Consider the following 60948-nt stretch of genomic DNA (forward strand, 5'->3'; position numbering starts at 1 on the left):
CTAGTGTCAGATTAACAGATACCCCGGCCTCCATAAATCGTCTGTAATGTACACATAAACTGTCAGTAGCACTGCTATTACCTCACCCACCACAGCCTACGCTGTCTATCACCATCTTTGATGAATGGAGTGTGTGTGTCATGCTCATGCCTTTCTATTGTCACTGCTGTTGGAGCTAAATGTAGTCATTTTGATCACAGTCCTGCAATGTGTCATCATTTTGGAAGTTCTTTGTGACGTTTATGCATACATAAACAATAAGATGTTCCAGTTATTTACTATAATGGAAAATAAACGTTCAGCATGTGTAGTAAGTACACATTAATAAACTCTTCATTATTAAGAAATCACACAAAGTTAGGGAAAAAAATGTGGATCACCTACTTGTTTTTTGTTTTTGTTTTTTTTTGCAGAAATGTTACAATCTGTTGGTGTAGGGCGATAAATACAAACAGATGGCTTGAAGTGTTCAACCCGGCATCATCAACTAGCACACTCAAACAAACATAAAGAATTAGACGACTTTAATCTTAAAAAAACACAGATGAGCAGAGGTGGAAATCATCGGGTGGCAGCAGACAGAGAGATAGAGACACAGAGATGGGAGGTTAGGGAGGAGAGGGATGAGGAAGAAGACAGGGATGAACGGATTAAGGGGGTCAATACTTTGGCTCCTCTCTGAGACAGAGCGATGACACTAAATCTGTTAATTCTTTCCCCCTCCTCAGCCCTCCCTCTCTCCTTGTGTACTGTAGTTGCTGCGGCTCTTTCGCCTCACCCTTTTGCTGGATAATGATGTTTCAATGTAGCAAACAGTTGTGCAAGTCCGAATTATTGAACGACAAAACATTTGGAGACAGAAAAGTGCAAGAAACTTAAATGAAAAAAAGCCCTGGACTTTTTTTTATGTAATTATGTTTGCTGTCTCACTCATATTTGTGTCATTCGCTGTGCTGTGCTACACTGTCCTGTACAGAGGAACGTGTGGGCACGCTTGTGATTGTTTGTGTGAGTATACTATCACGCACGTAATGTCAAATTCATAGATATTTATTTACTGTACATAAAATCTATGTACATATAAAGAAAATGGGCATATACGTATGTATGTGTACGTATATGTAATTAATTGCTGGCTTATTGTTGGCATACATTACAAAAATACATATTCATTCCAAAACCATATATATGCATATTTCAATTAATGTTATATATGGAGTACTTACAGCGTCCCAACATTCATCACAGAGAGCATTCATGCATATATATTCAAATTTTAGAATAGGTATTCATATAGCCACACAATGTTTTGTATGTGATTATAATATATTTCTATATTATAATATATTTCACATACACAGCCTGTCAAAAGTTTCTCATTCAAATGAATAGGAAAGTGCGTCCAAACTTTTGACTGGCAGTGTAAATGGTAAAATTACTTTTGAGTATCTTTAAATTCTTCTTATTATTTGGGTTACCATTGTATTGGTGTCTGTCATAATCATTTAATTCATTTCTCTTATTTCTTTTTTTTTTTTTTTATGTGTGAATAAAGTTAAATATTTAATATGTTAAAATAAGATCTTTAAAGGGCCACCGATTTCCCTCCATAGTTTCAATGAACCAACCTACAGCGTTCATTATAAGGTGACAACTTAAAAATAAGCTGTCACATACTGGCATGATTACATTCACATTTAGCACATGTGTAACACATGTTTAACACCGTGGCGTTATGGCTGTCTTCAAAATAGTTTTAGATAAATCATTTTTACACAAGACACAGAGATGTCATTTTTTTATCTTTATTGTAATGATTGTTTTTGTACTTAAAATGGGGCACCAGTATTTTAGTAACTGGTGAAGCATATCATAAATATATAGACATACTTTCATAATCACTCACTCATAAATATTACTGTGATCAGTAAGTGTACGTTAGTTTTTGGAAACACAGGAAGGAGAGGATGCTAACTGCAATTACATAATATAATTAGCCTCCATAATCCTGATTAGCTGTACCCAGTTGCTGTACACGTCTGTGCTGATTAGCTATCACACACCTGTGACTGCTGCTGTTTGAGCCGGTCTGCTGAACAAACAGGCTGGCGGGCCATAAGGTGACTCCAAAGGCAGCAGTCCTTGTCACCCATTAGGAGGATGGTTCCCATGACAACCTAGCCGAACAGCTCACTTATGACCTTTTGTGTGGTTGTAATCACATTAAATTACACTGCATCTTATCATTGTGTGCTTTCATGAGTCATTTCCGTATAACTTCTGTGCCACGAATATCTTCCAGCAGGTTTCCTGCAAAGAGTCGTATCCAAACAGACTTTCACAGTTTGTTCATGCTCTGACAGTGTGGAAGACAATGATAAATGTATTCCTTTGGTGTGAAACAGCTTTACCGTGTACTTTAAGGAGAGTTTCAATATAAGCAGGGCATTTTTTCAACGTTGACTTCTGCATTACCTGAAACTGCTCTCACCAATCTCAAAGAGATTTTCTCAGTCAAAGTGTATCCAGAAGGTAGAAGATTTGGATTTGGACTTTGGGGTGTACTGTGTGAAAAAAAGAGTTATGCACATTTCTTTGGACTGCCTTCATCCTTTTATTTTCATACATCTTTTCCCTCTACCCACACATGTTCTCTCTCCAGCTCTCCTCTTCCTTCGGCCTATATGTGAGCATGTTGCTTGGTAACAGCAGAAGAATGATGAGAAGAGTGGGATGTATTCAGGAGCTTCCTGTGTGATGTGTTGTGTCTTCACATCAGCTGTAAAGAAATATGGTAGGTCTGCCAAAATAAAAACAGATTGAAGCTTAAGGTGTAAGGATGCAGAAGATTTAGAATATAATTTAGTTGGGTTTTTCACAAGGGAGAGGAAAAGTTAAAAACAGTAAACCTTTGAATCAGGGAGCAACGGTATGAGTGAATGTGAACCTCCGACCTGAAAATATGGAGATTAACTAAAAACCTGCTTGGAAATAGTATTACAAATATTAAAAGGTGGAATTATTTTTTGTTACATGAAAGGACTCACTTCTGTGTTGCCACACTGCATTTGAGGTGGAGTACGAGTAAAAGTTTAAACTCACCATATTTCAGCATTATGAAGTTATTGTTGCAAAGCCTGCCGATGCAGTACCTCTAATCCCGCCATCCATCAAACTGTGATATTTCAAATTGCTTCAGGAGAGTCTGGGCTAAGACTGGATATGGGACAGGATATTAAATCAGCTGAAGTGATTAATTGTAAAGGATATAGGGAGTGGATGATTGACTACGTAAATTTGAGTTCTTGTGAGTATCTCCCTCATCTGTTCCAAGCAGCCGGAAATAACTTTTGTGGTACATTAAAAATATCTTTTTAAACTGAGTAAAATATACAAAGGCAAAAAAATATAAAGCACAGCAATCAGTTTCATTTGACTAAAATGCCTCTTTAGTATTTCCAGGCATTTACAGCATCTTTAGAATAAAAGGTCACGGCATGGTTGCTAACGGCAACCTGCAACCTGTAAGATTAATGCTCTGCTGAAATCATCTGGGCCTGTGTGTGTGTGTGTGTGTGTGTGTGTGTGTTTCTGCAAGGCTTTTGATGGCTGTCTCATTTGTAGAGATCAGTCGCCCCCTGCTGTTTCTCACATTCCTTAACTTGTGAACGTGTGAGGTTGCCATGCCAACCAGTGGACGGATGGGACCATTTCTGAAGTCAGGAAGTAAATTTAGCCTCCACCTGTGATCATGGAAATGAAAGGAGGAAGTTAGAACCATGAAATAATTTTATCATTGTCATTAGCTTAGGATAATAGTCACTCAAACATGATTGTTTCACAGATTTTCTGAATTTCTATTTTATGTACATCAGATTACAACTACCGAGACTGTATGAAAATGCATCAAATCATATTTGTGACTATTTGGTCACAGAAACTCAAAAGCGCAACACAAAATACATGTTGTTAGGACAGTATTAAAGAGCTTGCTTTTTGGCTTTAAACGTACATTTCATACATTAAGAACAACAATTGATTATTCGTCCTCCTTCTCTTTTGTTTTTGTTTCTTAAAGCTCCAGTTGATGAGGTAATAAAGTTTCTAACCTTTATTTTATTCACTTTTGATTTCATTACTATCAGCAACGTCATTGTTTTCATAAAAATAACTGGTAAGGTTTTCACTGAGAGTTATTATAATGTGAAATTATTAAGCTAACTACAAAGAAAAGCAATTAAGGTTTCAAATACCCAAAACAAAGCAATTATTACTTGTCATTGATTGAAATATTGTTACATTTGAAGTTTCTTTTAGCTCTGAGACATTTTTGAAAAAGAGAGCCAGAGCTATTTTCAATTAGTGTTTTATTCATACTGTGAGGGTGCTCATACATAATATTTACTTTTTCTATAAAATATATTACCTTTCAGTTCCTGAAAGCAAAACTCGATAAAAATCATCAAGTGTCATTTGATTAGAAGCAACTCATTTTCAAGTGTCTACCAAGGCAATCAACTTTATCGGCATTCAAAAGTCCACAGCAGGTTTATGAGATCACATTCTAATAAAGGCATTCTTCGTCAAGCAAAGCCACAATGCTCAGGTGCTCGGACCACAGTTCAACCAACGCAAAGGACGATGATCATTTGGATTCTCTAAAATAGCAAATACTGTTAAAATACTGTAGCCACAAAAAAAAAAAAAAAGAAAAGGAAAGCTCAGCAAATTTTCACGTGATAGAGGAAAGCGAAGAAGGACACACAGTCAGGGCCGAACACGAAAGTGACAGTCTGATAAAAACAAGCAACCGATGTGTTTTGTGCGTCTTGTTGCACTGTCGGACATTTCCCCTCTGGCTCACTCCCTCTCCTCGGATGTTGCTCTTTGTCGTTTAATTGTTGGGATGAAGTGGTTGTCATGGCGATGCCCCGGATGAACAGTGGACAGGTGACTTTTTCTCTGCATTACAACAGCTCATGGCCAGGTGGTGAGTTGATGCTGTCTGTAAAGTCATTACAAAGAAACAATTAAAAAAAAATAAATAAACAAAAATCACTACACACAGTTGACAGACTCACACTCAAAATTAGCATTGTTTAAGCTGTGATCTACAATTATCAGCAATCTCCTGTGAGGGCGTCAAAGCAGGAGGACATAGTTTTATATGACAAAAAAATACTGTATTATTACCCTATTTCCGTTTAAGAAAATGATATCAATAATAATTATATTCCAAAGCATCTACACATAATGTCTGACTCCACATGCTTCGCATTCAGTATCATCTGCTGTAAACACACAAACATAAATAAAAACATGTACCAGACAAGTCCAGTGACTTATTTCTGTTTTGGGGTAGTCTAGGTTTTTTCACAGGGGGTTTGCGATTTGGGGGCTTCTCAACGTTATTAGGGCTTTCCCTGTCAGTGCCTGAGTTCAGTGAGGACAGAAAATAAATGAACAGTTAGACAGATGTGTTGGACACAGATCAACACATATATACAGGAAGTCACAACGCAGTGTTAGGTTAATGGTAAGTGTGGATAATATTGTGCGAGGGGGGGGGGGGGGGGGGGGGGGGGGGGGGGATGAGTAAACTAGTACCTGCGTCACAGGACATGGCCTTTCTGTTCCTCTGTGGCTTCACAGGTGCCTGAGGTCTCAGTCCTTCTTCACCTGGACAACAGAGCGGAAAGAAAAATGACAAATTAGAAGAACAGACAGACTAGGCCGTGGTGTTTCTGGGACCTGTTACTTTCAGCAGTTCCAGGAGTGTATTTTCCGTACAGGTACCTTGACTTGCAGCTCTGTCTGGTAATCCATGCAATGGCTTAATAACAGGAGGTGGCACAGGAGGAGGAGGTAAGTTCCTCTCATTGGCTGATTCTTTTGGAAAAGACACATACGAGGACATCTTTGGCTGTTGGTCAGATCAGAACAGACATAAAGACAAAGAGAACATTGGCAGTTGACTTACAGTAATCATCGGAGTTGTGAAGATTTTTTGTCCAGGAAACAAACTGTGAAGAATAAACTCACCTTTTCTGGAATCGGAGGAGGTTGACTGTCTGAATCTCTTCGTTTTTCTCTCCTCTCCACCTTTCCAGGCTCTCTCTCTGTATCTACATCATCCTCTGTGCCTACAAATGTAAAGAGGAGCCTGTCACATAGAGATGTGTGGTTTGTTTACACAGAGTTAAAGATTTTTGGCCCTCCCCTGAAAACTAAACTGCCTTTCTCATTCGGGAGGATGACAGCGAAGTACCTGCCAAAGCATCTGAGCTGTCAAGCCGATGTCTCTGTCTCAGCTTGGTCAAGTTGGGTTTACTGCTTTGTGGCGGGGGATCAGGTTTCGATGCCGACGCTGCTGCTCGACCTCCTGCCGCACCACCTCTCCATCCTTCTGTAAGCCCTCCACCAGCATCGGGACACGCGTATCTGTCTCCCTGCGTGTCTTGCTGATGCCACTGTATGGCTGCTCCCTCTGTGGCTTTCGGTGCATCTGCTTCCTGTTTTGGCGAAGGCGTCCTGTCCGACGGATAAGGAGGTAGCGGCCTTTGAGCCAAATGAAGTGCCTGTACTTGTCTGTCGGTTTTTTTCCCTGGATATCTGCTCTCAGTCCGCTGACCGTCCACCGGTATATCTGCTGGCCTGTTCTCTGACCACGACCTTTCTATCTGTCTCCCACCCATCCACTGTTTTTCTATCTTTCTGTCAATCTGCCGTTGAGTGTGTCTATCAACAGTCCATTGTCTGTCCATATGTCTCTCTGGATGCCGGCTCTCGGTCCAGTAATTGTCTATTTGCCGGTCGGCCGTTCTCAAATCTGCTAAAGTCCTTTCTTGTGGCCTGTCATCAAGCTGATCGCTCTGCCTCGCCTCCATCCACTGCTTGTCTGCTTGCAGCACCTCTGTTGTCCTCTGCTTATCATCCACCCAGTACTTGTCTGTCTCCACTTGCTGATCAAACATAGTGTCTCCCTCAGCTTTCTGTCAAAACATACACACAAAAAGAAGGAAAGACTGAACATGCTGAACATTTTCAGCATGGCGGTAGTGTCTCACACTGACTGTACCTCTTTGGGAGAATAAAAGGAGTGTTTGCTCCCCCCAATGCCAGGGTGAGGGATGCCCACTGGTGGCACTGGCGGTGAACTCAGAACAAGAGCATTTTTTCCCTGGTAATCATTTACTTTGCCATCAGCCCCCTCACCAGGTGATCCAACTCGGGCAGTTGTCCTTGGTGGCTGGAGGAACGTGTATACATTCTCTGTGGCAGTCCTAAAAGTTTGGGATGACAATGAAGACGTTGGTCTGCAAATTATTCCACAACTTCAAAATGTAACTGACTTTGAAAACAGTGCAATTAGCAAGTGTCACTTTTTTGGCAGCAATGAACTGGATTTTAGTTTGAATCTGCATTTGAAATGCATTTTTTTCAATCATCACTTTGGTGGAGCCAGAGATTCACAATGATGTCTATGGACAGACTCTGGCATCAGCTCGCCTGTGCTTTGGAAACCATTTCTCTAAGAAAAAGAAAAAAAAATATGTCTCACAGCATTTAATTTCACTGGTGTTATTTGTCCTCAGAATATGTCCTGATTGAATATGACAAAGCAGGAAAGGGAATGAGTCCATTCAGATGTAGTTCATCACACGGACATTCAAGGCCATACCTTTCTCAGCTGTGTGTGTGTGTGTGTGTGTGTGTGTGTGTGCTCATACACAAACCCTGTGGGTGCCGTAGCAACAGTGTGACACCCATCTCCATAAATCTCGGCGTCAGTCTCCTGAGGGCCCTGACTGGATAGAGTTTGGTTGCGGTTTTTACGGAAACCAAAGATGGCGAGCATGTTTCTCCTCTTTTTCCTCCTCAGGGAGTGAGCCTTGTGCAGAGAGGACAGCTGACTGAAAGAGGTGAGAGAGGCTGAATGTCAAACACGCAATCCGGTTCAGCATGGGCCTCTTGTTTGTCCATGCATGAGTCATCTGCTTTAATGGGGTTTTATTCATACCCGCTACATCAGGTGTTTTTCTTCTCAGCTTCTACATTTTGTGTCTTACAAGGCTACATCTCTCGGTCCACTTCTTAGTAGTATATTATAAATCTTATATAATTATTGCTAAACATTGACTTAACCTGCTTATCTGTACAAACCATGATACTATGATACTATGATAAGAGTTTGAGTCAGCCAAAATAAGGGCTCATCAAACTGCTACATCTATATTTTAAAGGGTCACAGTGCTGGTTTTAGTCCATTAATTCAGACTCACTAATAGAACTCACTGACCAAAACATTCACGTCCATAGTTGGTTTATGATGCATAAAATAAAAAAATAATGCCAGCTACTAATGAGCCCAGCCATATTAAATTAAAAAAGTCTTCCTTCGATCATCAGTAACCCAGACATGTCCAGAAAACTGCTAACCACCAGCACCACCTCCTCAGACATCAAAGAGTCACAACATGCACATTTTCATAGATGATCTGAAACATGAGGATGACAGAATGAACTACAGTTGGATCTGAATTTACAAGCAGCGGAGCCAAACAAGCCAAACTTCTCTGTCGGATTACTTCAGAAGTAGATGCAGAGAAACACAACTTTCTTGAATTATGGAAGATGTGAGCACAGTCTGTGAGAACTCAGCAGGTCTCTGACAACTAAACAGAATGAATCATTCATTTATATTCACAGCCACATTTTTTCCAGTGCTTCTCTTATAGAATGTGTTTTACTGTGTGGATACCATTAGAAGTTTCATGTTGCTTCAGACATTATTGAAATTGTATAACTTCAGTTTTATAACATGACTTTTGACTTTCCCGCTCACTTTAATGCACTTTGATCATAGATCATAATCACTCTTGCTGATTTTCATGTATTCTCTGAACGCACCTGTTAAACCTCCACATGTTCTGAAACATGCAATCACTTCAACATCATCAGTAGTGAAAAGAATAATAATAAGAATAATCACTAACCCTAACCCTAACCCTAACCCTGCTTTAAGACTTTTTATGTTTCAAAGCAAACTATGATTTAGAGAATGAGCAGGCCACCGTAAAAAATGTGTCAGAGGCGTCAACAAAAGCGAAAACTGTCTGGATACAGGTTAATGCAGACAGTGTCAGCTTCATTCTGTGTTTTCGTTTCTAATGAGATCTTCATCTTTCTACAACAGTGCAATTTGTCTGTTCATCCTCTGCCTCATGTCGACATTTCTTGGCTTTATACTGTGGTACTTCCCTCTCTTTAGTAATGCAGTCACACAGTAATAGTCATATCGATGGCTGTCAGGATCTGGCTCGCATCTGCTCTCTGTGTTTGTGTCTGTTTCCCTTCTTCGTTGCTTCGTCTTATTTTTCTATTTCAGCCTCGCCTAAACTTGACCTTGTTTTTTTCTGGACCTCCTTTCTTTGAATTGTGGATTTGTACCTTCGCCTTGGACTCACCTATGTTTGTTTTCTTTTAGCCCTGCCACATTCCTGCCCTCAGCCCTGCCTCGCCCACCCATGTTGTCTCCTGCTCCCTGTGATCTCTGGCTGGTTTCCTCATGTCCTTGTCCATCTGTACTACTTGTTTTTTGTTCACTGTCAGCACAACAGCACTGGATATATCTGAGCACCTTTGTCACAATAACCTGTCTCTTGTACCAGATCTGCATTGTGGGTCCAGTCTGTGTTCTGTTCAGCATAGTGCACTTCATTTACGTTTACAATGGACCCCACAGATCCAGTTTATAAAGCGTTAATCGGAGCGTCGTTGTAGGAGAGCATGACCAGACAATTCGTACCCTGTTTGAGTAACCACGCTTTGTCTGCCAGTTTAGTGTCCAAAGAAGTTTCAACTCTGGCTTCCACTTTCGATGCCTCTGAACTCAGCCGTGCTCCAGATTCCTCACCAGCCACCATTTCACCCAGAGAACCTCATGTGAGTGACAGTGAGCCATTCAATGGCAACTTCCATCTTTCTCTGGGATTTTTAGAAACAATGTGGACTCATCTTTTCTCAGCATCCTGCATCTTTTTCTTCTGATGCAGTGCAGATAAGCCATGTGCTGAGTTTGTTGAGGGGCAGAGTTTTATTTTGGGAAGAAGCAGCTGCTTCCCACAATCATTTTTGTTCATTATCTTTGGCTCTGTTTGAAGAAAGACTTAGAACAGTATTTGACAATCCCAATTAAGGGGAAAACACTGCTGGCTGGTTATGTTTTTGGATTGTGGATGCTGACAGGAGACACCAAAGAGAATCATGCTGCACTAAGGGTGGTATTTCTGAATAGTCTCACTGAGCCAGGGATGAACCACCTGATCTTTCCAATTTTGTGTTCCTGGCCATCTGTTTATACAACCATCTCAGAGAGCAATGATGCCGGCGACAAGCTCCATCCTCAGTGCCTGAATATTCTTCCATGAGTCGTGAGAAATGGCCACCTTTAGCCTCAGTCATTCCCACTCCAGAGCCTCAGCTCCACCAGCAGACGAAACCATGCAATTTGGCAGAGCTAAACTGTCACCAAAGTGCCACTGTGATCTGAGGTTCAGTGAGTGCCTGTACTGTAACAGACAACAGATGGCCCCCTGTCCACCAAAATCAGTGAAATTGAGCCCACCCTTACAGAAAGTGAAATCCCCTAACTTGCCTTGTTTGCTGGATCCTGCCTCTGTTACACCTCTGTTTCCGGGTTGCCTCCCTCAAAAGGTAAGTCATACATAGGACCGTCATACTCACTACAGTCAACAGATTTTCTATAGCTGTTCGCTTTATTGCACTTAAAGTCCCTTCGGCTTTCACCACAGCTGAACTCAAAGTTGAGCATGTTTTCAGAATTCACAGAATTTTCAACAGCATTGTCGAAGGTAGAGTCCCTCAGTTTATCTCTCGAGTTTGGAAAGTCTTCTGGAAGGTCATCAGAGCCACAGCCAGCCAGAAGTCCTCTTATTTACTAATGATATACTGACTGATGACCATTGACATTTCATGTCCTCTATATGCTCTGACAGCCAAGCCAATCGTTCAAAAACGATTATGCTAAAGAAATTTAAAAAAAAAAAAAAAAATCTTATTGTAGCTGTTCAACAGATAACTCTCTCAGACAGTCTTGGACAGGGAGAGTTTGCCAAACACTCTGTGCTCACAGCTGCACTACAATGTGACCGTCTCCTACAGTAAAGGTGACAAAATGCTCACTGTGATGGATCACTTTTCTCAAGTAAGGCTGCAGTCTGTAAACCGATTTCCTGGGCTACAAATTTAAAATAACAACTGACTGGCAAATGGGAAGTAAAAAAGTGACCATATGGTTTGGGAAACAGCAGTGCTTTAAAGGAAATACAATTTAAAGCGAAAATATGTCAATCTGAAAATCTAAACAAACTTACCTATCAGGGAGCACTCTTTTGGTATAGAAGTCCGGGAGTCCATCATCAAGGGGGCTTATTCCTCCATTTTCACTGCACTGCTGTGTAAACAGACGCACACCAATTTTGAAGCTGTTTTTAAAGAGGCCATCTTACTCTTGCAGAGAATTTCATTTGTAAATGTTCTCTATGCAACAAAATAAATGGATTATATGGCCTCAGTGGGATGATCTAATCCAATTGCAGGGAATCACTTTTATAGATTACCTCTGACAAATCATTGCTGGTGGGCACGCACAGCAGGAAATAGATGGTTAGATGCAGGGATGGATGGATAGACAATATGACGCCTGCCTTACCATCTCAACAGCCATGTGCCCTCCTTTGTGCCTTCGTGGTGGTCTCGGCCGAACCCGCGTCACATGAAGGAGAGGCAGGCCCTGTGTGGGCAACTCTGACAAGCCTTCCCAGGATGCTGAGTGGGACAAAGGTGATGAGTATGATGGCACAGAGGGGGGTGGAGAGGAGCTGGAGTCATCACACAGACCTGAAGAGCAATGAAAAAATTATAAAGAACGTAAGGGCAAGAGACAGAGAAGGTATAGCAACAAGATGGGCGAATTCTGGAGAGCCATCATTTCCGATTCAAATCGTTAAGTTAAAACAACTGGAGATGACTCTGTGATGTAGTGACTCAGACTCGAATAAGGCCAGATTAAAGCTACTATTAACAGATGTCTTAGCTGGAGAAGACACTAATGGCGCTCTGAAAGAGACAGGATGGGGTCAAGGCTTGAAAGGAAAGCGGGAAGACAGCAGGATAAGTGGATATACAGCAGTACTCACTGAGCCTGGTGGAGACAGGTCGTATTCGTCTTGTTCTTGAGCTGCGCTTCTTTATGGCTATTGTGTCCTGGGGAAAAAAGGAAGCAAGCATCCTATAATGCTGAGGGATACGTGTGCAGAATAAGACAGACAAGCTGGAACCAGTTAACATGTCAAGTTAGACAAATATTACAAGGATCTTGCCACTCAATGGTTTTCCTATTATCATTTTGTCAATTCAGGTCAAAGTTGCACTAAAACAATGCATTTTGAGCAAAGCGCTGTTCAATTTGGACAACTTAGAGAATTGTAGCACAGACCGATGGGGGCTGCTAAGGAGGGATTTTTTTGCGGGCTTTAGGTGCCAGTTGTCAATTTCCGCATTTGCAATTACATAGTGCAGTTGCACACTGTGCTATTGTGTCTATCATCATTTCTTCAAGTCCAGAAGCTCTTTGGTCTTACAAAGACATATGACAGGATGCCATCAGTTTAACACTGAAAGGAAATATGTCTTCATAAATTAGATAGAATGGTGAAATATATGGGGCCTAAGACTGGTCCTTGAAGAACTCCTCATCAAGAACTAAGAGCAGAAATCATCATCATTAAAGACCATTAAAAGAGCCGTTGTGTTTAATTCCCCGTAATATTGCTGTTAATTAAATAGTGGGTTGCTAAGAAAGAGCAAATGTATTAGGACTGTATAAAAATGATTCGGGACTGCACTAAGAGTGTGTCAGTGGTGAACACTGAAACCAACAATGGCCAAAATGTATTTTTAGAAGAACGCTGATATCTTGACAGACTGGAGGAACTGGTTTAAATTTTAATTTACACTGTTACAAGCAGTATTACTGTATATGCTGAGATGAATGCTGGGAAATGAACAAAACAAAAACAGAAATGTTTTAAATTCAAATGAATAGGAAACGTGTGTCCAAACTTTTGACTGGCAGTGTACATTGGTTGCGGGTTTTGTGCAGCGTTACTTCCTGTAGACTTCGGGAGTAGGAAGGAAATTTGAAATCAAGAATCCAAATATTGTGATTCCATCAAGCCAATCAGCAAAGAACTTCAGAAGTCCAAAACACCTTCGAACTGACAACATGTCATTACCCCCATTACTGGAGAAATGTCTTCACTGGAGGAATTGAGTACCAATCAAATCTTGACCTTTATCCACAGTAATATTTTAAGAAAGGCAGTGTGATGTTTGAAATACCAAAACCCAGTAGTGGTCCTCGAGTTATTTATATACCAGACACGGGGAGATTGATCCTAATTTAGTTCACATATGCACATTTATCTATCAATTCCATAAAAGATTAAAAGTAAATGTCTGATATGATTAATATATAACTACAACATTGTGAGAATCGGGCCAGGAGATATCAGGTATGCTCACTACTCACAATGCTGGTGCCAAGCTCTTCGTCTGTAATGTCCACAGATTCTCTGTGTCTGTTAAACCTCCAGCCTGTCCCGTCTTCACACGTCCCATCCCACCGTTTCAGATGAGACACCTGCCGAGTCTGAAACAGACAATGCTCTTAAACCTTTTGCCACGCACTCATTCACTCTATCGACGCCTCGGAGGCTTTTTACTTTAAGTCCATATTTACCAACGTCTTATGGGTGGCATAGAGCTCCTGCAGAATCTGGTCCACAATGGAGTTGGTAAGATAGGAAACCACTGAGAGCTTTACTTCTCTGCAGGAGATTGGATTAGATGACAGTGAGAGAGAGATGGGAAACAGTTTTGGGAAAAGTGAGAGCAAATCAATAGCTTACTTATCAAATTCAGTCCTACTGCGGTCTTATGTCTTACTTACTCTAAGGCTCGGTGAATGTCCTGCGCAGCTCTCTCCATCAGGGCTGTCCGAATGGCAGAGCGAGGGATGGACACGCGCTCAGAAACGGATGAGAGTGGAGGACTCAATCTCTCTGCTGAGGATGACGATAAAGGACACAGCTCGCGACAGAGGGACACCATTGAATCCACGATCACCTGCAACAAATGCCTTTTATTAATAATTCTGTTATGAAATGGCAGTGTGTGCTACAGGTTTTTCAATGTACCTGGAGTTCCTTATCTGCAGCTTTGGCAAGTTCCCCTGCCAGAGAGTCCAGTCTCTGCCGCACAGGTCCATCCACAGACAGGACATGAGCCAACTCGCACAGCGAGGGGTAGAGCTTTGTGTAGGAGAGAGACAAATTAATTCATATTGAACCGATACAACAGTGAATTAAATACTACACTCATATGTTTCACACCACTCACAGCGCGGGAATTCCTGGCCTCTTTTAGCACTTGTTTAGCAGCTTGAATCTCCTCCATCTCCCCAACACCTCGTAATATACACACCTGCTGCTGGACACGCACACACAGGCGCTCCATCACCTTGGAAACAGACAAAAAGGAGATTGTTACAAGCGCAAACCCATTAAAACAGCCTGGAACGCACACAGAGGCAAAGCGTGCACAGGTGGAACAACCTGCTCTGCGGTGCTCGTCACCAGGCCCTGGTGCAGCCGCAGGGCCTGTCGCTGAGAGAAGCTCTGGGTCTGATTGTTCCTCACGAGAGCTCGCTGGATCTGCGCACCAGGGAGGCAGAAGGGAGTCGTGAATGTGAACTTGGCAGAAAAAAAAAAGAATAAGATGACAATACTAAAGGCAGAACGCCTTAAGTAATGTGATTGAATCCATCTAACAAACCAGTTAGTATCAGTTTAAAAGACGCCTGTAAAATAGTAAGAATAATAAACTGCTAAATATTTGTATTTTTACGTAAGTTTGTATTTATTTGGTGGCTGTTATTTAATTGTTTTAATTGCTTATTTTCATCTCTGATGTTCCCTGTTAAGTGACATAAAGAGGTTTCATAGTGTGTGAAGTGAGATCTCCATGTCTTTTTGATTATAAAGCAGGTCTCGGATATATATTAGCACAGTGACAGCGCAGACTGAAGAGAGAAATGCACACAGCCTGTATTTAGAAAATTTGCCTTAAAACCAGCCAACAGGACTGCTGTAAATCTGCAATGTCACACCAGAGCAATGAACGCTCTCAGCTAAATTCAGCAGACCTCAACCTACCTGTTCACTGACTGCTGAATGAAGTCAGACATATTTTTGTACGATCGCTCAAAAAACAGTTGCCAACTGGTTGGTGTGAGAACTCCGCAGAGAAGACTGAGAGAGGATGTGTAAAACTACACTGAGATGGTTTTTTGCTTCTTATTACCACATAACTTCAGATGGATATCAACCCTGGAAAAGTGTAAAATGTAAAATCTAGGACCATCAGTTTGAATGCAAAGTGATTTTAAACTACTAAATCTAAAGGAAAACATGCTCAAAAGTAACAAATAGTTACTGATTAGGACCAAACTATTTATGTATTGACCTGCCAAACGCTTCTAATTATGTGAAGCTCCTGAATACAGTTGTGACTGCAACACTTGCAATGTGATGCAAGTGAGTTGAAGTTTATTTATGTTCACATTCTGCAACCTCAAAGTAAATTAAAATTACTAGTTGCAATTAGCAGATTGTGTCAAGCAGAATTTAATATTTTACATTTCACATTCAAGGAAAATTGGATTTCTGAAGCAGACATTGTATTCCCTCAGGCCAATTAGATTTTATTTTAATTTGAAATAGATCTAAAAGGCAAATTTTCCTGGAATCTCAATCAAAAAACATTGGTGAGAACTGCTTTACATTTTTATTATGGCCCAAAAATCTGTTGTGACGTTTCATCAAGCCATCCATTCAAAGAAAGAGCAATGGCTCTTCATTTGGATTTTCCATCATAAAAAACAAAAGTTAAAACATATAAATCCACCTCCAGTCATTTATCTTTCTGTTGCAACCATACACAGAGAAAATGTAAAATTTTCTGTCATGGTGATTAATCGTGATTAAGCAGCGGCTTCCCTGTGATTAATCACATCAAAATTTGAATTGATTGGCAGCCCCAGCATTTATCTCCTGTTTCAGTTTTAATGTGTTACATGTGCTCGGAGGAGAAACTTAATGTGCAACCAAATCGTGCTTGCTTACTTCCACACAGTTATGGGAAATATCCAAGGCCAGCAAGCTGAACTTTCGCACTGATTGCTGCTTCTTTCATGCTGAACAACAAGTATAACAGATTTCTACTGTGTAGTCTCCATGGACTCACAATGGTTCATCAACAGGGTTTTGGGAAACAGAGTTGAGGCCATTTTTCCATTTCAACAGCCAATCATACATCTCCTTTGTTCAGTGTAGAAATTTTCTGAGTTTAAAATGGCTGTTTTTTTTTTTAGGATAAAATGACTATTCATTATGAAAGTTGGGCCCATTACCAGCAGATACACAAATCATAGCTTCAGATGGGATATGGTTTCTTTCTCAGACCTCTAAGATGTTTGTTAATTTGTGATCCAAAGCACTTAATGGATTCATGATTAAAATGCAGGTTGTAAAGCCTGACTTTAACATTGATAAGAACTATTTAACAAAATCTCTGTCTTTCTATTTGATCTGATTGTTTTCTGCCTGATAATGACAATGAGAAGATGGACGCTCCCTGATTCTGACCTTGGTCAGTGCCTGCTCTGTCCTCTCTGGGGCGCTGCGGTACGCCTGGCTGATGTCACTTAAGGGCAGAGGCATGTATTGCAAGGTGAAATTACTGAGAGAGAGGGAGGAGAAGAAGAAAGTGGAAAAAAGAGCGAAAGGATTGAGTGACTGAAGGAGCCAGTAAAGGACTAAAAGGGGAAAATAAAATAGATTAGAGATTCAAGGGTTAGTTAAGGTTAATATCCCCAGTGGACAGAACTGATCCCAAAATATCTGTCCTACACCATGCAGCAAGTGTGAGTAATACTTTGATCTTTGTAACCATGTCATCCTTAGCCTAAAGGTAAGTCTGGACTACTTAAGATAGCAAAGTGGAAAGCAACAATTTCCTCAGCTCACGTTTCACATTTCAACATGGTTAAATGCAAGATAAAAGATAAATCAATATGGCTCTGGCAGTCGATGTATAGGGTATCCTAGATTCCAGTTGACACATATAAAATACACTGATGATGCTTCAATGCTCTTACTGTTCAAGCGCTCGTGCCACATCGAGAAATCCTGCTGCGGAGGTGTTGTTGCGATCCCATGTCACACTCCTGCAGGGCAAAATCATGGACTGTAATTAACACAGACCTCCAAACAGAGCCCAAGTCACAGCAAAAACACAGAAGTATCCTCTCTCTGTCTTGCTGCCCTCCTTCACCTGAGCGTGGTGTTGATCTGCAGGGCTTTGCTCAGCATCTTGGCTCCAATGTCATCCATATTGTTCCCACTCAGGTCCACTTTCCTCAGGCAGGTGTTGCTACCCAGGGCATTGACCAGGACTGTGCCCCGAGAGCGAAGGCGGGAATCTGTCAGGGACAGAGTCTGCAGGGCCTGGAGGAAGAGGGAAGCAAGCGGCAGAAGAGATGCAGTGTTTGCAAGTGTCTGCGTGTGTGTATCTACTTCAGAGAGATGAGACACAACTTCACATGTAGTATGTATGAATAACTTATAATGTGTGTGCACTGATATAGACACAAGGGTAAAGGGGAGACAGTAATGCACTAAAACAGTTATACCAAAACATCATTGAATTTTTCCCCTTTTCATTCACCAAAACATGTTGCTACTTTATTTTGATTTGCTGTCGAGCAAAAGCAGTGCACTGTGAATTAAGCATCTGAAATCATGTTTTTATGAGTGCTGAACTGTCCTGCATAGTGACTCACACATTCCTCCTCCTGTATGATTTGCACCAGCTTCTGCAGGACCTCATCCAGAACCCTGCAGACACAAAGCATGAGACAAACACAGAGCTGAGGCCACGTGAGCCAGTGCAACTGGTTTCCTGCTGCTAGTGAATTGTCTACCTGCATATATACAGATATGTATATCCGAGTTGGCACATGGAGTGCAATCGTGCAAGCACACACACAAAAAAAATAAAATAAAAAATAAAAAAAGTGCAGTAATGTGTGACACAGAGCGGCAGCAGCACCTGTTTTTGATGTTGAAGTTCTTGCCCAGATGAAGGTGTTTGAGGGAGGGGTGTCTGGAAAGGGCTGGCAGCACGGTGAGCAAGTCTGTATCAAGACCTGTCAACAGCCACCCACACATACACACACACACAAACACACATATATATAAAGCTCAACACGATGTCTATTAACAGCTAACTCATGCCTCACCTGCCTGAAGAAAAAAAAAAAATTCAAGGTCACAAAGAGATGCAGCACAGCATGCAACTGTACCATTGTCTGAGATATCCAGGGTGGCGATTGAAGTGACTCTGGGGAAGAGTTCCTGGATTACAACGGCTCCGGCAGACCTAAGCTGGAGACAGAAACAGATAGAACAAAAAACTAGCATGTGCATTGATATAAATCAGAGTCAATTTAGGTTTGGTCTTTGGGGATTTGTTCTATTTTTCCAGAGTGAAGGGAATTTATTGATGTCTTTTTTTATGGAAGCAGTCTGCAGGCTGATGCTTACGATCTGCAGCAGCTCTGCTTAGCGGAACGGAAACACTTTCTACTGCTTATTGGCCAAGCAATTACATATCCTAAAAATCTGGAGGGGGCTGTTTCTTAATAAATTAATTAACACATTTAGTAGTAAATGTGTAGATTAAAATGAATGGCGCCGTTACTCTATTCATCTCCCCTAAGTGGTTTAAAGGTCCTATATTAGTAACATTTTGAGCTTTTTTATGCAATTATACATAATTACATTTTGGTTTATTTGCCTGCGACTGTTTCCAGTTATTATTTTATATATAGAATGTGGTGGTAAAATAGAATGGGATGAATATAAAATATCCGCAGTGAGCTGTAGGTGGGTGGGATTTTACACAGTTGAATAAACATTATTGATGTGCAGCATGAGGATTAATTATTGTATTCATCGAGGGTTATATTTTAAAGTAATCCATCCAACAAAACAGACAGTAAGGACAATAACAGAGTCTCTATAACAGCACAACGCGACAAAAAGCTGGAAGAAGCTAAAACGCTGTAGAGCTGAGGACTCTGTGGAGTTACAAATCACACCCTTGACCCATAATAAATAAAAGATGCATGGTAACAATAATATAATCTTTTAATTTCATTTTCATTTTAAAATGCTTATCCATCAAGGTCACATGGGGTAGTGGAGCCAATCTAAGATGGAACCCTGGGCGAGGGCAGGGCACACCCTGGACAGATTGCCAGTCTATCTCAGGGCAGACATAAGGGGAGATACATGCTCACACTCACGCCTACTGGCAATTTGCAGTCATCAATCAACATAAACATGCATGTCCTTGGGGAGAGGAAACAGGAGTAACTGGAGGAAAACCACACAGGCACAGAGAATACATTTTTTTCATTTATTTCTGTGTTTGAGTCCTTACTTCGCAGCCACTGATGTCCAGATGAAGATCATTGATGTGGGGATTGGATGTCAACCCTGTGAAGAGAGCCCTGTTGAGGCAAAGAGAAAGTGAGATAAGTGGAAGCAATGATCACCTAAACACCTAAAGTACACCTGCATGGCTTTGGTCGAAACAACAGCTGAATAGAGCCCTGAAGGAGACATGATGAGCACCTCAGTACATCAGGGGGTAGCTTCATAGAGGCCAGGCTGATATGAGCGAGACTGAAGGCTGAGCTGAAGAACTGACGAAACAATGGCAGCGTATCCTTCACTTTCCTGTTGAATTAAGAAAAAATAATATTCATAATATAATATGAACATGAGAGGTGGCATAGGAGTGTAGAGATAAAAGAAAGAGCCTGACCACACAGAAAAGACAAAGTCACGTTGCTGACATGCTGGGTAAATATGAGTGCAGTCCTGAGTGCAGAGTACCAACATAGAATGAGAAATGAAGTAAATATTGCTTTGGCTTAAGGAGGGAGGTCTAATGATAGATAGCTCTTCTTAAGCATTCATGACTCTTATCTATGCAGACAGTGCAGAGAGTGCTGGTTTTAAATGGCAGTAGACACACCCACAGAGAGGACACACAATGTTTCAGCGATTCCCACAAAGCTAATTTCTGATTTCCCATTAAGTAGAAGATGAAGATAATGGCTGCCAAGAAAAGATGGATGGGAGAGGAGAGAGTGGATGATGCCTTTGAGGTTAAACAGGGTGATATCTTTGCCGTAGACTTTATTCTTATTCTTTAGGCAGGCTTAAAGACACAACTAACCTGTGGGAGAAGGAATTTTTGGAAAGATTCAGAAAGGAAAGATCAGCGCAACACCCCCTCAGAAGAGCCCCAAAAAGCTGCATGAGACAAAGGGTTAAAAGAAGAATAAGCTGCAGATCATATAAAGAGAAATATGTTTATTTTTAATATTGCACATTAACATTTAATCGTCCAAAGCAATTCAAAATACTTACAGAGTCCACAGAGCAATCTGTGCCAGACAAATCCAAATGCACCAGGCAGTTGGGCTGAGACAAAAAGAGATATAAGTTCTGCAAAAAGAAAAAAGAAAACAGAGAGGAATGTCATATTCAGGTGGAAAAGTGGGTTAAAAATGGAACCACTTGTGTATTTGTTTCCAGATGGGTTGCGCTTCCTGACCGATGCATCCTCTCCTGAGAGGACCCCTGGGTTCTTGCTCAGGTCCAGGTGCAGGAGGGAGTTGGAGTACTCATCACTGGAGCACAGAGCCTGAGAGAGGGACACCACTCCTGGAAAAGGAAAGAGTTGTGAGGGGGGGGCAGAGAACGCTCAAAACATTTTGTGTCATTACATTATTCATACGCATCTGCTCCAGTAGCAGCAGGTTACAGCGGATATGATGGCAAGCAGCGTGTAATATCATCTGCCTGCTTCAATCTAACATTTAAATTCTCTGCTGGGTGCGTGGTAGGACGAGACAGGGACAGGGGACGTGCTGCTTGCCGGGCAGCACAAGACATCATAAGTCAATATGGTGTCTTAGGAGGTCCAAGGTGAAAATCAAAGCGGAGAATCGGATGGAGCTCTGGTGGTTTTATATCCTCTCAACCACAGCATACTACAAGCTGAGCTTTGAGAGCAGCTGGGGTCGAACTAATTTCCTCCTACTTTTGGTGAATAACTGTCCTGCATTGAAGGAAATCCTGCAAACTGTGGTAGCACTTTCACGACATTACTGAGCTCCAATGAATAAAAGGTAAGGGACCCAAACCTTTGGAGGTGAGTGAGGTCTTGGAGAGGTTGAGCAGACGGAGTCCTTTGCTGAGGCGGCATACCTGCTGTATTAGATTGGACACACCTACAACAACGAGAGGAATAAAAACAGAGTTCCAGGATCATCTGTACCCCTAAAATACAAAGTGTTGCGGATGTTTGGTGGCCTTTCTTGGCTTACTGGTGAAAATAGGAAGCTATTTGTAGTTACCTTTTTGTTTTGTCATTCTGTTCTTTATTTAGATCAACATCAACATGAGTCGGAATAAAAAACAACAAGGTGAAGGCAGTAAGAGTGAATTAGACACTGAATGAGAGGCTTATGTTTTTTGTACCTTGGTTGTCAAGAGAATTGTGGGCCAAGTTCAGTGAGTGGATGACAGAGGCCGGGTTCTCTGACAGAGCAGCTGACATCTTCTGAGGGAAGTCTCTGTGAAGTCCACAGAGGTACAAACATGATCACATCAACAGTTTTTTTCTTTTTCAGTTCCAATCCTTTTGCACCTTCATTTTCAGCACCCATCACAAGCTCTGAGCTCAAAAGGCAACTACTTTAAATGTCTGCTTTGCCTGACTTACTGTCCCAAAATGATCCAATCTACCAAAATAGAATAGATGTCAAAGCAGCTGATGGAACCATTATATGTTTTCCATATTTGCTCGGAAAATGTATTGAGATTTAATGATTTGCTTTTGTTTTGGAATAGATTGATTACTTTAGCTGAGATGGACTGGCAACCAGAGATGTTCACAAGTCTTTTTGCAAGTCAAAGTCAAGTCTCAAGTCTTCGGTCAAGAGTCCAAGTCAACGTAACATTACAGGTAACGTTACAGAACCAGCTGCTGGTGTGCCGCTGCCATAGTTCCAGTCATCTCAGAAGTCAGAGTCGCAAAATCAAATCTCCATCTCTGCTGGCAACCAGTCCAAGCTGTACCCCAATGTGAGCTGGGATTGGCTCCAGCACCCCCATGACCCGGAAACAGATAAGCAGTAAAAGATGAGTGAGTGAGTGATTAGTACCTCTAAACAATAAAACACAGTGTTTTCATGACTACCACTGAATTCAAACATCACTGCGCCACAGTTACAGAGAAAGCCCTTCTGAAACCTACCATTTCCACAATATGTCATAAGAACCTCCCTGACTGGTTAATGCCTATTATCTTCCAAGCTCCTTGCACTGTCTACTAAGTGTAGAGATACATTTATTGGAATGATTAGGGCTACGTTTAAAAGCTAAGAAATATCTCTTAAAGAACATGCATGGAAAATATTATATAATCGTATGCACAAGGCTGACTAACTCTCTTTGGGACATGCCAATTGATCTTCTTGCGTAAAATTGGCTCTGAAGAGGAATAAAAACTTACGATTTAAGTCCAGCATTCTCCAGAGTGATCTCCTCCAAGCTTGAGGATTTGCTGACTGTATGCAGGACCTGCTCTGCGACCTCTGACCCCTGGAGGAAAAATAAAACACTTAAACCACACTTAGCAACACTTTGACTTAAAACGTCCACCAGTTTATACATACTATACGCAGGTCTTTGCAGTACAGCTTGGTAAACCACGTGTTGTATGCTATTGATGCAACAATCACAGCTAAGTCCCTGGAAAAGACAAAAATGAGATAAATTAGGAGACACATTTTGGACATAACAATGTTTGACTGCTCTGGGTCCCTTACCTGCTCTCCAGGTGGCTGAAGTCCAGCAGGTTAAACTCTCGGTTATCCTGGGAATGATAGATGGTGTCCACATCCTGGGGGAAACATTACTTATGAGCCTGTTTGGCTGAACTACCCCATCATTTTTGTGCATGTAACGTGCACTGTGACACAGGCGCAGCCGCACAGCTCTTACCCACTGCACTTCCTCCTTGCAGCTGATGCCATTATAGTCACACAGAGCAGCGTAGGTCTCTGAGAAGCCTCCTGAGAGAGGCAGGTGGGAGACAAAAACAGAAGAAGAAAAGAATGCAAAAACATGTGAGATGATGAGAGCAGCTGCTTTCTTCCGTTATAATATGAGAAGAGAATATATGCAAAACTTCATCCAAATGATCAATCTTTTGTTTGGGAGACAGAGCACTTTGAAAAGAACATCTGGGAAACTGTTTGTGAGCCAACATCCTCTTCAGGCTGCCAAATGGTGTGTATGTGCCCCTATCTGCGATTGTATGTCTGCGTGCAAATTTTCATGTTTGATGATAACGTCTCTTTTACCACAGGCCCTCTGGGTTTCCACTGAAGTCTCTGAGCTGGGTGAATACTTCCTGCTTCCCTCAGAAAGGTCACTGTCTGAATGACAGATGGAGGGCCTGTGGAGGAAAAAAAAAAACAAAAAACAAAAACACAGTCACTCTATGGAATCATTTCACGGCCTCTTGAAAGCTTCTCATAATCTGCCGTCACCTATGTGTGACGGCTTTCACGGATTTCTCTCTTGTGAAGAAGTAACACTTACGCAAAAATGGAGTTGTTGAATATCCGAGACAGAGCAAAATTAATATGGCTGACCACATGATTGAGTTGTTCGCGTGATTCAAACTTCATGGAGTAGCTTGACCTGTCAGTATCGATGACAACCTGCACAGAGAATTGAGTTGTAAATGACTGTCTAGAAAAAGTCAAAATGTTATTTTGACAGTTTCTCTTTGTATAGTGCAGAAGGGAATAAAAGCAGAATTGTTATCAAATGCTACTTATAAAGTTAAATTGGGTTTTCTTTATGGATTTTGGGTTTTGTTGTAGTTTTTTGTTTTGTATTACATGTCTAAGGACTATCCATGTGCTTTAGCATGTTTTCAAGCATATTTTTATTCTGTCCGTTTTACTGAGGTTCATTAACATGCACCGTCCTAACAAATGAGCCAACAATAAAAATACACAAGTAAATAAAAGTAATATATAAACAAGCAAACAAACAGATGAATACGCACACACATATGTAATATCCTCCCTTTATGACCTTGTCTTGTTTATAAGCTCTTCGTGTTTCATTACCATCATCATTATCTGTAACATCTACACAGACTTCATCATTAATATGAAACTTCACCTGGTGTTCAGGGTGTGAATTCAAAGCTCGAATCTCCAAGAAGTTGAATGTGGATTCTACCTGTGGTGACAGATACAGTTGAAACACTTCAACTGACACAAGAAAAAAATATAAAATCTTTGCACTGTACTGTGCCACTGACTGTTAAGAAGTACCTTGGTGGGAACCTTTGTTGCCAGGAAATAGAGACGCCATGTTGTAAGAACCTAAAAAACACCAGAATAAAGCTAATTTGTGAAATTGTGGTTACGTTCACTGCACAGTCACGCACCTTGCATTGGGGAAAAACAGTACTGGGAGTTTCCATGGTAATACTGAGAACAAAATAAGGTGCCCATTCTGTATTCATGTATTGATCCAACTAAAAGCTCTCGATGTCAGAGACACTTGTCTCACATTTGTCAATTCGCTTACTGCTATGCAGGCTGAGAAATGACAGCATGTTGCAACATTTTAATCACATTCTCAGGAATACAAGAGGTAATTTCATTGGCACGACACTACTTTTGTGAAAGTGGCTCAATCATTTAATTTCAGTTAAACACAGTGTGTTGTTTGGGCATAACGGGCAATCATTTTTCATCATTCAGCATTTGCTGGTCTTTAATATGAGAATTTGAACGGATTGGCCACGTTTTATATAGTAAAAATGCAAATTTCTCTACAGCTGTCTGTTGCGTCTGCAGTACAAGATCTGTGGGATTTTTCTTAGGCAGTACAAAGTTGATAGCCGTTCGGATTTGTGACTAGAAATTTGAAAGCAATCCAATAGCTTATTCGCACATTTCCATCTGAACTGGCACACAGAAATCTTGCCTGCACCCACATATGCTCAGCATGGAAACATTTATGCCGCGCAGTCACTGAATGAATCTAATTGTTCCTGAGTCTTCTTCATGAGCAATAACTGACGGTGTCTCCATCAACGCAAATAAAAAGCAGTGACATTTTGCTGCTCTCCACCAGCCCTTGAGAACGGCACATCTTTTCTCCTTTTCTGCTTTGTAGCTCCCAATCATTTACTCCATTCTCTCTGATTGCCCCACTAAAACCCTACCTGTTGACCCCCACCCCACCCCGTCCCGACCTTCCTTCTCCCTGCATTTCTGCACTATGAGAAGCAATAATTAAATTACAGCTCTCCAACTCCGCTGCTGTGTTTTTGGAAAGTAAAGCTTGACACTGGCCTTGACACACTGACAGCCACTTTACACCCACACAGCAAGTGAGGTGTCTGAAATACAGTCAGTCAAAATGTCCATGTGAGACGGAGAGAGGGAGCAGTTTAATTTCAAAGGCTATCTGCAGGAGATGATTAAACAGAACAGATTGGATCACATTATGATGACAGGCTGGGGTTACGGGTAGTAGTTAAGAAAGAGTGTTCAAGTAAAAGAAGTAAATCATGCTGATGCAGCAGGAGCGTGATAGAGAGAGAGAGACTTGTTGCAGTATGCCACATCAAAGACCACACACATGACCTTCATTGTGGCATGTAATTATGCAGAAATGCTGGATAAAGACTCATACTCTAATCTTCTTGTTTGACAGTGTGAGAAAAGCCTCTGCGAGAAACCATCAAGATAAGTTCACGTGACCTGTAGTAACAGAGGAAAAGTCATCCAACTGTCTCCCTCCAACCCCGATCCTTCTGTGAAATTCCAACACAAAACCCAAACACATTTTAAGCTTGGCTTTGCCACAAAAAAGGCAGACCAGTGCATTTGAAGAGATTCCAATTTATTTTTCTGTCTTCTGCATGCACCCAGCATAAACTAGACCTTTTCCGTTCAGTTTTTAAGAGGAACAGGCAAATGACACAGAGATTGGAAAGAGATTATCGCAAAGATGTTTCTGGTAGATAGACATGTCAGGGTGTCTGAATAGCAAAGGCCAGACATTTAGAAACTCTCTAACTGCCTGTCCTTGCCACACAATGAATCATTAACGCATCCATTGAGTGAAAGGGCTGCTCTGCCGAGACAAAGAGGACTGCTTGGCTGTAGATGAAAACTCATTGGCTCAATGAGGAGTTTCAGCAGGGGCAGTGGGCAGTTGCAGGTCTTTTCAACTGTGCAAAAAAGGACCCTGGCTACTTTAAGAGCTTATTATGAGATTTCTGTCATATAGACACGGTTTAGTTGCTTCACATAAAGGAGCACAATCAATAAAACCTCATCTTGATTCTATATAGATTTGTAATCCATGTGGTTGAGCTCCAGCAAGCATCAACTATGTGTTGGCTTTCAATATACACATGCACTGCACTCTGCAAATACTGGCAATTTATCCACCATCCAGTTTAAGGACTGGCCTGTAGTGTAAGGTTTCATTCAGATAGCTGGGGCTGGCTGAGCTTCACTGAGTCACTCTCTGTCCCATATTCTCTGATGAAAGCATCCCAGAATCAAAGGCTGTGCTGAGCCCCCTACTGCCTCCACTGTAGGGCTTGCAGACACATGGGCTCCATTGCCACTCCAACAGATACTGTCTATATTCATCCAGCCACCCTGCCAAAAGCAGCCGCTGAAGAGTTATAATGCATTTAGCACGTTAAAATAAAAGGCAAGACTTTGGCACTTTGTTAAATCTTGGAGAGCTTCTGCTGCTGCTGTCATGGATATCTTCGCTGTGGCAGAGCTCCATTAACACTGCAGCAGAAGTTAACATCAAAGACACTCTACATACATGATGCGTTCTGCTTATGTGGCAGCATGGCAGCGATTATTTCTCTTACATCAGCAGGTCAGTGTTAATATAGTACAACTCAACCCTCATTCAGCATGCTGGAAGCAGTAACTTACCAGTATTCTGTCCTCTGTTTTGCCATTTTTGGTATCAAGCTTGATCCCCCGAACAAATTTTATAGATGATCTATCGATAATCCTCCTGATGCTTTCTGTGAATGAAAACCAAGACATATAATTTGATAAAATATGAAACTAATTGTCTCTAATTTGATCCTTTAAACAGCCATTTTTCCAGATTTATCAACATTTCATAAGAATCCTATCACCGCTGACATTTTTCAAACAAAGGTAGCTAAAATAACAAAACTCAGGAAAAGGTAAGAAATTCATAAGGGAACTATGAGCCAATGAAGTCATACAATAAAGATATGTTTTAAGAGATTACTTAAAAGTAGGCTATCAAATTTTCTTGTCTAAGCTTCTTTCATGATTTAGATAAAAGCCTGGTCGTTCCATTTTGGATACCGTGAAACAATGAAATCAAGTTTTGACCAAGACAAATGAGCACAGCATTGCAATAATGAACATAAAACATTTGTTGTGCATGTTCACCTCTTCCCGTATCATATTTCTCATGCAGTGCTGACTCTGCCTCCAAGGTAAACACTATATATGAATAGTAGGAAATGTCAGTACGTTAAGAAAAAAGATGCAAAAAGAAAAAAACAGAAAAGTCCAAATCAAACATGGCATGAAACCGTCTTGACCTTTGTCTGGATAGAACTGTTTTGTTTTTTTTTTTTCTGTTTTGTTTTTTTCAGATGACAAGCTTGATGTACCTATGTGATTTGAGAGCACGTACATCAAGCCTGTCATTTAAACAAACATACTCTGGCATTTCAGATAGTAAAATAATCCGACAGATTCTGTTTGCATGTATGCTATAGGTTATCAATAAATTCCCAAGCTCTTAAATTAAAATGATATGATCAGCAGGTTGAAGGTTTCCGCTGCTATATTATAGATGTCCTTTCAATTCATCAAAGTTGATGTTAAAGCTGCTCCACTTCAGTGTAATCTCGTCCTCCATGACATATGCAAGCATCAGTGTCTCTGATTCACTGTGAACTGTACCTGTCAAGCAACATCATTGTCACAACTGTGACCCCTGACTTGTTTATCACACACAACCTGCCTGCTGTGCTGCAAGAAGTGTCTTATTCACACTGAGTGACACAGAAACATATAGTCGCTCAGAGGAGTTACATGATTCAGCCTTTCTGTTCCTGTGATCACAATGCTGATGAGCTTTGGCAAAATTGATACCAAAGCTGAAGGAGGGATTTGGACAATCGTGTTGACAGTCACACCAAACAGTGAAGCAAAGCTTGAGTACATTAATCAAATGTTGAGACGTGCATACTTTGTATGCAACTTGATACTTATACTTATGAAAATTAAGAGAGAAATGAAATTTACCTTTACTGCATAACAATGACTTATATCATATTAATTATTTTGAAGTGAACTTATTTGTATGTAATGTTGTTAGGTACATTACTACTTAATGCTGATATGATGAGTCTGAGTAATTGTACTATGACTGTTCAATTGTTCATGGAAGTGCATGTCGGTATGATAAAAAGAGGCATAAGTAGCTCCCATTATTCATGATTCTTATTTCCTATGAGTACCATCTCTGCATTTGTGGAATTGGGGTTAAGGACGACCAGAGATTGAGGCACAGACAAAAAAGTGACACTAACTGATAATAACCTACATTAAGGTGACCTTGCGCGTCTTGCAGGCCATGAGGGGCCATGGTGGCCCCTCTGTCAGTCATTGCAGGCGAGGTAGGAGGGAGCAGTGATGCTGTTCATCAGGTGACTGAATGATTGGAAAGGGACTCTACTGGTTTAATCATCACAGTGAGCATAATTGAGCCATTAGGAGTAATTAACACAGTCCCTGCTACCCTGAGTACGTATGTGTGCCCTGTGTGTGTGTGTGTGTGCAAGAACAGGCACTTGTGCTCCTACCATACTGAATTGAAGGCTGACTTTTAAATGTGTGAGCTGTTTCTGGTTTGGGAAAAAAAAGAGAAATATTTGTGCATCCTGTAGCTCCGGCCGGTTTGTCCAGCCGATAAATTTTTTGCTGGAAAAAAATATGGTGAACATCTGTCTTAACCCCCCCCCCCCCCCCCAAAACACCATTCACTTTAGCGTGCCCGCCAATACACGCACGCGCACAATCAGTAAAGCGCTCCGGCTGGTTCGGCAGTCGAAAAGCAAAGATAACATACACTGAGGTTTAAAAAGGGAAAAAAAAACCACACTGTTCTACAGAGGTGTTGGCAAAAAACGTGAAGGCAACAAAACGGTACCAGACCCCCCGAGTGAACAGCATTATTTGCACAACGCCCCTTTTCCTCTGGCCTAAGGCTGGGGCTTTTATTACCTGATCCTCCCCCCAGGGGCAGATCTGAAGCTACATTTCCCTGCACTGCAAATAATTAATCCGCACATGAACAAAATTCACATGGCACCGAGACAGAGACAGATTTGTCTTTTTCTTTTATTTCTTTCAAAGGCTTCCTGGAAAGATCCGAGCAAAACCACAGAAAAGGTGCAGCTCTTCACAATCATCCTCTGCGTCTGTTCGGTCGCAGCCGCCGCCGCCGGACGCGCGGAGGAAAAGCATCCCGAGGCTGAACTCACACACCCCGGCGGGCGACCGCGGCGATGGCCCGCAAAAAAATAAATAAATAAATAATAAATAAATAAATAAATAAAACAAAATAAAAAATAAATAAATAAATCGGTCTTTACCCACCTGTGATATCCTTGTTCACAGTGGCGAAGGCAGAGGCAGTGATCTCTTTAGAAGCCATGTCTGCTCCTCTCTCCTGTGGCCACCTCCTCCCTCTCTCCGTCCCCCCTCCCCCCTCCCCCCCCAGCTCTCTCTCTTAAAAACGGACGGACAGGATGGTCTCTCTCCCGGGCATGCCAGCAGAGCATCCCGCTCCACATGCACTCTTTCCGGATGCAGGGAGGTTGAATGTGCGAGCGGAGGAAGGTGGAGGGAGGGGCCGGTGAAGATGGAGGGAGGGGCCGGGAGGATCAGTGAGGGATAATGAGCCAACTGTACTTACCTGTGAGAGTGCAGCAGCAGTTTGGCTGCTTCAGTATCAATAATAATATCAATAATTCAGCTTGAATTGACCAAATTCTTGGCATACACCATGGGCTTAATGTCCAGCCTCTCATCTTTATTAATACGTGTTTTGAATGCACAGTCATTGTGATATTTATATTTTCGAAGAACAAAATTGTCCCCTTATTTGCTCAATAAAGGTATTTAAATATTCATATTAAATATACATAAATAAGCATGATCTTTAAAAAAAAGGGGGGGGGGGAAGTGCACTTAAGTTTGTAGGATTAATCTTCTGGAGACAACACATTGGTAACAGATTTAATCCTGTCCAGTTATATTTCATTTTAATAGTAATCCATAAAATATTTGTTGAGATATTTCCTCATGGAACAGAGTGATATACCACTCCTGAGTGTTGTTTGTAATTCCTCCAAAACTTTATTTGATTGAAATTGACAGATTTAAAATTAATTATTTTTAAAAATAAAATTAAAAGTACCACAGAATGAAAATGAGTATTATTGTCAGGTGCTGGAAAAAGAAGGAGAATATAAATATGTTAAAACTAGGGAGAATAGGAAAAAACAACCAAGATCTCAAACTATAGAAATGCATAAATAAACACTTTTCAGCATTAGTAGGACATATAAAACACAGCAAATATTGTGATTAAACTCTGTCTTTTTCTCTATCACTACACGCTGTTGCTTCATTTCTCCTCCTGTTAACTGTTACTAAACAGAGGAAGGAAAAGGTTCCACCAAGATGACCATCTCTGTCAGTAATTTTCTGTAGAAGTCACTCCCTTGCATGGGTAGTCCCTGTGTCGTAGCTCCGAAACAAAGCATGCTCGGGAAAGCAACACTGGGCTTCCTATATGCACTTTTTAAATGGTAAAATCCCCTGATCCAAATTTTTGTCATTTTCTCTTTTTCTCCACAGCCAAATTGCTTGCTGTTTTTTTTTTCTTTTTTTCTTTTTTTTTTTTAATTGAATCCTGGACAGAATGAACATTGCTCTTATCTCCTCACTGCTCGGTGAGTATCACAGATGAAACCTAATTGACTAACAGACTTTAAAGGAGGCCTCAAAGACATTTTTTATGATGGATAAAACAGTGTCCATATGCTTTTAAGAGGCGCCTGCATTTAGCAGAGAGTTGCTGATTTAGACCGAAAGCTTTTCTATTATTTGATGCTATCAGCTAATGCAGTGCTATATGTTTTACCTGCAGCTGCAAGACTCTGACAAACATTAAAAATTAATTGATGTGCTCCAACCAGATAACCTGGATGGAGTGCATCACGCACATCAATTTCTCGTGTTGGCTGTTCCTTTCTTGACATCTGTGAGTTACATTCAAAACTGTGTGATTTTACTGTAGCCACTCTGTGTTGCACTACTCTATAGAATGTGTACCTCAAATAACAAACAGGAAAGCACAGGAACTGTGTCCACATTCCTTCGGTCTCCGCGGGCATAATAACTGTCTAAACAGCCTCATTAAGCAATCGGATGCTCTCCTGTCTGTCACACTGTGTGGTAAGGACACATTGTAAAAGGAAATTGTGTATGCGTTATTCAGGGAAAATATAGGCCTCCGATTATCTGAGTGTCTAAACATCTCATCAGAACGAGGGCCCAGATTGTCAGGGTTGAATACATTTGCTTGTGGAGATGAAGTTTTTTAATATGTTTAAATTGTCCTGGTTGCATAATCCAAACTCAGTAATGGACCTGCTGTTCTGTCATGCAGGAACAAAGCATATAAGCTGCCTGTTGTGTTTGTGTTTACACATTTTTTCTTCATTGGCATAGCACACAGAAGAGTGAACATGCTGTATGCAAAATGTCACAGATGTTGAATCCACCCATTTTAAATTATGAGGATAAGAGTTGTGTTTGACTAAAATGATTTCTCTGTGTTCCAGGTGTTGCGACATTTGCTCTCCAAGTTGCTACATTTGAAGGTACTGGCAGAACATATAAACACAGATGTTCAGGGTGAGGGTGGTCAAGAAAGAGTGTACTTTTCTTACACTTACAGTATATTTGACACAAATATATATAAAAAAAAAAAAAAACGGTAATGGAGCTTGTCCTTTTTGCAGAGTCTCTGGAGGCCAGTGTGTCTGTGCAGCCTCCAGGGTCAAGCGCCTACCTTGGCGAGTGCGTGTTGCTACAGTGCAGAGTGAAGTCGCACTGCACTTTTGTGAAGGACTACAGGTGGTACAGGTCCAAAGGGCACACTGCCCAAAACCCCAGGCACCTGGCTTCTGGTGACACCTACTCCATCACTGCCGTAACAAGGGAGGACATGGACAGCTACTGGTGCCAAGCTGAGTGTCAAGAGAACAAGACTGCATTTGTGGTGAAATCCCAGCCTGTGACACTCAACGTATCAGGTGAGCCTCTGCAACGTGGCATCAGGTTTCTGTTAAATGCAAAACACAATCGAAAACGATGGCGTGTGCAGTCCACCAATGCATAGTTTCACGGTAGTCATAATGTTTTATATCAATCAGTACCAATTTGAAATTGTCAGAACTTTTGTTCTTTTTAATCATGGTCATCGCCACTCTCTCTTCTTTTCTCCCTTCGTCTCTTTGTAAATCTCTCTCCCCCAGACCTGTCTCCTCCCTCACTCTCTTTGACTCCCAACACCAGACAGATGCTGAAAGGAGAACACTTCACTGTGCAGTGCCCTGCTCCTGACACTTACTCCTCACATTGGAAGCTAAAGCATTTCTCTCCAGACCATGCAGCAGGGAGCAGAGCTACCAAAAATCCAAAAGAGTGTGGTGTCCGTTCAAACAACTCTGTCTTCATTGCGTGCAGTGGGAGCAGTGGACTGTACTGGTGTGAAGGCACTGAAGGCCGCACCACTGCAGTAAACATCACAGTAAGCTGTGAGTCTTGTGTTAACAATATCGTTGATGGACAAACAGAGGAGGAAGCCATCAAAAAAAGCTGAATACGGTCCAGAGAGACACGTTTAAATGTGTTGTATGAATTAAATTATTTACCAGAGGCTGAGGTGAGACGTTATCTTCTATCTTTGCCTTACAGATGACAACATCATTTTGAAGACTCCCGCCTTTCCTGTATTTATGGGTGATGACATTGCCCTGTATTGTCGGTACAAGAAAGGAAACCGCAATGCAACAACCTTCTTTAAAAATGGAGCAGAAATTGACACTAAAAGTTCTTATAGTTCAGACAGAGGAATAGAGATGACCATTGAGAACGTGACTCAAGAAGATGAAGGTTTCTACAAGTGTGCATCCCATAACAGAAAGCTGGAGAGTGCAGAGAGCTGGTTATCAGTGAGACCTAACCGAGGTCAGCAGGAAAGCTTTATTTCATCTGAAGATTATATTCATCATTCTGCTCTGTGCAACATTAAAGCAAATTAGTGAAAGTGCATGACAGTTGTTTTGTCTTTTAGCCAACTTCCCATCAACAGAAGGGACATCGCCCCCCAGTGCAGGTAAAATGACTACTTAATGTCAGCACATTCATTTACTGCTTTGGGAATGAATACTTGATGACAACAATAATTACTGAGTAAAGCAAAGGGAGACACTAATGGGTCAACATTTAAGAAGTTGTCTATAGCTCGTGGGATATTTTAAAATTTGTAATGTATTCGAAAGCTGTCCACCAGTGAGGGCAACATTTTGGTCCCTCCACTGATTCAATGTTTCAAAAATTTGTTATAAACATATATTTTCAGGGTCAGTTGCTTATTTTGACAACCCGTAACACATGAGTAAATAGTTTTCTCATTTTCTTTTGAGAGTCTATTCAAATATGGCCCAGATCTTGCCCCTTTGGCCCTCTGTGGCTTCCAAACCCACTTTTTAAATTTCTTTAAGGAGTCACGCACTACCAAAATATCAGCAATACCTTTGGTGACATCAGGTAATGTTCACATTCTATGTTCCTGACAAAATGATCGTGTTGTCACTAGGTTCCTGGAAATGGATCGTTGTTGCATGTGGGATTGTGCTTCTGCTCCTCATTCCGCTAACTGTCTGGTTGGTTTGCGGGTTAGTTTGGATAAAATCTTTACTTCTGTAATATCCTGGCGTGAAAAACAAGTTAAAGAGATTTTTAAGCAAACGGTTTACTTTTTGTTGTTTTTGCTTAAGGTACCAGAAATTTAGCACTCGCAGCTGCTGGCCACTTTCCAAACAGGATTCACCAGCAGTTGCGTTTCCTGCAACCAAGCAGGATGTGACAGAAGTGCAATGGGATGTCTGCTGGATGGAGATGTCCAATTTGCTGGATAAGTAGCTGTATCCTGACAATGAATGGACCACTCTCAGTTGAAGACTATTGGAAGTGTGAAACTAACGAGATAGTTCAGTCAGTGCTGCTTTGAGCAAAACTGCTCGAAGCTTTTGATACTCACATCCAAAGTATCATGCAGTGACGTAAGGCTCTGTTCTGTCCATGACCAGTGTATGATCTACAAAGATCTGTTGGTTTGGTGATCGCCGCTCACACACAATTGGGGGAAAAGCTATAAAAGTTAAAAATGAAAAATAAACGATGTAATATCCTTTCCAACGATGAAATACAGATGCATTTCAGTGTTCATAACACTACCTCCCTCCCATTTTACTTGTAAAATTGACATTGAAAAAACATGCTTCAATCGAAGTAAATGTAAGTTTTGTTTGCTGTGTCATATTAAATGTATGCACAAATCTTTTACATTTGTTTAGGTACTTTGAGCTCATCTTACTTTGGCAACATAATTGAATACTAAGATGATCATGAAGTTATTGGTTGAATGAGTGTAATTTATTTACTAATATTGTTAATATTTTTTTATGAAGAAATAACTTCCTGAGATTTCTAAGCAATCACATACAAATCCAATTCTCAATTCTCTGCCATTTATATTCTATGAAGATCTTCCAGGGATTGCAATTTACTGTTGTTGTACTTGTAATCAATATTTAATTTGACACAGAGAGCTCTTTCTCTGAAAAAAAGAAGAAGAAGTGGAATATAAAATCTGCTTCTTTTATTAGCGTCAAGATTAAAGACTGACTACTCATTTTTCTTTTGTTGAAATTCTATGTATAGTCCTTTTAACTGCTCTTATTAATGGCTGCTTCTTCATGCCTGAATTTTAAGATTACACTTTTGGGGGTTTGGATCATTTCCTTTTGATAAAGAAAACAACCACAAAGAGACAGAAAATTGCTGCAGTGAGACACATAATAACCACAAAGACCCACACACCCTTTATCCCTGTGTATAGCAGTCAATTTACTCAAAAAAGAGGAAGTTTATGACTTAAACTGCATGGGTGCTAGTCTAGATTATCATGATGCCAATTTTGAGGACAAAAAATCATTATGTATTGGTCAGGATAAGTATGATGCTATAACAGACTGCAAACTGAACTTGGAATATAACTAAATTGCGTTGCATTACATTGTATTGCATTGTTTTGGTTTGTGTTTTCAACCGCTTACCCAGTTCGGAGTCACGGGGGCAGCAGTCTCAACAGGGAAGCCCAAACACTCTGAGTACAACACTTTTTCTTTTTCTTTTTTTTTGGCATGTTTGGCAGCTCAACAGCATATCAGGCTGCTTCCTCCCCATCTGTGATTGGCTGGCCTGATAGTTTATTTACATACACCTTCTTGGATAAACTCAGCTTGATCCAACAACAATAAATACAGAGCAAAACTATCACCATTCCGTTTAGTATTATGCACTTAGTGCAGTAAAAAAGTAGGCATTAATAGAACAAAACAAATGGTTAGGAGGAATTTTGCCAAATAGAAAGTAGCTATACTTGGTTGTTTTTGCTGCTCAGGAAGATGCCCCTTCTGTAAATTTCTGTAAATCACCTTCTTTTGCTTGCTAAACTGGAAGTAAACCTGTTGGTAGAGGTCAGACATCCCCTGTAGCAGGAGAAAGAAAATCAAATCTAGCTGGCTCTTGTGAATACTAAAGAGATATTTTGAGGGTTACATATTTTTATGTGATTTTACTACTTTTAGAAGTAAGCAAAATATTATAAATAATAGAAAAGTTTCATCATTCCCATCTTTTCAGGTAGTCTTGGCAGGATTTACAAATTATAGTTCAAATATTTGACCACATTGCAGCAAACCTGGTGCAGACACCAGTTTGACAGCAGAGGTCTGTGCTGCTGTTGGCCAGATGACGTCAGAACCACACGCGGTGTCAACCTATCAGCGGACGGCCTCATGCTGACGTAGTTTTCAGGGGCCGGAAACGAAAAAAAAAAAATCTCGTTAGAAATGCTGATAGTGACATGACAAATCAAACTGTACCCTGAAAAACATACATCAGGCCAGATAGAGAACCAGGTCAGTGTCTTACATTATAATGATCGTTTCGGTCGGTGTCGCTTCGGGGTATATTTTACATCGCAGGTTTTTGTCATTCTGTGCCGGTTTGAATGAAGTGTGAATGAGCCCAGCCCAGTGGTGTTTACAACGCAGCTAATTGGCGAGCTAACTTAACACTCCAGCTGCTTTTCTTTGGTGTTTTGACTTTCCTGAGGGCTGGATGCTGAATGCTGAGAAGTAGAGGTATTTTTTCAGATTGGTAGCTTTAGTGTCTGCGTGTCATTTTGCTGTTTGTCTTTGTCGTGTAAATGTCACCGGGCCTAACCCTGATTATCCCTTCATCTGCCCATACAGACAGTTTTTTTTTTTTTTTGCTCCTTCACAAACAAAAAACATGGTAAGAAGTTTTATTATATAATATATATTATTTTATATTATTTGCCTTTGAAATGTGGATATTTTAACTGCATTAGATATTATATAAGGGGTAATGAATGATTTATACTAACCTCTTGGGAGCAGAGTGAACTGTGCCTTGTGTGCCTCTTGCTCTTTTTGCTTTATAACAGCATGGACGAGTGAAGATTAAATCTACAGCTCAGCAGGAGGAGGAGAAAAGGAAGGAGCGAGAGAAGAAACTGAAGATATATATCGCTGCACGGGATGCCTGTTTTTCTAAGGTAAGCTAAATCCTGAAAAATGTTACCACCACACTGCTGGCCTGAGTGACATGAAATTGCATTATGCACATTAGGGGGGAACCTTTTACTGTCTCACGATTTGATTCGGTTCTGATTTTTGGGGCTACGATTCGATTCAAAATGATTTGATTCATAATGATTTCTGCTTCAAGCTATAGGTGTGCAAAGGATCCTCGTGATCTGCTCCATTGCATTGCATAAAAGCAATATCATATTTTACTTAGGTAACAAAAATAAAAGTGTATCTTTATAAAAAAAAATAAATAAATTGTGCAGTGCAAACTCAAGCTTAGTTAACATAAAAAATTAAATACAGTATTTGTTTTATTTTATATTTATCTACTTGTTTAACTGTTTAACATGAAAAAATTTTTTTACATAAATGATGTACAGTGCAAACAATATCTAATGGTCACCATTGAGTGAATATTTTCATCGGCTGAGCGGAGCCTGTATTGAGTTTTGTTTATTTCTTGTGCTGGTTTCTCTTAATTTAACCCTTTTAACCATTATGACCATTTCCATGTGTTCTCCTGTATAACAGAGGAAGGAGGGTATTTGCGATGATGAGGCTCTCCAGCTGACCCAACAACTGCTGTCATCAAATCCTGACTTTGCAACTCTCTGGAACTACAGAAGAGAGATCCTAATGCACCTGGAGGCTGTAAAGTAAAAACATAGTTTGATATTATTTAACATTTAAAAGTTAGAGATGAGTGAGTAATGTTTGATTTCATAGAAGTATACATCTGTTTCATGTTTATCCACTCTAGGGACAAGGATGAAGTGCAAAAGATTTATGAGGCTGAGCTGTCATTTTTGGAGTCTTGCCTGAAGGTGAACCCAAAGTCTTACGGCAGCTGGCACCACCGAGGTTGGGTCTCAGCACGCTTGCCACAACCAGATTGGGCCAGAGAGCTCAGCCTGTGTGACCGCTGCTTGAGCCTGGATGACCGTAACTGTGAGTAAAGTAGCAAAAAAAGGAAAAAGCAAGACGATGGAGGATGTAGTGTTGTAGTCTTGTCAGTTTGTCGGTGATGTCATATCCCTGACGTGTTACCTATTTTTCCCCCACTGCACCATATGCTCCGGTTTTGACCAGTTCATTGCTGGGACTATCGCAGGATGGTTGTGAAGATGTCTGGGGTCCCTGTTGATCAGGAGTTGGGGTTCACTGATCATCTTATTGGCTCCAATTTTTCCAACTACTCCAGCTGGCACTACCGCAGCACTCTGCTGCCGCTTCTCCACCCGGAGTCTCCTGAGCCCCTGTCGCCATGTCGCAAGACTCCCCAGACTTCTCCTCCACCTTCTCCGCAAACTCACTCCCATCGTGTCTGTGAAGAGCAGCTACTCAAAGGTCAACTTAACAAAAGGCTTGCAAATGAATGCTCATTTTGTGTTGTCAGCAATACCAGATAAATCCAGATGTGGGCAGTGTGAGGCCTCACAATGGCAGCATTTTGCTCATGTCTGGTATTTAATTGAATACATTCATTCAGGTACCATTACTTACCCTGATCTTATATTAAGCACTCTGTTATAACTTATTACTATGTGACAATAATAAACTGCTTGACAAAAATGTTTAAAAAAAACAACACTTCTAATTCCCTATATATATATATATATATCATATATCATACAAACCTAACACTGAAAGACCCAAAACCTGCACACCACGCTGTCCCACATTCAATATCTAACTGTACTAAGTTGTCTTTCAGAATATGAGCTTGTACAGAATGCTTTCTTCACCGACCCCAATGACCAGAGTGCTTGGTTCTACTATCGATGGTTGCTGGGTAGAGGTATGTTTATTTGTTCGTACCAATCTTCCTGTGGATGTAAATATGTGCTGCACTTGATCAGGGTCATTTACCAAATGTAACTTACTCAGTCATAAGTGTTTTGTCTCACCAGCGGAACGTGAGGAGATGATCAGCTGTGTGTATGTCAGTCGAGATGAGGAGAGAGTAGCTGTTGCCTTCTCCAGGCCTGTTAATGTGAGTATGTGTGGTTTTCTCCCTCTCATTAAACCAACACTAAGCCTAGCTGGTTAGATACACATGCACTGAAAACAAGTGAAAATGACAGAATTTGCCCTCCAGCGAGAAACACTTTGTTCCTCATTCCACAAAAGCAACTGGTAGCATACATTATGTATCAGAGTTGGGGAGTAATTATACACATGTAAAGGTATTATGTATATAAAATACACAATATGAGTAATAATATCCAGAAAGTAGCTACATACTATAGCTATTTGCATGTTTTGCTATATTTCAGTCCTAGAACAAACTCAGCAGGAAAATTAGATCTGTTGTCTTTTGCATGTTCACACATGAAACAAAATACTTTACTTGGGTCAGGAAGCGGACAATGTAATAATAATAATTAGCCCTATGCTCCGTCGAGCTGCGTTTAACAGACATGGAATTCATCAGTCTAGCACCTTCTGGGTAGAAGCTGCGTTTGGGCCTAGTTGTTCTGGTCTTAATGGTCTGTAGCCTCTTGCCTGAGGGGAGGGGCCTCAAACAATCAGTGAGCTGGGTGGATAGGGACCCCGATGATGATGGCTGCACTGGTCCTGTGCTCATGTAAGTATCATCAATGGAAGATATTCAGACATTCACACATTCACACATGCTCATTTCTAATCGTCAAGTGATGATTAGAGCTTTCCATCCACCAGTGGCGGGCTGCTTGGCTGATGCTAACTTGTCCCTCTCACACCTTTTCTTCAACTGTTGTTAGTTAATTACATCTTATCTCACTTCCTCCACTTATTTTTGTTTCAGAAGTGTCAACCAGAAGTGCCTCTCACTTGGGGCCGTGTCTCATTCACTTCAGTCACGATGATTGCCTGAGTCGCATTACAAGACCAGTGTTGTAAAGAGAAGAAAACCCCTGCCTCTGTTAAATGAGAAACTTTTGTCAAAATACAACTCTGGAGATCTGGAGCAGCTCACCTAATGGTGAACTCTTCACGAAAGAAACTACTTTATAATTGTCAACTTGCGTGATGAGTATTGCGTGAATGCACTATTTATACTGTTGCGTAAACTAACTGAAGGGCATGGTTGAAATCGCACGAAAACTTTGGAAATTGTGACTCATGACTATCTAACAGAGCAGGTTATGTTTTTATTAAGCATCTGTCATCTTCATGTTGTTTGCTGCCTTACAGACCATGTCAACTGGTAAACTGGTGCAGTTTACTAAGATCGTAAACTGCACCAGTTGACAAATCAAGTAAATTGTGAGGTTGTGTTGTCTGTGAATTGAAAATGAAGGCAACGTTGAGAGAGAACAAAACTTGTAACATGCGGCGCCCTTTTCCTGTCTCTTGTCTTTCAGGCGCAGTCGGTCGGCCTGCTGCTGGTCCTTGATGGCCAGCCCCAGAGGGTGGAGTGGAGGAGTGTTCATCCCCGTTTCAAACACAGCCCGGTTTGGGTATCCTTTTCCTTGACAGGTTAACTGCGAAACATTCTGTTCGTGTCACTCAACACAGCCCACATGCTGATAAACTGCTGAGGTATTTATACCAAGAATTTCATCACTAACCTGATCTCTTTGCTATGTAGCAGGACTTCCAGATTCACAGTGACTCAGTACTCCTTTCATTAGAAGGGCACAACAGCTGATGACGTTAGTTTTTCTGAGGTTTAACACATCTTCAATATCCCTAGGCAGAGCTTTCTTTTTGGGAAGCTGGAAAAATTGTTGTTTGCTTGTGTTGAAAAACACAAATGATTCTGTTTTCATAAAGATTTTTGCTTTTACAATTAATATATGGTAACAGTTTTTTTTATATTTTATCTATAGTGATCACAATTTAGCCTTTTGCGTAGTTTATTCACACCGTCACTGTTGGTGGGTGGAGTTTGAACTGTGATGGAAACTGTCGTTTAATTTCTTTATGATTATACGGTAATGTTATCCAAACATGACCGTCGGTGGACACTGACAAACATAGTGGCATCCACCTGCAATTTGGCGTCACTTTTTCTGATGACTTGCTCTCAAAAGTTGTATTTTAATGAATGTAATTTACAGTTACAGCAGCCTACTTTGTCTAAAAAAAAGTCTCAGCTCTCCATCATGAATGAATGCCCAGCATTGGCATGGATTTAACATGCACAGTTATGCTGCAGGCCTGTGTGGAGGTTTTGTTTGTTTTGGTAAATTTTTATATGACGGCTAATTAATAGTGTAACAAAATCTCTTTCCCTCTTGGCTTGTTGAATGAATTATCTCCATCTTGAATTTTCTGGACCTTAACACTGACTCAGATTTGTGATTTACCACCTGGAACAATAAGCGACATCACCAACGAACACAATCTGACTGTGCACTGGACTGAAAAACACACACACAGAGACTGTGCTCTTTATACAGGTAACACACACAGTGTGTTTGCTGTGTGAGTGGCTGGATTACAAATATATATATATATTTATTTATTTCCTTAAGCTTCATTGCTCTGTGTTAACCTCCCCAGGGCGAACTGAGAGTTACTGTCGAGATTCTGCTACAGATCAGGAACTTTTCAGGTAATGTTTTTGCACAATAGCAGTGATTACGCTGTCACGACTACTGCTATCTGTTTTTATGTTTTGTTTAAAGACAAAACCGAGTGAACTGTTTTTTCTGTAGGAGTGAACTCTCAGTCGAGAAGACCTCTGTGTTACAGTCAGAATTACAATCGTGCAATCAGCTTCAAGAGCTGGAGCCACTCAATAAGTGTAAGCTCTTTCAAAGTCATGTCCATGTGGCTCAACTTTCTTTGCTGAGACAGAAAATTAAAATACTCCAGTGAAATATGTTGTTGCTGCTCATGATGTTTATTAATTGCCACTGAGCGACTCTTATTGCATTGGCAGGGTGCTTACTGACCATTATCCTCCTGATGAGGGCACTAGACCCGCTTGGATATGAGAAGGAGACACTTGCTCATTTCCAAACATTAAAAGTGAGAACCATCAGTATTGAGTCTGTAGTAAGGAACTGAAAGAAGGCAGATGTCACTAACTGCATCATCTTTTTTCTACCTCAGGAAGTGGACTCCATGCGTTCTGCATATTATAGTGACCTCTGCAGCAAATTTATGATTGAAAACACTATCCTGAAAATGGAGTACGCAGAGGTGCGGGTCTTCAGCATCTCTGACAAGGTTGGTTCAGAATCATGACAAGAAATCATATTAGCTCATCTTGAATCAGGGACTGAACACAGAGTTCTTGATTTTTATTTATTTATTTATTTATTGTAACAGAACCTGACCACTTTATGCCATCTGGACCAGCTGTTATTGGTCACCCACATCAATCTATCCTCCAATCAGCTACAGCGGTTGCCCCCTCAGTTTGCAATGTTGCAATGCCTAGAGGTAATAAAACAGGAATTCAACACCACATGTGCTGTGCCTTTTCTCTCTTGTATATAGTAGCAGATATGTATTGATTCCTTTTTTTTATTTTATGATTTGTTCACACTTGCAGGTGTTGGAGGCTGATAATAACAACATAGAAAATCTGGAAGGACTGTTCTGCCTTTCCAAACTGGAAGAAATCAACTTGAAGAATAACAGTATCCTTCAGCCAAAGATTCATATTAATTAGTTAATTTTTCTCTAGATTCTTCAATCCCGCAGCACCAGTATCAGAGATCTTTTTATTTGCTATGCTACAAGGCCTCGAAATCTGCGTGCAGGACTCAGTGCTCCCAAACAGCACGATTAAAGCACCTTGAACCTGACGGAATGTGACGAGCATGACCTAAAATGTGCACTACACACAAGGGTGGTGTTTACTGTACAGAGTTTAGAAAATTGCAGTGGTAACAAATCTCTCCAGGTCATTGCAGGGTTTTTGTTTTTTGCTTTTTCAAAATCTGTGTCATTATTTCACGTAACAAATTGCATCATAATCCAAGTCACATTTATTTCTACAAAGCCAGACACAGGGCAACTTACAGAGATGGAAATGAATAAAAGAAAATTTAACATGATGTTTTTGATAACATTAAAGTGGTTGGTAAAACATTCTCAACAGTCTCTTTGCAAATATTTTGCAAAGAGGCTAAGACCTGCTGATAAAAGACATTAAAGCAAGCAAATGCAAACACAGCACAATGATGATATTTTAAGCTCTTTTTTGAATATTCCAGTCTGCTAAAAGTAAACTCTTGAATAGACCTTTATCTTTTTAAAACAAAAATAAGCCAGTTCCATTTGTTTTGAAGTTGGTAGTAGGCTGAATGCGAATTTGTTCTTATGTGGTGTTTGAAATTTTTGGTTCAAGCCTGTAAATGCACCAAGATTTCTGGTTTGGTTTGTGGAGTTTGATGTCTTGGATGCAAAGTGAGCACTGACTTTTAAGTTGTCTTCTTTGGGGATTTTATATCATATTTTTTCTGCTCGGTCACAGAAAATGAATGAGGGATGAGAAACTGAATCTGTTTGGCTTTGACCCCTTAATTATGTCTGCAGGCTGCAGCACTGAGGCTACATTTAAGATTTGCTGTCTAACTAGAAGAAATTATTTCCTATCCCAGTGTCACATCTGACACGAGGAGCTTACTTCTACATTGGTGTTGGGAATATTTGAGTCATATCTCCTTGTACTTACCACAGTACGACAGCTCTTTTCATTAACTTGCATACACAGATATCTCCACACTGGCAGATCTTCAACCACTGGCTTCCTGTCCCAAAATAAAGCGCCTCGATCTCCGTGGTAATCCCGTCACTCAGATGGCCAAAATCGAGGCAGAGTTGGCTGAGCTGTTGCCATCAGTGACAGACATCCTGCTCTGATCAGACGAATGGCAGTAATCGCTGCCTCTGCCATCGTTAAGCTGTCCTTCACTTTGTTGAGCATATTTGTTTGTGTAAAAAGAAATTGATGTTTTCTTCCACTTGTTTGAGAGAATGTCAGTCACAACAGTCCCAGTGGGTCTGATTACTTCCTGCTTCATATGTCAGAAACCTCCCCAAGGATCTTCAGTGAACTCTCTTGATTTGTGTGTGTGTGTGTGTGTCTGTGTGCACTCGGTAACCAATGTTGTTGTTCATTCATTGTGTGTGTGTGTACAGATGTCTTCAATACCACACTCTCAAATGCATGCAGAAACACTGATGATGGAGTAAACTGACTGTTGGGTTGCTGTGCAGCAACGCTTGTTGCTTCTATGAGCTGAAAAGACTGAGTTAGAAGGAGATGGCTTCAAACTGATTGTCAGAGCATTGCGTAGTTCTCATGTACATATTTTTAAAGCTTGCCTGGAACATTTAAGATATAAGAAAATACTGTTTCACATTATGTCACAGATCGAGAAATAAAACAGCACACACTGTGTCACTGCCTTCCAGGAAGCCTCCTTGGTGGTTTTTCAGTTGAGAAAGACATAGACAAATATGCCAACATAACACAGGAGCATTAGGAGTGGCAATTGAATCAGGGCCTTTGTACATTTTGTGCATTATTCATATGACTTGTATTCAGAGTTGTGTCATTTATTAAAATTAGATGAAAACCAACTCAACCTGTCATCGCGACAAAAGTTTAGACAAAACCATCTTGAAATCCACTCCCTTATGAAAAATAATATCAGCAAGGTGTGTATATAAGTGGGTGAGCCAGATTTTCCTAAATCTCACCTAAGATGATTTATGGACAGTTTTCCTACGCAGCCATTCTTACATGTTGCCAGAGAATGATGTGTTATGAATAACAAATATTAATGATCTCACTAAAATGTATATAGCTGTCTCAGGGACCTGGCACTGTGCAAGCTGCCATTGCCATGACTTACTGAAACACTTGAATAGAAAAGTGGTTGTTTTGCAAGTTGATTAAACTCAGAGGCATCTAAGGCAAGCCAGAATACCTTTGCACACAGATAGCACCGGTTCAAATAATAATATATATATAACCCAGCGTTTATTAGCCTGGTTATGTATTACATTTACATGAACCATTTACCCCCATGATCGAAGATACAGTACAGGCCAAAAGTTTGGACATACTTTCCTATTCATTTGAATGAGAAGGTGCGTCCAAAATTCCTAAATTTTAATCAGTGATATCACAATCTTTACCTAATATGGACCAAATATAACCTAAATATATAGCAAAATGACAAAAGAAAAGGAGCGGTTGACTGTCTACTCTTACGCTTTGTTGCAAATATCGTGTTTTGTTTGTGCCCAACCCAAATATTTCAGTTGTTCTCCTTGAACAAATACGGTGTGTGATGCAGCCCCTGAAGGCGTGTCCTCACCGTACTCAACTATTTAAAGGATGCCTGAACATGCAGCAGCAGTGGTTTCTTCCTTCAGTCTGCATATTCTCACGTCTCCTGCCACTAAACTGAGTGAGTCTGAATTAGTTGTTTCACAGTTCTTGTCCATATCTAGGCTGATAGTTCTGTGACTATATATATGCTTTGATAGTTATGACTTTATGTCATTAAGATGATCTAAGTCTGATGATGAAGACTGATGATGAATTATAACATTTGTAAGAATGTAAAGAGGCTTGCAAACATTTGATTTAACATTAAAGTTACTTTCCTACTACCATGCCGGGGTTACAGTTAAATGACTGCTATTTCTTCCAGGTTAACTCTGTCATACTTTGTCTTTAATGTTGAGTTGTTGCAAGAATAACTTTTTTTTTTTTTTAATTCACAACTGCATGAAGCTATCAAAGTATAAAATACAATATGTGGGTTTTTTTGAAATATCTAACTGGAGTAGTCAGATTGTTGTGAAAAAGAAAATTTAGCTCTGGTTTAAAGTACAAGGTGAGTATTGTAAATTAAATCCTTGTGACTGCTTAGATTCTGTGAAAGTGACTTTGTTGGTTTGTTAATAGCCTAAAAGGCTCTCGGCAAATGGATCATGTGTGTAGCTGTGCTCTGCATACTGTATCATCACCCTTCTGGAAACATTCAACTTTGCTGCAGTATATTTTGTGACTCTTGATGGCCTCTAACTGCTTGTCACATTCTTGGCTGGGAGGCAAACACCTGCAGCAAACTTTCAAAATTCACTGAGCCGACCAAGTTATCATATTTGTGGTAATTTGGAGATGATTTGGCAAGAAGGCTGAACTAGAACTATAACTGGTTCAACTGTGTATCTAACAATGTGGCCCTTCAGTTGATTCATCAAATTATTCCAGGCTGAAAAAGATCAACAAGATGGACTGACATGAAACTTCGCTCAGACATTTATTTTGTCTCTCAGGGGGAAGTAACTGAGATTTTTATTAACTGCAAGAACGTCGCACTTTCTGGTAGTTAGCAACAGAAATAATGATAACACACATTTGTTGTTTTGTTAACCAATGGCATAAAATCCGAATGTATTCCGACTTGCTCCATCGCATGAGAATATTAACTCTCAGCAATGAGAATCTTGATAGTACGTTAGTTGTTTGCATATTTCACAGGCTTTGCTCTTTGTTTTTTTAAGCCCCATTCAGCCTTGTCAGTCAACAGTGAATGTGCCATACAATCCCGAGATGGGAGGGGACATTGTTCACTTCTACTATCCTCGGTCTCTGTCCGCTGTCACCTTCACTTGTCAGTCTTGTTTTTGCTTCATCTGAGGCTGTTTGTTCACTGTATCACAGTTGTGTAGTGTAATCAGGGTGTGATTGGTAAAGAAGAGGCAGGCAAAGGCAAATAATAAGAGGCTCCTTGCGGCTGTTCACCTGAAAGATGCCACTCCAATCTCATTAGTTAAGAGCTCTAAAAGCACTTCAGTTTGTGTTTTTACAAACATACACACACACACACAACTGAGCTGTAGACATGCTCTAATTGTATCCTTCCTGTTTTCTGCCTTAAAGGAACATTTTTGTGTGCGCAAAACTTAGATTTTGCGCACACATTTTTTTAAAATTAATTTAAAATAGTTGTAAGGAATTTTACTGAACCCGAATGGTATTTATGTTATAACTAAAGACATCTAAATGTCTTCAGACGATGTACAGTTTCTTTATATATCAGTCAATCAAAAAATATCAATTTAAATTTACATTTTTAGACAAGTGATGTGAAGTGAAGATAAATATTTATTTACTTAAGATGTTTATTAGAAAATAGTTGAAAGGTGAAGCAGGTTGAGGGTGGAGGCAGGCTGGCCGTTTGGCGATGGGCTGCACCCATGTGTATAGCAAGTGCAAGTTAGGTATGCTAGTCAGGTGTTTAGGAGACCACAAATATATGGCAGAACATCAGGTTAGCAACAAGCTTGAGGGAAAACACAAGTTGTCTCTCCAGAAAATACCAGTTCTAGTGCAACGCCACTGCTTAAGCAGGCTGAACAATCATGTGAGGAGTGGAGCCTGGAGAGGTTTATGGGCCCACAACATGCTATGAACCGACAAACAGAGGAGGATATTAGAGAAGACCTATTTGGAGCCATGACCTTGTTGAATATCAGTTTGTGGTCTTTACACACCTTTCATCCATGAAGGCACGTGTCCTAATTTTATACCTTCATAAAATGTAAATGAGTAAATGAACTGAAAATTCATCCCTTTTTTTTTTTTTAGACTGTTTTTGCATCATGCTAAACATGACTACTTATGTGGTAAAGTAGGATAAAGGGCATTTGAGGAAATATAGTTGATGGAAGATTCACTATGATCCAAAACATTAATTCCATTAACTGCCAAAGTGAATAGTTTTTTAGGTCAGTTGTTCTTCAGTGGCCCATCACACAATTTGTCGACTTTATAGTTGTTTTGCAACAAGAAGACTAACACCATTGGGTTGTTGTAAAAATAGTTTTTAAAAGCATCAGAATTTCTAAAACAACGGTCAGGAGTATTCAGTGTGAGGCAATATCTAATAAATGACTGAGTGATGGTATTTTCCATCAGAACAAAAAGAACAAAAGTTGCATTCTGGTCCAAAAGTCATCAGGAGTTATCTGAATGTCCAGGTATGTGATACCTGTTGAAGACCAGTAAAACTCCCACTGACTTTACTGTAGTTTTTGGGCCACCAGGTGTATGATCTCAGAATGTGTAAAATCCTCAAAGATATTGACTCAGGCCTTGTTGATATGTCTATATGGTGGCTTTTATAGGAGATATTTCCACATTGGAACTGCAGTGAACCAATGACAGTCTCATACAAACATTTTCAGGGTTCTTGTGTCGCCAGCCTGGAGCTAAACAGTCAGCTTGTGTGAAAGGGGGCAGGGCAACATAATTAAGAAACTTGTCAGAACACAGTGACAGATTACAACTGTGAACACAACCACCAACACCTCGTATCCCACATCTGACATCACTGATAAGTGTTAAAACATGCTGATTTTTATGATCAGACTCCCTGACTGAGCAGGATCTAACAGAGCCTTAAACGTGCGGCTGATGCTTCCTCTGCCAAACATTTTAACTGATCAACTAGGAGAAAGCAACACAGGTGGCAGATTTTTCATGTGCATCCATACAAGCTTTCTATCATTTTTACACAGAAAAAACACCTAAAAATACTGATCACATCTGAGTATTTGTCTTTTTTTCAAAGACGTCAAATGTCAAACTCTATCGCAGACTTGGTGAAATTTAGAAGGAAATAAGAGCATAGTCGTGACCAAAACCCCAGATTTCCTCAGGGTGTTTGTCTTCTCTCAGGATTCCTGTAGAAATGACGTCAATAAGAAACAGATCTACACTGGGTCGGTTCCCAACTGTTAATTTTGGATACGAGGAGGACAAAGAGAAGGAGACAGAAGAAGCAGAAGAAGCAGAAGAAAACAAGAGTCAGAAAGAGAACTCCTGTCAGCAGTGGCTGTGGAAGGTGTGTCCATGCTGCTGTCCCAAGCCAAATGATGATGACCTCACAGACACATTGATTATAGGACCTGGCGACGAGAATCCCAAGGACAGCACAAATAACTCTGTGACCGATGATGACGAGCTTGAGGGTAACTGGCTTCACATACAGTTCACAATCAGGTTGTTTGTCACGCATAATAAATACCAACGTTCCTCTCTCATGTCCTTATTTTCACAGAACTCTTTCTGAGAGTGCAATCAGTGGACCTGATGAAAAGTAAATCTGGGGAGAACCGCACAGAGCACCACACGGATCTCTATCAGAGTGAAAACTGCATTATTCGCAGAGGGCAGAAATTCCACATATTGTACACCCTGTCTCGACCTTTTAATCCCAACACTGACAAACTTCATCTCGAGTTTAAAACAGGTTAGTCACAAATTGTTTGAAAATTTGGGAATTCAAAAGTTTAATTGCATCCTTTCCTTTCCACAACCTTCTTATTGTGGGCCAACTGTTGCCCCACAATAAGAAGGTTGCTGGTTCGGTTCCTGGTCTGTGTCCTTTCCCCGCAACTGCATGGGTTTCCTCCAGGTACTCCAGTTTCCTCCCACCGTCCAAAGACATGCATGTATTGTGTGAATGCGAGCGTGAGTGGTTGTTGGTCTCTGTCTGTCTCTGTGTGTTGGCCCTGCAATGCACTGGCGACCTGTCCAGGGTGTACCCCACCCCTTGCCAAGTGTGTGCTGGGATTGGCTCCAGCAGCCCCGCAACCCAGATACAGATAAAGCGGATGAAGATGAGTAAGTGAATTAGAAATCAGGATAGCAGCACAGTGGCATAGTGGTTAGTACTGCTCCCCCACAACAAAAAGGTTGTGGGTTTGATTCCTGGCCTTTCTGTGGAGAGTTCTCTCTGTGCCTGCGTGGGTTTCCTCCCAGCGTCCAAAGACATCATGTAAAAAAATGAATGAAATGAAGAAACCAGAATAAGATTATAAAGATGTAGACAGTGAGCTTGCAGTGGTTGAAAACGTGCTTGAGAAAAGTTAATGATGAGCTGTGTTGCTGACCTCAGTCAGCAGAGTTATGGTGCACGTACTGTGGACCACCTCCTCCATTTACCACTGGTCATTCTGGATCCGTCCGTAAGATTTTACTGGCAACAGCCATGCAGTAATGTGTTCTCGCATTTTTAAATACCTAAAAGCCTGCTTAAATGCTTAAAAGCCTTTGAGTGAATCAAATTCCACATGAAACTGCTGAAATCGAGCTTGGCCCCACTCTTTATTTCACTCTTTATTCACCTCCAGTGTGGCAATTTGGTATGAATTGGTATGAATGATTTGGTAAGAAGAAAGGGGCACTCGTGTGCTTGCCTGATCCTGAGAAACCTGTTGCAGCTCGGCATACGATGACTGAAACCCCTGTTGCGTGAGGAAGCAGAGGACAGATGGGTTCAAGACCAGCAAGAAGTTTTGTCATAGTGCTCAACTCTAATTCAAAATCCCATCTGCTAACAATTTTCCATCAACCCCACCTCAGTTTTCCGCCAATTTACCCACATTTCTTTTATATCTCTGCTCCCTCCTCCCGCTCCCTCTGTGTTGAGTGCTGGCGAGCAGAGAAGACACAAACCATTACAGGTTCACAATTACAGCTTTCTGTGTTGAGTGAAGCTTGAAGAGAGTAATTGCGTTGCAACTGCTTAGTACTATTGCACAGATTAATGTATGGTTGCTGTTTTGTATATTAGGTGGCCAAAATTGGGCTTTTTAAAAAACCAAAACAAGAGTTCCATTTATGTTATTTTTTGAGAAAGAAATAAATCCACATTTTGAGGTCCACAGTGTAACAGTGATCATGAATAATTATACAGTGATTTTAAAAAGCCATGTGTCATCAGCAATGAAAAGGATCACGATAGAAGCTGCAGATAATGCAAATTTTTGCTCTTCTGAAAATCATTTCACCACTCTCCAAATGGTGGGTATGACATTTTAAAACAAACTCTGAAAGTTTCCATTTTTCCCTTCATATCTCAGTTCCAAAAGTTTCAAGCTGTCCCTTCGTGCCCCTCCCTACATACTCATGACATGAACCTAATCACAGCTCAATCTGCCAGTTTTGGGTGTTTTCTTTTTTAAATTCAGAGGAAAGTCAATGAATGGCTCGACTGGTTTGCTGTATGTGTCAAAGCTCCACTAATGGCTTGATAGTCTGCAATTTTCATAGCACCTCACAGAATGAAAGTTTGGCAGAGTGATCCACACACTGCACTGTCATGCAGAATCTGTTTGAGGGCTGATAATGAAAGATTTTTCCAATAGCTAGCCTGACAAAGCTAGCTATATGCTGCCGCACTGAATTGCTGAGTGTGGACACACAACTGGTGTGTTTGTGCTGCTACCAGCTGTTTTAATTTACTGTCTAATCCACTGTTGGATTTCTTGTCATTAGAAATCTATTTCAGATTCAAAAACATTGCGAAACACATGGCACTTGCACTACAGGCAGTAAAAAAAAATGCCTTTCTTAATTAAGGCACACCTATTTTTTGCCCTGACTGTGTCCTCACGGCTGATGACATTTGCTTTCCAAGAATTCTGCAGGCAACATATGTCTTAAAAGAAACACTTCTCGATGCTGGTTATGTGGAGTGAAGCCTGTAAAGTCGATGCATGCATGCTCAATAGACTGAAAGTTCAGCACAAGACACAGTTTGGCATGAAAGAATTCAGAAAGTAATGTACACGTGAGGGCAGCACAGCAGCGTCGTGTCTATCGCTGTCACCCCACAATAAGAAGGTCACAGGTTCGGTTCCTGGGCCTGGGGCCTTTCTGTGTGGAGTTTGTTCTCCAGGTACTCCAGAGTGTGAGTGGTTGTTTGTCTTTGTGTGTTGGCCCTGTGATGGACTGGCGACGTGTCCAGGGTGTGCGCCGCCCCTCGCCTGAAAGGTTGGCTGGGATTGGCTCCTGCCAATGTGCATGTGTAAAGAATGTAAAAGTATGGATGAATGGAGATGGCTGAATGAACGCACGTGAAAAAGGTATGAAGGAATGTAGACACACAAAGAATGTGTGAGGGAATGTAAATGTAAAAAAAAACGGCCCATTTTTAACAATTAATTGATGCCTACGTTCATTTTTTGTGCAGTTTTAGTGCAATTCAATTACATGAATGGATTTATTGCCTCATTTATTTCATTTAATTGAATATAATTGCATTAATTGTCTCATCAATTTATTAATGTATTTATTGTTGATTTTGGCAGAGGTCCAACATAATACATGTCTGAGCGTATTTCTTTGCCAGGAAAAGTAATTTCCTGGCTCCAGGAACAATGATTTTGATGTTCTCATCACACTTTTGGTGAAAAAGAAAACTATGAAGACCCATAGAGGATATTTTGGATATTTAACCATTTGTTTTCAAGACTCTGTCATTGTGTCATGTGAAGGGGATATTTTGGCTTAGAAACACATTTTCCATTTCTTGGTGAGCATAATGGGTTTTGAACATCTTATGATGAAATTGCAATGACTAGGTTCAGTCCCTTGTCATTTGTAAACACAGCACACAAAGACAGAGCAGCACCTATGAAGTGTAGAGGATAAAAAGCCAGTGAGGGTTGTCATTGAATTGAACCGCAGATGGGAAAGCTCTGTATTTCGGCTTTTGGTTATCAGAAGATTACAGTATGTCCTTTTGCAACCAGGATGCAGAAGCTGTGTAGTTACTATAGGTATCAGTATTGTTCCCCTCAGTCAGTATACTAACTTTGAAGCAAAGCAGCAACCTGCTGCCTAGTCTGCAAAGTCTCGTATAGTCTCTCAATGCTGAGGGCAGAAGTTGTTGTGGCATGCTTTGTGTGTTTGTGTGTGGGTGTATTATCTGTGCACACTTTACGATAAATGACACACATATCAATGTAGGAATGCAGGTGTGGCGTTTATGATAACAATCATAATCTGCTTCTTTTTGTGTCTTTTCTCACCTCCTCAGGGCCGCTGCCAACAGTGTCAAAGGGAACCCATGTCATCATCCCTCTGGTTGAGGAATTGAAGGGTAATCGTTGGGAGGCGGCCATTGTGTCCCAGACAGACAAAAGTATAAAGCTGTCAGTTAATTCCCCAGCCTCAGCAGTCATCGGAAAATATCAAGTTTCAGTGGAAACAAGTAACAGCACCAAGAAGTCTGTTTTCACACATGACTCTGCCAATGATGTCTACATGTTGTTTAACCCCTGGTGTAAAGGTAAATACAGGATTAAAAATGAATATTATATTGTCATGCCAGCAAGAACCTGATAGATAAATAAATAAATAATAAACCTAACCCTAACCCTAAAAACCTGATAGCAAGCATAGACAGGAAATTTAAGTTCTGTCCACCTGCTAGCATATCTAAAGTAAAGTAGCATGTTATATCTAAATTGTAAAGATGCTGAGAACTGTAACTTCCCAGTCTCTCCTGCCTATTGCTAAGAAATTGCAGTAACCACTGAATTGTTATTCTTTTTTTTATTATCGAACACAGCCGTGTTGTTTATTTTCTTTCCATTTTCAACATGTTCCAAAAATGCCATGTAGGTTAGAGAGAGAGGTAGCATTTAAAAGACAAGTACCAGAGAAGTATCTATCTTCCCTTCTATCAGTGATAAAGAGAAAAAGTGTGGGTGCCAGTGGCATAGTGAGTAGAGCGTGCCCCCTATAAACAGGAGACTACAAGGTCACTCTCTAAGCTGAGCTATCAAATAAAACCAGAAAAGGCGAGAAATATTTCCAATGTTTTTCTACAATTTAAAGCTGCTATCATCTCTGAGAAAATGTGTAGAAGGCAGAGACATACTCAGATATTGAGCAGAGTAAGACTTTGATAAGATGAGTCGTTAATAAAAATTCTGATTCATTCGTCACGGACTCACTGTCATAAAGACGGTGCAATAAAAATCCAACTTAGTGGAACCTTATCACAGATCTTTAAAGCAGTCTTTTTTCACCTGTTAATGAAGAACACTGGTATATGAGGCCATATCAGTGTATCTGAGACCGTGCTGCTTTATTTGAACTGCTCACCTACTGCTCAGGATGAGCCAAACATGTCTCTTATTTCTCTCTGTCAGATGACACCGTGTTCATGAACTCTGAAGATGAACGTAATGAGTATGTCCTGAACGAAATAGGGCGAATCTATTACGGCACAGAGAATCAAATTGGAGTGAGGACCTGGAACTATGGCCAGGTGAGTGGACAGCGTTGTCTTAATTTCCACCTCAGTGTTTTTAAGTGAAGTTGTAACAGCTGGCTGGCCTCCCTTACCTACTCTGCGTGTTTTCCGTTTTGCTTTCAGTTTGATGACGGGATTTTGGCTGCCTGCATCTTTGTCCTGGAAAAGAGTGGAACCCCTCCTTCTGGCTGGGGAGACCCAGTTAATGTGGTGCGAATCATCTCCGCCATGGTGAGACTGCAAAACTCTCTTTTATTCACCTGATCTGCCTGTTGTGTAAGACTGTCTGAGTGGCAAAAAAATTATAGATTTAAGATAAACTCTCAGAGGAATTAGATTCTGCAAGGCTGGATGGTGGGACCAGGAGGACTGGATATGGTGCAGGGCTATAGCAGAAGGGTTACACAGACGATCGTGGCTTTGTTGTGACAACAGTAGTCCTTTCACAATGTTAATATGATATTATAAAAACCAGTGTAACACAGTCTTGTGCAATATCAGATGGGATGGCTGGTATATATAAGGAGAAAGGGATGGAATATCGAGCCCACATCTGTTTTAGGATTATAAAAAAAAAAAAGAAAACAAAACATGGAAATCTCGCTGTACAGGGACCTTTAAAATCTGTCAACGGACAGGGGAGCAACATGGGTGAAAGGAAGGCAATGTTGCCGTAAAAAATATTGTAATCAGGAAATATTTTATAAATATATAAATCCAATTAATCTGATTAAAAGCTATGACTTTTAAATCCAATGATTCTCCGGTACCCATGGTAAAGGAATATACTGTAACAGGATGACTGAGATTAGACATCATTAGCAGGGTGAAATATTCTACAAATCGGACTCATATACTAGAGTTAAATTTAGCTCTGGGCAAAGGTGGTTAAGTTGGCCAGTGACTGTCTTCAATATGTCTGTGAATGAGAGTTTGCATTCAGTATTATTTTATCATCCCGAGCAGAGTGTAAGGTGTCCTCCTGTGGACACTTGGTTGAAACCCACGGAGCTGGTCAGTTATCACTTCAGATGGAGCCACACTAAATGTAGTGCCCAACCAAATTTGTTTCAAAATCAAACCCTTCTTTTAGTCATTATCGATGTTATTTCTAAGGCAGTTCTGCTGCTCAGCTCAGTTTTGACTGGGCTTGTAAAAATCAAAGATTGGTATGTGGGCAAAGAAAAATGTATTCAGAGCAGGTGGCACAAGAAAGAAAGAAAAGAGAGCAGGTCTTGACACCAGAGGACAAAAATGACGGTAAAGATGGCACAGATAAGTAGAGAAGCAATGACCACAAAGTCTTCCCCCTCGTTCCACCACAGAGGGGAATCATTTTCTGTGGAATGTTTTCATTCTCAGCAGATGACCATTTGACTTTTTGTCTGGTACATCTCTCCGTTGTGCTAAAAGTTCACCTGTTTGTGAAAGAAGGGTCCTAACTTATAAAGAGTCTGGTGTAGACCTGCTCTATATGTAAAGTGCCTTGATGGAAATGTGTTATGATTTGGTGCTATATAAATAAATCTGCTTTGAATTGATTTGCCCCCGTTTCCTACCAGTTCAATAGTTTGATGGTGGGAAGAGCCAGATAGGTAAATCTTAGAGTCATAACGCCACCCTTTGATATGAACTTCTTTTATGGTATGGTCAATAAAACTAACTAACTCTGCCTATCTCCTTACCTTTGCGTAATGTTACCACAGGGCTGCCATTTCTTTCAGTGATATATCTCAGCCACTGTGAAATGTATTGCTATGAAATTCGACCATCCTCTGACCTCTCCTCTGGCAGCACCAGTAGATAGTTTTCAATAATCAGTGAAATATTTCAACATTTGTCAGAGGGAAAGGCTGAACATTTATGTTGTTTGAATTGCTCATGTTCCTGTTAGTGAATAAATAATTGGTGGTGAATCAGTGAATGAGCGTTCAGGTTGCGACAGCAAATCCATCATAGGACGGTTCATGTCAGTCACCTTCTTTTCACTTTGATGTGAAGGCATAAAAGGTAACTTCTAGGAGACACTGCAGACGTCATATGCAAAAGTGATGCTGTCACCCCTACTCCAAGGATAGTTTCTATTTTTCTGTGGACTGAGTTTATTGCTTCAAATTGCCATATGTACTTTCCTGTTCATTTGAATGAGAAGGTGTGTCCAAACGTTTGACTGGTGGTGCATGTGAAAAAAAGAATTCAACCAAAAACTGCTTCTTTTTTTTTTTCATCTATCTAGATCAACGCCCCTGATGACAGCGGCGTTGTGCAGGGAAACTGGTCTGGAGTTTATTCTGACGGGAATGCTCCCACAGTGTGGAGTGGAAGTGTAGAAATCCTGAAGCAATACCATAAAACCAGTGGCAAGCCTGTCAAATATGGCCAGTGCTGGATCTTCGCTGGTGTATTCACAACTGGTAAGATGTTGTTTGGAGCTCTTCTTTCCTATTGGCTGTTTCATCTGCACAGACACTGACCTCTGGTACCTTGTGATTCAGTGTTAAGGTGTTTGGGCATTCCCAGTCGAACTGTATCCAACTTCAGCTCGGCTCACGATACAGATGTCTCCCTGACGACAGACATATACTTGGATGAGAACCTGGAACCAATAGAGCACCTCAATGCCGACTCCGTCTGGTGAGCTCTGTCACTATTGTTTTAATGCAGCAGCACGCAACACACATCTCCTTATGCCGTTTTGTGGCTTCTAAAGTCTGATCATAAAGTCTTTCCCTGAAGGAACTTTCACGTGTGGAACGACTGCTGGATGGCTCGTCCAGACTTGCCTGAAGGTTACGGAGGCTGGCAAGCTGTTGATGCCACACCGCAGGAAACCAGCCAGGGCACCTTCCGCTGCGGCCCCGCTTCCCTTGCAGCTGTACGCAATGGTCAGGTCTACCTCAAACACGACTGTCCATTTGTGTTTGCTGAGGTTCGTGAATGTCACAAATTACAGACGAATAAGCCAGCCGTCTGCTCAGGGCTTGATTTACTAACTTCCTCTCTGTGCATCAGGTCAACAGTGATAAAATCTATTGGATGAAGAATGCAGATGGGACCTTCAGTCAGATCTACAGTGAGAAAAAGGTTGTCGGCCACAAAATCAGCACCAAGGCTGTTGGCTCTGATGAGCGCAGTGACATCACACACCTTTATAAGCATGCTGAAGGTATCATGAAACAAAAGGGCGCACACCGAAACACACTTCATTCACAATTTGTCACAGTGATTCCAAAACCTATGATAGAGGCATTTCAAATGTCGTTCCCAAATGTCTTTCTTAGGCACTGAAGAGGAACGCATTGCTGTAGAGACAGCGTGTCGCTATGGCTCCAAAGCAGAGGCCTATTCATCTCCCACAGCAGAGGACATCTCTGTAGAGGTAACCATGGACGGGAAAGATCCTAACATGGGAGAAGATGCTGAGCTAACCATCACGGTGCAAAACAGCAGCTCAGAGCAGCGCAATGTCTTCTTACACAGCCAGGCGGCAGTCATGTACTACACGGGCGTCCACAAAGCCACGGTCCGAAAGGACAACACAGACTTGGCCATGTTGCCCAATGAAGGTGGGTGGATGGTTTCACAACAGCTTTCAGAAAGATGATGGGATCACTTGGGGATTGGTTGTAACTAATCTCACAAAACTATTGCTTAAATTTAGTAAACTCTCTTCATATAACCTAAATCATATAATCTAACATCAGAGTGAAGAGGACAGATGAACACAAAAACTAACCGCCTGTAATATTACCATTTACTGTTTACAGTAAGGGTTTTGGAATGGTCGCTGAAGTATGAAGACTATAAGGGCCACCTGATTGATCAGGCTGCCCTGATGCTGACGCTGTCAGGCAGGGTCTCAGAAACACAACAGGTCCTGGCCACTCAGTTTAGTTTCCGTCTCAGGACGCCAGACCTCATCATAAAGGTAAGCGAAACACCGTAAAAGAAAAATGCTACTCTGAGTGAAATAATACTGTTAATCTTTTTTTTTTTTTAACTCTGATTACATATCTGACTTTGTTTTCTGTCTTGGCGTGGTCACACAGCCCATTGGGAAGGCAGTGGTAGGCGAGAAGACAGCAGTAGAGATTTTGTTCACGAACCCCCTGCCACAGGTGCTGAAAGCAGTGATTTTCCATGTGGAAGGACTCGGCCTCTTAAGTGCCCAAAAGATTCCCTATGGGTGAGGAGAAAAAATACACTTTATATCATGTCTCTGTTTATTTACATTGTCTGCAGTGTATGTCTTTTCCTATTGTGACAGCCACTGTCATTTCCTGTCTTACCCACAGTGATATTGGCAGCCATGCCTCTGTGTCTATCACCGAGCACTTCACTCCCACACTGCCCGGACCGAGTAAATTACTGGCTTCACTGGACTGCAAGCAGCTCACTCAGGTTCATGGTGTGGCTGACATTACTGTAGAGAAGAGAAGCTCATAGTGCATCATAGTGATTTGAAAACCAAATTCGTTTGACACTGAATGTCTAAAGTATTTTTTTCCTTGACTTTTAAATGAAAGCTAAGTATTTAAATGCTATGATACTGCCTTAATATGTGTAATAATTTAAAAGTGATCAGTGAATGAATTTCAGAATACAGTGACCCTGTTATGGCCTTGCACAAATCAAGGATTTACATTTTAACGTGGAAGGTCTGGTGTCTTTGTTCCACAGTAGATTTGCAATGTGGCAGCTCTAATGGAGGATAATTTTCTATTTATATATACACCACATATTTATTTTATTTACATTGCACTTTTATTTACATTGCACTTACATTTACAATCTAAGTTATTTTTACTTGAATGTAAAATGAAATTGCTATTATTAAACAGAAATAACTGGAAATGACTCCCTGTTGTTTTTGACGTTCCTGTCCTACACCACAGAATTTGTTCAGCATCCGCGCTGATCATTTCAGAAAAGAATCAAGAATGGAATCCCACCAGAGCCAGAGCAGCTGACAGTACACCTATACCATGTCTCAAATGAGTTACTTCAGTCAGTACACACATAGTATACAGTATGCATGCACTGGTGTGACAGTTTGTTTGGTTTTTTTCTCCATTATTCTATCACTGAAATAATGCTATCAACACAGCCCCATTACTCCCTCTGCAAGTCAGAAAATATGTTGACCCTTCCTCTTCCTGTATATAGCCAAGATGATGAATATGATGAGTATACATATAGCTGCTCTTTGTCTTTTAATAATGTACAAATGCAAATGAACAGTAATAGATTGTGATGGTCCATCCTGTCCTCAGATATTTTGGTCAGTGTTGTTTGGATAGCATCACGCACTTGCAAAGATTTGTCAGCTGCACAACCATGATGTGAATCCACCACCAAACTCCAAAAATGCTTGATTTTACTGAGACCTGATGACAGCGGAGGCTATTTGAGTGGAATGAAGTTATTGTCATGTTCAAAGTAGTGTGACATTGTATACTATCCTGCTGGAAGTAGCAATCAGAGGATGGGCCCACTGTGGTGAAAACGGGATGCACCTGGTCAAGTTGTTCAAACGGTGTTCAATTGGTTCTTAGGCAACCCAAGGTGTTCCAAAAAAATATTGCCCCCACCATTACACCACCAGCAGCAGCCTGAAGTGATGCTCTTCTGCACACCTTTATTGTAACAAGTGCCTATTTGATTCTGACCATTCTCTTCTGACCTCTGGCATCAACAAGGGCCAAATTTTCTCTTTTTCAGACCACTGTCTGTAAGCACTAGAAATGGTTGTGAATGAAAATTCCAATAGATGAGCAGTCTGGCACAAAGAAGCCACATTTAAAGTCACTTAAATCCACCTTTTCCTTGTTCAGATTCTTAGTTTGCATTACAGTTGTACTTAATAAAGAGGCAAGTGAGTGTAATTCAAAACCTCCTAAAGTTGAAAATGCCCGTGACCTGACTTTCCAGGAGCATGGATCGGCTAAAATGCCAAATGGCACGTGAGTAAGTCCTGTGTAGGAATGTTTTATTTAAATTAAAATTTAAATTAAAAGAAGACCAAAAAAAATGTTCTGCCACACATTCAGATGTCCCCACAGATGGAGTTCAGAGAAAAAATGCAATATTCTGTAAGAAGGAACACAACACACAGCCTAAGATGAGGTGGGTTTGTTTCTGATAAAGAGACCTCTGGAGTCAAGGAAATTGGGGTTTTGTGTCTTATATTTGTGTTGTGTGTCATACCCTGCTGATGGTGTGTGTGCTCTTTAGCATGAGTGGCTTGTACAGCAGGGACCTCCAAATTCATTTTATAATTCCCACAAAATTACAAGAGGCGAATAACATCATTATTGTTTTTAATAAATAATCTCCATTATTAAAAACACAAGAAACCTAAAGGCAAGAAATTTTACATCTTATCATACAGGCAGTAAGCAGAATTTGGAATAACTAAGATACAGCAGAGAATCCTGGCATTACCTGGTAGAGACCAAAAACAGAGCCCAAAGAGAAAGAGTACTGGACTCAAAACAAATCTCATTGGATGTGTAAATCCATTGCAAAT

At 40.7% G+C, this 60948-nt stretch overlaps 4 protein-coding genes across 6 annotated transcripts; 3 read left to right on the plus strand and 1 right to left on the minus strand.

Moving 5' to 3' along the window:
- Window positions 1-4705: 4705 nt before the first annotated feature.
- On the minus strand, window positions 4706-30071 carry LOC115042018 (capping protein, Arp2/3 and myosin-I linker protein 3-like). Of its 3 annotated transcripts, XM_029500012.1 has the most exons (40): window positions 30014-30071; window positions 27293-27387; window positions 24644-24694; window positions 24489-24548; window positions 23895-24016; window positions 23654-23748; window positions 23292-23362; window positions 23117-23190; window positions 22964-23039; window positions 22801-22889; window positions 21765-21859; window positions 21428-21514; window positions 20836-20945; window positions 20649-20726; window positions 20455-20531; window positions 19845-19949; window positions 19651-19720; window positions 18509-18590; window positions 18256-18352; window positions 17987-18041; window positions 17479-17651; window positions 17303-17371; window positions 16791-16884; window positions 14700-14798; window positions 14485-14604; window positions 14283-14396; window positions 14036-14211; window positions 13826-13913; window positions 13616-13735; window positions 12222-12288; window positions 11735-11922; window positions 11397-11476; window positions 7737-7913; window positions 7079-7283; window positions 6269-6992; window positions 6043-6143; window positions 5797-5923; window positions 5608-5679; window positions 5326-5433; window positions 4706-5005 (listed from the first exon to the last, which is right to left on the minus strand). In XM_029500012.1, exons 1-40 carry the CDS (start codon window positions 30069-30071, stop codon window positions 4968-4970), a joined length of 4587 nt encoding a protein of 1528 aa, XP_029355872.1. In that variant the 3' UTR covers window positions 4706-4967. The 3 variants fall into 3 exon arrangements, with proteins under 3 accessions (XP_029355872.1, XP_029355873.1, XP_029355871.1); XM_029500013.1 differs by lacking the exon at window positions 5326-5433; XM_029500011.1 differs by having other exon boundaries at window positions 4706-5433.
- A 1092-nt stretch (window positions 30072-31163) lies between these two features.
- On the plus strand, window positions 31164-35861 carry LOC115042606 (uncharacterized). The gene is made up of 8 exons (XM_029500950.1): window positions 31164-31374; window positions 32269-32307; window positions 32449-32742; window positions 32965-33246; window positions 33407-33679; window positions 33786-33827; window positions 34311-34389; window positions 34492-35861. The coding sequence occupies exons 1-8, from the start codon at window positions 31344-31346 to the stop codon at window positions 34634-34636; spliced, it is 1185 nt and encodes a 394-aa protein (XP_029356810.1). The 5' UTR covers window positions 31164-31343; the 3' UTR covers window positions 34637-35861.
- A 1191-nt stretch (window positions 35862-37052) lies between these two features.
- Window positions 37053-44813, plus strand: rabggta (Rab geranylgeranyltransferase subunit alpha). The gene is made up of 16 exons (XM_029500949.1): window positions 37053-37078; window positions 37251-37361; window positions 37927-38051; window positions 38156-38343; window positions 38485-38742; window positions 39110-39193; window positions 39306-39388; window positions 40743-40838; window positions 41678-41783; window positions 41887-41938; window positions 42042-42130; window positions 42269-42357; window positions 42442-42558; window positions 42661-42774; window positions 42887-42974; window positions 44054-44813. Exons 1-16 carry the CDS (start codon window positions 37076-37078, stop codon window positions 44200-44202), a joined length of 1752 nt encoding a protein of 583 aa, XP_029356809.1. The 5' UTR covers window positions 37053-37075; the 3' UTR covers window positions 44203-44813.
- Window positions 44814-45715: 902 nt separating this feature from the next.
- LOC115041839 (protein-glutamine gamma-glutamyltransferase K-like) lies at window positions 45716-59267 on the plus strand. The gene is made up of 14 exons (XM_029499677.1): window positions 45716-45761; window positions 49046-49338; window positions 49428-49619; window positions 53196-53447; window positions 54316-54434; window positions 54543-54650; window positions 56656-56833; window positions 56915-57053; window positions 57156-57348; window positions 57432-57585; window positions 57701-57985; window positions 58187-58347; window positions 58469-58605; window positions 58715-59267. The coding sequence occupies exons 2-14, from the start codon at window positions 49059-49061 to the stop codon at window positions 58863-58865; spliced, it is 2349 nt and encodes a 782-aa protein (XP_029355537.1). The 5' UTR covers window positions 45716-45761; window positions 49046-49058; the 3' UTR covers window positions 58866-59267.
- The last annotated feature ends 1681 nt before the right edge of the window (window positions 59268-60948 follow it).

Source organism: Echeneis naucrates, chromosome 4, assembly GCF_900963305.1.
Source record: "Echeneis naucrates chromosome 4, fEcheNa1.1, whole genome shotgun sequence".
NCBI lineage: Eukaryota > Metazoa > Chordata > Actinopteri > Carangiformes > Echeneidae > Echeneis > Echeneis naucrates.

Bases quoted from the DNA above. Each gene is read 5' to 3' on its own strand.
- rabggta (XM_029500949.1), top strand. The intron at 42,131-42,268 runs GTAAGCTCTTTC...TTGCATTGGCAG, and splicing joins GCTGGAGCCACTCAATAAGT to GGTGCTTACTGACCATTATC. The intron at 42,775-42,886 runs GTAATAAAACAG...TCACACTTGCAG, and splicing joins CAATGTTGCAATGCCTAGAG to GTGTTGGAGGCTGATAATAA.
- LOC115042606 (XM_029500950.1), top strand. From the start codon at position 31,344: ATGAACATTGCTCTTATCTCCTCACTGCTCG. The intron at 32,743-32,964 runs GTGAGCCTCTGC...TCTCTCCCCCAG, and splicing joins TGTGACACTCAACGTATCAG to ACCTGTCTCCTCCCTCACTC. The intron at 33,247-33,406 runs GTGAGTCTTGTG...TTTGCCTTACAG, and splicing joins AGTAAACATCACAGTAAGCT to ATGACAACATCATTTTGAAG.
- LOC115041839 (XM_029499677.1), top strand. From the start codon at position 49,059: ATGACGTCAATAAGAAACAGATCTACACTGGGTCGGTTCCCAACTGTT. The intron at 53,448-54,315 runs GTAAATACAGGA...TCTCTCTGTCAG, and splicing joins GTTTAACCCCTGGTGTAAAG to ATGACACCGTGTTCATGAAC. The intron at 56,834-56,914 runs GTAAGATGTTGT...CTTGTGATTCAG, and splicing joins CGCTGGTGTATTCACAACTG to TGTTAAGGTGTTTGGGCATT.
- LOC115042018 (XM_029500011.1), bottom strand. From the start codon at position 30,071: ATGGCTTCTAAAGAGATCACTGCCTCTGCCTTCGCCACTGTGAACAAG. The intron at 27,388-30,013 runs GTGGGTAAAGAC...TTTCATTCACAG, and splicing joins TGTGAACAAGGATATCACAG to AAAGCATCAGGAGGATTATC. The intron at 19,950-20,454 runs GTTAGTTGTGTC...TTAATTCAACAG, and splicing joins AAAAATTCCTTCTCCCACAG to GAAAGTGAAGGATACGCTGC.